The following is a 72089-nucleotide window of genomic DNA, read 5'->3' as shown; positions in this document are numbered from 1 at the left end:
AAAACAATAATTGACAAATTTATCATAATTGTATAGATATTTCATAATATTTATATGCAACTTGTGTTAGAAAGTAAAAAAACATGCAAATTAATATAAGTCATTTTTTTACTTCTAAGTATTAAACATGAACATCTCATGCTTATGTCTTTTAAAATTTTTGCCCTTGTGGAAGCAGGGTTGGATGGACTATTCCATGAAACGCCTAGCGCGCTCATCAGAAGCGTGTCATTTATACGGTAAAACTCTTCTTCTTAATTATAATCATACGCAAATCTTTTGCCTATTCGAGAGGAAAAAAAAGACCGTGATTAGTTGGGACAATTGCTCCCAAGAGAGGGGAGCTGGCCGGATCGGAACAAGCAATAGAGGAGGTACATAGCGACGTGCTATCATCAGTACCTGACCCATTTGCGCCCTTGGCCACCAACCTCAGGGAGCACAAAATCTTTGTTGAACAATGCAATGCAAAGCTAGCACCGCCGGTTTTCATGCTCGCGCCAGCCGCCAGCAATGAAATGAAGCACAGGCGAACCCATAGTTTTTCATGTCTTCTCTTGGTCGAATAAAATCGCATTTTCCCCAACCATTTCATTAGTTTAACATCGTTGATGCAGAAACGGTTGTTATAGGCAGCGTGCTTCGTGGCCGCTGACTTGTAGTACTATCATCAGCCATCACACCATGGGTGTGCGTGTGCTCTGAAACACGGTTTCCACAGCCGCAGCGCGTTGGCGGCAATTAATGCAAGGTCAAGTCATAAACTATAAAACTAATCACATGTGGTGCGGGCTAACAACTCCCAGACAGAGTTTGCCATCACTAGCTGGAGTCCAAGTGCTGCTACCAGTATCACTTTACACCCAGTCAGGCACCCACCACCCACCACCCACCAGGGCAAGCAATTGCTAAGCTCTCCACCCTAGACGGCACTTCGTTCAATTCCGAGGCTTGGAGCGCAATCCGCTCGCCGATCAGGAGAACCGGCGATGAAGGTGAATGCCGAATCATCACTTTCCTCTTCCTGAAATGCATGTCTCCATCGCCATCGTCTTTCCTCTTTTACTACAGTGGTACTGAACTGGGCATACATGCATGCTCTCCGTCCTTGCCGCAGCAAAAGATCGTGATCAGGGTGCAGATGGAGTGCGACCGGTGCCGATCCAAGGCGCTGGCGCTGGTGGCGGCCACGGGCGGGGTGGACTCCGTGTCGCTCGCGGGCGACGGCAGGGACCAGGTTGTCGTCGTGGGCGACGACGTCGACTCCGTCAAGCTCACCAACGCACTGCGCAGGAAGGTCGGATCTGCAGAGATCGTGCAGGTCGCCGAAGCCAAGAAGGAGGGGGGCGGCGGCGACAATCCTCCGGCCGCCACCGCCACCGCGCTGCCCGAGTTCGTCGTGTCGAGCCCGTGGTACTACCAGCAGTACCCGCAGCCGACGGCCGTGGTGTACGAACATCCCGCGGAGGGGGGCACCGCAAAATCAATTGGGTCTATGCTATTTAGCTCTGCAACATGTTTGTGTTGTAGCGGAGTAACTTGTATCTGCCTAGGTGGCTGTTCCTCAGATGGTGGAGGTCGTTCTATGTAAACGGGCTGATCTTTGAACCTGTTTCATGAGCTCATTAAATTTCCATGAGCATGGATCATATAGTCTGAAGCTGGTATTTTTAGACCGAGGTAACAGAGATATAATAATGTGCAAATTAATTTTATGAGTTCTTAGCATAGTGCTGCATAGGTCTTACCTGGAGTAAAATGGTTGGGCCTCTTCGATTTTGAGATTCAAATAGTAAGAAAAGGCGGTGCCACCACTGACATAGAGTGTATCTGTAATTTACCGAGAATGACATTGGTCCATGTATAAAGGACGTACCCAGTGCAGAGAGCTCCCGCTCTGTGCGGGGTCTGGGGAATGGTGTTAGTGGCAAGTCTTACCTTCGCCTGTGCAATACGAGGAGAGTATAGTTTTTTTTATATCTATAACTAAGGAAAATGTAATGTAAAATATTCTCAAGAAATAAGATCTTACTGAATATTTTTGTAAGCATGCAGCTAACAAATATCTTGGCATTGTAGTGCCTCTTCGAGGCATAGGATCACATTTGGACGAGGCAGCAGCGATAAGCCTGGCAAGAACAACAAAGTAGGTCTATGAATCCAGCGGCTGGCAGCCTTCGATGGTAATGCCCAAAGCACAGAATCATCCATCTTAAACTACACAAAGCATCTTTTGTCTTTTCGTACGGTTAAACTCTTCTTAATTATAATGATACGCAAATCTTTTGTCTATTCGAGAGAAAAAAAAAGAAAAAAAAGGCCATGATTAGTTGGGACAATTGCTCCCAAGAGAGAGGAGCTGGCCGGATCAGAACAAGCAATAGAGGAGGTACATAGCGACGTGCTATCATCAGTACCTGACCCATTTGCGCCCTTGGCCACCAACCTCAGGGAGCACAAAATCTTTGTTGAACAATGCAATGCAAAAGCTAGCACCGCCGGTTTTCATGCTCGCGCCAGCCGCCAGCAATGAAGCACAGGCGAACCCATAGTTTTTCATGTCTTTTCTTGGTCGAATAAAATCGCATTTTCCCCAACCATTTCACTATTTTAACATCGTTGCATGCAGAAACGGATGTTATATAGGCAGCGTGCTTCCTGGCCGCTGACTTGTAGTACTATCTATCATCAGCCATCACACCATGGGTGTGCGTGTGCTCTGAAACACGGTTGCCAGTTTCCACTGCCGCAGCGCGTTGGCGGCAATTAATGCAAGGTCAAGTCATGAACTAGAAAACTAATCACATGTGGTGCGGGCTAACTCCCAGACAGAGTTTGCCATCACCGGAGTACAAGTGCTGCTACCAGTATCACTTTACACCCAGTCAGGCACCCATCACCCACTAGGGCAAGCAATTGCTAAGCTCTCCAGTGTCTCTTACATTGCCCCTGCACATCAATCAACCTAGACGGCACTTCGTTCAATTCCAGGCCATGTCAGACGGACACTGTACAACCAGGCCATACCAGACAGATACTATACAACCTTACAGACGTGTCAAAACACAAACAATATTGTAGGCGCCGACATTTGCCGTACCAGGCGAACACGGTAGAGCCTACCAGGTGTGTCTGAACATAAACAGTGTTGTGGGCACCTATAACCGTCTCGTACCCGACAGCGTGGGCAACAAGACTAGGGAGCACACGTATATACTCTCTCTCCCTCTTTCTCTGACTTGTAAGGCCACCCCCTTCAACTGTAAAAGGGGATGAGCTCTCTCCTAAAAGCCTCTCTGGCTCTCGAAAGAAAAAAAAAGGCTAGATGATTCGAGCACTCAACGGCCTGAGAACTCGAACAGATCAATAGTTCTAGAGCTCGAAAGCTATATAGAGCATATGCTCTAATACTTAGCGCACGTTAGATCACCCGTCACTCTTTCCCATTCAGTTTAAAGTCCGACTGGGCCTCTAACACCCCTCCCTTTTCATTCCTATTCGTTTGTAACCCCACAACAAACTTCGAGTACCTGGGCTCAGGAATAAAGTCACCGATCGACTGAAACTGGACGTTGGGCACGTTGCCTGAACCAGTATAAATCCTGTGTCATTGAGTGCTAGGCCACATCCGATCACAACGCACGTCAAAACTATAAATATTTATTTGTTGGTCACTTTTCGCACCGACACAACCTCTAGCCATAGTGTGTGGTCGGCAACGCCGGTGAGCGGTCAGCTCACCTATGCGGGAGATCCCAGGGCCAACAATTGTGCCCGAATAATGACTCCCCAAAGTGCGTTTTGACACAACTAAGGTCATTTAGACTTGGCCATGCCTACAAATAGTGAAGCCAGAAAAAAAACTAATGATACTAATTATGAAATATATTGAACTGATCCATCTAATGATACTAATTATACATTACAAATATTAATACTTCTTATATATATTTGATCAAATTAAGTTAAAAATATGTAACTCCTTATAAAGTGAGAATAACATTTATTTTAAGACACAGGAGTAAGACCCAGTCATCCATCGATATATAATAAATACTCCACGGCACGGGACATTGCTAGCAGGACATGAAACTCTTGCTCCCCCCACTTCGTCTCTTTCTCCAACAACCTACAGCTCTCTCACAAGAAATATATCCCCAATTCGATCAAGGACCTTCACACAGCTCAGAGCCTCAGCAAAATGAAGGTACACATGCCATAGCCTCCTTGATTGTTTGCAGCTGCAGCACGTAGTAGTGTTTTATTACTAGCTTCGTTCCAATAAAGTTTCAGATGAAAGCCTGAATTATTATATTATATTAATGTCGTCGGCGCATGTCCTGGACCTTGGTGCAGCAAAAGATCGTGATCAAGGTGCAGATGAGCTGCGACAAGTGCCGGTCCAAGGCCATGGCGGTGGTGGCGGCCACGGGCGGCGTCGACTCCGTGGCGCTCGACGGCGAAGGCAGGGACAAGGTCGTCGTCGTGGGCGAGGGCGTCGACTCCGTCAAGCTCACCAGCGCGCTGCGCAAGAAGGTGGGGCCCGCGCACCTGCTGCAGGTCGGCGAGGCCAAGAAGGACGACAAGAAGCCGCCGGCCACCGTCGTGCCCGCGTACCCGCCGCCGCACTCGGTCACCGTCGTCTACGACCACCCTGCCGGCTACTCGTGGTACGGCTACCAGCCGGAGCAAGACACCACCAGCTGCTCCATAATGTAGAGACAAGTAGACGACAGACCATGCATACGTATGTAGGGTCGTCGTACGGATAGTATTTATTGGAGTAAATATTCTAAGTTCGTTTTTTTTAGCTTGCAGCACTACTCTTAGATTTGTATACGGCTGGACTGTGCAACTCCTGGTTTTCCTTTCACTGGGTTGAAGTGGACACCATATTTTAGAAATGTAATATGAAGTCCTAGGAATTTTTATGAGAGAAACAATCACACGTGATACTCTAAATTATACTATCAAACATGTTCGTGCACAACAGTAGAATGTACAGTTTATTGTTTGGTGCTCATGCCAATAATACACTGGTACAGAACAAAGCTTTACTCCCGGTGGGGAACCCCTCTAGTCCTGGTTCCCCACCCGGGAGCAAGCATCCGGGACTAAAGGGGGTCCTTTAGTCCCGGGTCAGGAACCGGGACTAAAGGTCACCAATCGAGACTAAAGGTCCTCCCAGCTTTAAAAAATAATGCCTCCCACCGCTGCGTCCCGTGAGATTCGAACCCAAGACCTCATGCATTGCCTCGCGCGTAGCTTATCACCCCACCTACACAACACATCTGACAAAAGATGTGATGCTTCCCTTTTGAACTAACCCATCGGGGGACCTTTAGTCCCGGTTGGTGTTACCAACCGGGACTAAAGGTTGGGGACTTTTAGTCCGGTTGGTAACACCAACCGGGACTAAAGGTAAACCCTTTAGTCCCGGTTGGTGGTTCCAACCGGGAGTAAGGGTCCACCTTTAGTCCCGGTTGGTGTCTCCAACCGGGACTAAAGGTCCCCTGTCACTGTGCCGAGCGCAGTAGCCGTTGGGCAGGGACCTTTAGTCCCGGTTGGAGACACCAACCGGGACTAAAGGTCTCTCTAGTCCCGGGCGCAAAAAATGCCGGGACTAGAGCCCATTTTAACCTCGGATGAAAGGTCTGTTCTCTACTAGTGATAATAAACAAGTACGGCTGATTTTTGTTAAATTTAATTGGGCTTGGGCTACCTTAAATCAAATAAATTTCAAGACCCATAATAAATGCTTGTGCAATAAAGGATTAATCTGGTATGGGAAATAGACGTGAGACTGACTCAACTTAAATAATTAAATGCCTATTGTGTGGACTTATTGTGAGTTTAAAAAAGATGAAAAGTGGGCCACATGCCTGCTCACGTGCCGCAACAGACCGGGCTCAGATGAGTAGGGCATGATATGAGTGGAGGCCTGGTGGGACGTGGACAAAGGTTTTGCAAGCCCAAACTCAAAATGAGAAGGGTGAAAGTGAGAAACGACGAACCAAAGAAATAAAAAAACTCAAAATTAGAATGGTAAGAGTGATGGATGATGAACCAAGGAAAGAAAAACTTAAAATGGGAAGGGTGAAAGAGGGAGGATGACGAATCAAGAAATATAATAAGAGTGTGGAATATGGACAGACATGTGAGAGTGTGACAGAAGAAATAATTTTCCTTCTTTAATATTAACTGAAGAGGAGAGTGAGAGTGAGGAAATGACGCGCCAAAAAATTGAAAAGCTCAAAATAGGAAGGGTGAGAGTGGGGAATGACGATGATGACAAGAAACAAAAGATGTGTGAGTGTTGGACAGACAGAGGAGAGAGTGAGACGGAAGAAAGTAATTTTCTTTTTTTACTACTTTATTATCCTTTTCAAATTGCAAGTCTGTTCTATATATCTAGATACATATAGTATAGGTCTAGACAACAAAAAATCAAAATGACTACGGTATATATATATATATATATATATATATATATATATATATATATATATATATATATTGGAAATCCGAGAACAATTGGAGCAAGTTCGAAGTCAAACATTTCTCTTTCGAGTAATTAACAAGTGGAGCCCAGTTTTATAAAAAAAATGCTCGCATTCCGACACGTAGTACGTATAATTTCAGCATTTTGCAATCACTGGAGTTGACAAGTCAAATCACTGGAGTTGGCAAGTCAATAAGCTGGGTGCTTGTTTAGTTCCAACCAAATTCCCAAAAAGTGCTACAGTAGCTATCACATCGAATCTTGCGATACGTGCATGGAGTATTAAATATAGACGAAAAAAAAATTAATTGCACAGTTTGATTGAAAATTGCGAGACGAACGTTTTAAACATAATTAGTCTATAATTGAACACTAATTACTAAATAAAAACGGAAGTACTACGGTAGCCAAATTCTCAATTCTCAAAATTCACGATCTAAACACAGCCCCGCTCCCAGTTCAGGGGAAGAGAAGTATGCACGGACTCACACGGACCAATCCTTTCACGTGCGGGCCCTCGGTGCTGACACACGAGGGGGACCAGGTGCGTATGAATCTTCGAGTGAAGTGATGGAGGGATTTTGTTGGGACCAATTCCCTCTACCGCTCTAGTACGTGGCTACATGCCAAACATTGACCAAATATTAGCTCATTACTCATTACAGTAAAAATAAATTTCTAATTCTGCGTCTAATTGTATCATTATCTTACTTCTACTATTATTAAGCCACGAAGAATTTCTTTGATTTCGGACCTTTTTATTTTTGTTTTCCTGTTTTTTTTTTCTGCCGAGGAGATCGTTCTGTTTTAATTTTGTTTTTCCCATATCCTAAGGACCGTCCCAATAAGTCCGATTTTATTTTTCGGAAATGCTACAACAAGAGCGTCCGGCCCTCCCAAAATTATCGAATGGACACCAAACTATCTCACCCATTTATTCTCTACGTTAATTCTTATCCACTCATTTCTCAGCCTTCCACCAACAATGTCTCTTGCTCTGCCTCTTCTTCAGACTTGCATCCACTCATGGCTCGCCTCACTCCATCCCGCCGCACCCCCTTCCTCCACCGTGTCGTGCGCTTCCCCCCATCACGCTGCAGGGCGATCCCCTGCCGCGCCTTACTCTATATCGCCGGTCGCGGCCGTGGCATCACCGGGCCACCACCAACCTGACGCCACTAGTAGGAGGTCGTCGTCGGCCTTTACATCGTCTCCTGCTGCCAGTCGAAGACACCACGACAGGAAGGGAAGTCCAGCAGCGAAGGTGTATGCTAGGCTGTTGTTCTCGACGTCCTCCTGATCCGCGCTTGCTGGCCACTGCAGTTCCCCACAAGGTAGGCCATGGCCACCAGGGACGTTGTGTTTAAGTGTTTCAAGCGTTTTCACACATGTGACAAGCCTATGTTTCAAGTGTTTCAGTTGTTTCAGATGTATGTTTCAAGTGTTTCATATGGATGTTGCATATGTTGCAATGGTTGCACACGTATGTTACAAGCGTCTGTTCCTAATGTTTCATCTATTTTTTCAGACATATGTTGCAAGTGTGTTATGTTTCGCACATATGTTGCAAAGTGTTTTATCTAGATGTTGCGTATGTTTGCAATGATCTTCAAGTGTTTTTAGTTGTTTTTCAAGTGTTTCAGACGTATGTTGCAAGTGTTTCAGCTTGTTTCTGACGTATGTTATATGTGTTTCATCTATATGTTACAAAAGTAGATCAGGATGTTGCACATGTTGCAAGTAGACGAGGGAAGCGGGTGCAAGCGGAGCGGTCCCACAGCCGCAGGCGGTCCCCACGTGCGTGTGGGAACCGAGGCGGGCGAGGGCTGTCCCCATAGAGCGACGCGGGCGAGCAGTCGGAAAGGCAGGCGAGCAGCGCAGCAGACCAGCAGCCGCAGGCGTCCGGGCGCAGGCGTCCGTCCGGACGTCCGAGCGCTAGCCGTATCCTTTATTTTTTTTCTGAGTTGCACAGAGAAGCAGTCCGTGAGCCACACAATAGGGGGCGGGAGCCGAGAGTCCGTCTGCTCCTCCATTCTGCCCTGTTGCTACCGTTCTGTTTTTTGTTTTTCGTTCTGTTCCTCCAGCTCTATTTTTTTTGTTTTTCTCCGTATTGATTTTTTTCAAGCTCAAGCAAACGTGGAAATAGAAATAGCTAGTAAGATGAATAATATAATACTCCCTCCATTCTAATTTATAGTTCATTTTAGCTTTTTAGATACACAATTATTATGTATTTAGACATATCTCATATCTAGGTGCATAGCAAAAGCTATGTATGTGGAAAAGCCAAAACGATATATGATTTAGGACAGAGGGGTGTAACAAATATACAATTCCATTTTTTTTGTTTTTTCGTGTTGTTTTTTTTTCAGGTTCAAGCAAGTGTGGAAATGGAAATAGGAAGATTAATAATCTTGATCTATATCTATACTAAAAGGATCACAATGCCTAGAGGGGGCGATGAATGGGTGTAATATGAAATGTAAAAACTTTTGCAGCGGATTATATCTGGGTATCGGAATTTTCGGTCCCAATTGGAATTTCCACACTTGCCAAAAATTTCGGGGAGGACCGAACTTTTGAGCCCCAGAGGAAAATGAACTAGCTAGGGTTATGAAAAGTAAATTGCTCAAATGCTAAATTGATTTCACCACACATGTAGAGATGTAGTACAAAGTGATTCCACGTTTTCGCTTGCTCCACCACCTACACACAATATATAGATCTGGCCACCACACTAAATAATATAAAATATGAAAACACAAGGTCACAAGCACACGGGGACACAAGATTTATCCGAGGTTCGGCCACATCACAAACTTGTGCCTACGTCCCCATTGTTCAGGCGACCACAAAGGCCTTTAGAGTCTCTTTCAACACCCCTCTTTCCCTAGCAACCACAAAGATCGAGCCGGGAATATCACTAGAACAAATAGGTAATACAAATTCCCCGGAGCAAATCACAAGCAAGAGATGAGGGTATCACTAGGCAACACCTAGCCTGTTAGGGCTCCAAGAACCCACGAGTAACAGAACAAAAAAAAAAAACAAATCATCGGCGGGTGCCACAAGTGCTCAAGAGATGGATCTTACTCCCAGAGTTGCAAGCACGAAGAACTCACTCCAATCTCACTCTCAAAGATGGGGATCTAAACTTTGTGAGAGAAGAATGTGGGAGAGGGAGAAAGTTGAAGACCTTTGTCTCAAAGTTGTTGGGAGCTTCAAAAGTGGCCAGAGAGAGAGAGAGAGAGAGGAAGGAGGAAGAGTGAAAATATATTCACTCCCTACCTTCAGCTGACCGTTGGCGCAGCACCCAGATCCACCCCGGATATTCTTGGCCTCGGAATATCACCCCCCCTAAAGCTTAGCGCGTGTTTAGTTCCCACCCCAAATTTCAAAAAAGTGCTACAGTAGCCATCACATCGAATCTTGCGATACATGCATGGAGCATTAAATGTAGACGAAAAAAAACTAATTGCACAGTTTGGTTGGAAATTGCGAGACGAACATTTTGAGCCTAATTAGTCCATGATTGAACACTATTTGCCAAATAAAAACGAAAGTGCTACCGTAGCCCAAATTCCAAAATCCAGCCAACTAAACACGCGCTTAGACAGTGCGCTTCTTTCTCAGATCTAGGTTAGCCTGAATATCCTAGGTGGGGCCTGGCATATCAGGTAAATGCTCTGCCAGCAACCTGCGAAGGGTTGGCCACAAATTGCCAGCCCCTTAGCCATAGCCTTGAAATTTCCAGGGTCTTGAAATTCCGGTCCAGAGCTGGAATATTCGGGCATACAGTGAAAAACAGCTCTTGGTAAAGTTAACAAGAGGTGGCTATTTTAGGGTGTCTAAGGTTTATGTTAGCGATCCATCGAGGACTTAGGACACATGCAAGTAATGACACTTCGATCCCTCTTAGTGGTCCGGCATCCTATACTCAAGTGAAGTTCAAATAAATTTGAAATAAAACCGAACTTCTTTCACTTTGAAACGTGTTGCCACATCTTTCTTTGGAGTAAGAAATGAGGGGTCTCATGTTTTCTTTTACACTTTTCACATCAGTATATAATTGAAATGCTCATGAAACATCCTTAGCTCTTTATATGCACCGTCACCTATTCACCAAAACCCACTAATAGGATTGATGCACTTACATATACCTATTATGTATCCTATATCTATAATATACTTGGACAATCGGGCCGCCCGGCATGGCACTGGCACGGCACGATGCGGCACGACAGCTTAGCCGTGCCGTGCCTGATAGTGCCGCCGTGCCGAGACCTCGGCCCAGGCACGGCCCTATCACCGGTTAGTCGTGTCGTGCCGTGCCGTCGAGCACGGCAGCCCGGCGTGCCCGCGTTGGCCTGAGCATTGCAGCTCCACACGGGGAGCGACCTCGCGGTCACCATTGTCGCGTCGTCGTTGCCGTTCCCGTGGCCCCGCGTCGCCGTATGAGAGGAGGACGCCGTCACTGGGAGCGACGACAATGGGAGAGAGCCGAGCGAGCGAGAAAGAGGAAGGGGAGCGAGCGAGGGGGAAGTGGTGGTGGCCTGCCCCGGCGACTAGCCTTCGACGCGGCAAGAGAGAGGTGGATGGCATGTCGGGGAAGCGTGTAAGAGTGAGGAGCGGGCGAGTGGCTTGCGAGCAAGCGAGACTACGAGAGAGAGCGGTGCGGGTTCTGCCTCCTCGAAGCGAGCGATAGCGGCGCAGGGGAGGGATCGGGAGAAGTGTCTTTAGTCTAGGGTTTTCCAATCGAGTACATCCAATCCAACAGCCGAGGAAGAATATCAAACATCCAACGGTTTATATGGATCGGGCCACTATAGTGCCAACCCATTAACCGTGCCGCGCCCGGGCCGGCACGGCAGGCTGAAGTTGCGGCCCAGGCACGGAACTACCACCGGGCCGTGCCAGGCACGGGCACGATGGGCCTCGTGCCGGGTCGTGCTCGAGCCGTGCTTCTTAGTGCCATGCTAGTGCCGGCGTAGCGGGTCTAGCCCATTTGGCCAAGTATAATCTATAATTCTATACCTAATATTAAAGAGTGAAGGGTTTTTTCCCATCTCTTTTTCTTACCTCCAGACTGTCCCCACACCTCCATATTTCGCATGTAACATGGATTGAGGACCCTTGACCATATGAGTTAGAACAGCTCGAGTCTAACAATAAATACGATGTCTTGGATTCCAAGATATATTGAGTTCCGTGCATATAAATAATAAGTCTAGCATTATTAAAAAAAACTAAAGTATCGGTTCACATCTATATCTAAACTACCACATTTGTTATTACAAAAGAGTTTAAATAACCATATTTTGCATATAGTTTTTAAATTACTCACTTCTATTAATATTAATATACAAAAACTAGGTAAAGTGAATATGCATATTGGCCCATCATGCAGATCAAGTAATTTTTGTTACATGTAATTATTAAATATGAACATCTAATGCTTATGCCTCCTAAAAATTCTAGCCCATGTGGAAGCAAGGCTGATGGACTATTAGTCAATTAAATAGTGGTTTACAGTTCAGTTGTAGAGTGGTGAAGTGGTTTAGAGTTATGATGAGGTGGTGTGAGTTGAGGTCACAATCCAACCACCAACTGTCTATAATTAATGTAGTTGCTTTGTCTTGCTAGCTTGTTGTTTTTTTTTTTGTTACTAGCCCTGTTCATTTCTCTTATTAGTCATACTGTTTTAGCAAATGAATAGTATTTTTCTCTCATAACAAATCGACGAATAATACTTTCAGCCATGGCTTTTCAGCGAAGCGAACAGGGCCACTGACCCTTTTAGGGTCTTTGTTATTTTATTGTTTCGTCTGGTCTGAGCTTCTTTTTTTTAATGTAATCGCTGCTTGATTTGTTTTGTGAAGCTCCCATTGCCCATCATAAACTACATTTGATAACAAGACGAGTGGTTAATTGGTGCGTTGGGTTGACATGCATATGCATGGCCCTTTATCCCAACGAAATTAGTGAACAAGAGCAGCGGTGGAATTAAGCAAGAAATGAGCAACCGAATTTTCTCAACATTAGTACGCATGTTAACCTTGTTGGGTTCCTGTTGGATGTCGTGGTGGCGACGATGCATGTGAAACGTGGGAATTGCATGTGGCAGTGAACCCGTCAACCACGTTCGATCGGGAGTGTACAACAGTACGGCAGGTGTGGCACTCTAGCCCTGTAGTGCAGCCAGTCACTGAGTGCAGCAGTGCGAACGACCATCTCGTGTTGACCACCCAAGCCCGTCTTCCAAGTTCCTACTGAAGCAGCTCTGGAAAGCTCCAAAAATCATTGTGAACCCTGATTAGTGTTGGAATATATGCATGGCCTTGGCCTCATAAAGATTTTTTTTTAATTACTCCAAATAAAGGGTTATTTGTATGTGCATACAAGGGTAGTTTGGGAAACATTAATTCCACTTTGTTTTTTTTTCTGAAACATTAATTCCACTTTGTTAGTTGAAGTGGAGGTACAGTTGTCATACTTACGTAAGGAAGTCATATCCACTTCTCCAAATCTAGCGTAGAGAGAGAAGGAAAGCCTACACGCGTATTTGCTCACCGGGCCGGTGCGGGGCGCCTGCTCGTGGATGGTCCGCTGAAATTCGATCCGTGGCATTGCGGGAGAGCTTTCAGTTTTCGATTACTTGGCCTTTAAGTTTGAAAACCTAATTGATAAACAACCTACCAGCCATCGCCGGAAATAGTTCTATTCGAGTTAGGGTCTTACATCTTTTCCTCTACCACGTTGTCGTCGTAGTCTCTCCATCTTGAGCAGGTACACAAGCTACACAAGCGATCGGAAGAGCATGTCTCCGCAACCACTCGTCCTTGTGTGATCCTGCACCGGAGAGGATGAATAAGGTTTTTGGGAAGTGCCTTCGTGCGACTGGCCCCGACCTCCATGACGATTTGTCACTACGCCAGATTCTTACACTAGGAACGGGAGCATTTTTACTGTAGGGGTGGCTGGGGTTGGGGGCACCCCTACAGTGGGCGTCCTCGGGCCCCAGCAGCCCAGCCACCCCTACAGATGGCACTGTAGGGGCGGCTGGTAACCTGAGCCGCCCCTACAGTTGGGGTTGATCTGTAGGGGCGGCTCAATCACCAGCCGCCCCTGTAGTGCCCATTTGTCTTTTTTCAAATTTCAAAATTTGAAATGTTCAAATTTAGTCAAATGACAAGATAACCAAAATAAAAGTTGTAGATATTGATGAGTTGAACAACTTTTGTATTCATCACTTTTACATCTGAAATCATTTAGGGTTTTAAATTTTGATTTGAACTTGTCAAATTTCAAATTTCAAATTTTAAAATATGTAAAACATTGTCACATCCAAGTTTGATCAAACTTAAATGCTGAAGCATGATTTTAGAAATTTTTAGGAGAAAAAACCATCACATTTGGAGTTAGTACGAGGGAGAACAACTATTTACAAGGTTTACTCACAGATTAAAAAGAAAAATCACACTGTTCTAGATGATCCTTATATGATCATAGTGAACAGTGTGATTTTTTTAATATGTGGGTCAACTTTGTAACTAGTTTTTCTTCCTCATACTAACTCCAAATCTGATGATTTTTTTCCCTAAAATTTTCTAAAATCATTCTCTATCAATTTATTTTGTTGGTTTTGTCAATATATATACATATGAAAAGTTTGAGTAATTTAAATTTTGAATTTCAAAAAAATGTAACTTCAGACAAGATTTTGGTACCCCAAATGATTTCAGCTGAAAAGATGATAAATATCAAAGTTGAATAACTCATCAAGATCTACAACTTTTGTTTTGGTCATTTCTTCATATGATAAAGTGGTAATGACATTGTTCACAAATGTGATACATCTCTCGTAAGGTTTTATAAACTATATAAGACATGTGTAAGATTAGTGAACAATGTGTGTTAAGAATTTATCAAATAAAGAAATGACCAAATAAAAGTTGTAGATATTCATGAGTTGAACAACTTTGGTATTCATCACTTTTTATGTTGAAATCAATTTGGGTCTCAAATTTTGGTTCGAACTTGTCGTTTTTCAAAATTTCAAATTTGAAAGGTTCCAATTTTGTCAAATGACAAGATGACGAAAATAAAAGTTGTAGATATTAATGAGTTAAACAACTTTGGTATTCATAACTTTTTATGTTGAAATCATTTTGAGTCTCAAATTTTGGTTTGAACTTGTCATTTTTTAAAATTTCAAATTTGAAAAGTTCAAATTTTGTCAAATGACAAGATAACCAAAATAAAAGTTGTAGATCTTCATGAGTTGAACAACTTTTATATTCATCACTTTTACATCTGAAATCATTTAGGGTTTTAAAATTTGGTTTGAACTTGTCAAATTTCAAATTGTAAAATATGTAAAACATTGTCACATCCAGGTTCGATCAAACTTAAATGCTGAAGCATGATTTTAGAAATTGTTAGGAAAAAAACCCTCACATTTGGAGTTAGTATGAAGGAGAACAGCTAGTTACAAAGTTTACCCACAGATTAAAAAGAGAAATCACACTGTTTTAGATGATCCTTACGTGATCATAGTGAACAGTGTGATTTCTTTTTTTAATCTGTGGGTCAACTTTATAACTAGTTTTTCTTCCTCATACTAACTCCAAATCTGATGATTTTTTTCCTAAAATTTTCTAAAATCATTCTCTGTCAATTTATTTTGTTGGTTTTGTCAATATATACATATGAAAAGTTTGAGCAATTTAAAATTTGAATTTCAAAAAAATGCAACTTCCGACAAGATTTTGGTACCCCAAATGATTTCAGCTGAAAAAGTGATAAATACCAAAGTTGAATAACTCATCAAGATCTACAACTTTTGTATTGGTCATTTCTTCATATAACAAAGTGGTAATGATATTGTTCACAAATGTGACACATCTCTCGTAAGGTTTTATAAACTATATGAGACATGTATAAGATTAGTGAATAATGTGTGCTAAGAATTTATCAAATGAAGAAATGACCAAAATAAAAGTTGTAGATATTCATGAGTTGAACAACTTTGGTATTCATCAATTTTTATGTTGAAATCAATTTGGGTCTCAAATTTTGGTTCGAACTTGTCGTTTTTCAAAATTTCAAATTTGGAAGGTTCAAATTGTGTCAAATGACAAGATGACTAAAATAAAAGTTGTAGATATTAATGAGTTGAACAACTTTGGTATTCATTACTTTTTATGTTGAAATCATTTTGGGTCTCAAATTTTGGTTCAAACTTGTCATTTTTCAAAATTTCAAATTTGAAAGGTTCAAATTTTGTCAAATGATAAGATGACTAAAATAAAAGTTGTAGATATTCATGAGTTGAACAACTTTGGTATTCATCACTTTTTATGTTGAAATCAATTTGGGTCTCAAATTTTGGTTCGAACTTGTCGTTTTTCAAAATTTCAAATTTGAAAGGTTCAAATTTTGTCAAATGACAAGATGACTAAAATAAAAGTGAAAATTTTGGGTCTCCAATCGCTGGTGTGGCCCACGTATCAGAGATACAAGCGTGAAAAGAGCGCGCAGTGGACAGAGAAGAGTAGTGTGCGAGGGGAATTTTTTTTCTCACCCTTATCCTCTCACGCTGCCCCCAACCAGTCGTCTCGCATCCCCGCCGCCCATGCACTCGCTCGCGTAAGGGCAGCGACCCGCCCAAGCGGGCGCATCTGCCGGCGCCGCCGCCGCACCACCCAGCCACATCCGCCCGCCGCCACCGCACCCAGCCGCGTCCGCCGCCGCCACCTCACCCCCACCCGCATCCGCCGCCGCTGCGTCCTCCCAACCCGCGCGCGGCAGCCACCGCCGACCCCACTTGCTAGATTTGCGGTCGCGGTGCCGAGACGAAGGCGCAGGCACAACAACGGTGCGCTAGCCATCGGTCGTGCAGCAGCCATGGTGAGAAATCTCTCTCTCTCTCTATGCCAACCTCTTCCGCTCAGATCTACTCTGTCTCTCTCCTTCAATTAGCAGAGGACTCATCACTTCGTCGCTGGGAATCGGGTGCGGTGGCCATGGCGACAGGATTTCTCCACGAAGAGCGACCGGCGAGGCTGCAATCCCCAGCAACCTAACCCCCGGGTGAGCTCTAGTCCAATGGCACTACAGCCGTTTCTGTGATTCTAGCATACTCAATCTATTGTTCAAATCTCTAGTGGTACTATGGATATTCATATCTTGGAAGGATGTGCTTCTTCGTGATTAGGATCTAGGAATGGCTATATATGTATTTGTGAGTAAATTCAGATAAGCTAGAGATTCTGCAATTCAGATAAATCATGTTTGCAATGCTATGCTAGATATCAGGTTAACATTAATGTAGAAAAATAGTTGTGTATGTGGTTCTTTAATTGTTTGGAACTATGTATGTGCATTGTCTGGGAAAAAAGATAGGAGTAGTTGAGAATGTATTTGATTATGTTTCTCTTTTTCCCTATTCTTCGGAGGCTTTCTTTTATTTTTTTTAAATCTGCAGATACTATGGCCATGTTGTATGCCAGTATGGCACACCCATTTTCTACTCCATCTTTGAATTAAGGCACTCTCTTTACAATTTTTTCTGCAGATGCATGGCTTTGAGGCGCCATGGGCCGGTGAGTTCTCTATGAGCTGCGTCCCAGCACAGGCGAGTTTGCTGCCCCCACTGTAACATAACTATAGTTGATTATTACTACTTACTTTCAGTTTTGGAGGCAAGCTAAACAAATGATGTACTGAATGATTTCCTAGTCTTAATTTGGCTTTGAAAAGCATATTTGGATCTGAATGCCATATACAGTGACTTTGCTACCATCACATGTTAGGCTGTTATCACTAATAATCCATAAGTGCATGAATTTAGCCACCAAAACATTTTTTTGTCATCTCTGTGTTTTTAGAATTTTTTTATGTATAGTATTCATTTATTGTTCCATATCTGTAGTATTCCTTAGAGATTGCATCTATTTACAATTTGCACTTGTTTCTGTCCTATGAATAATAAGAAGCTATCCATTTGCACTAGTATTCCTTAGAGATTATATAGAATACTTGAGTGTTCTACTCTTATGCTAAAGGTGTCTACTGCACAGTGAAATGTGTCTTTAGTGAACGAACAGATTACGCTTTGAATATATACACAAAATCTAATCCTAAGGTGTTGCAACGATGCAAGATTTCTAGTTTACTTGATAGTTATATTTGTAAAGATTATTTTTGTAACTTCAGTACTTTTATTTTCACCATGTGGCTAAACCTCTTTCAGAGAAATAACTTGGGTATATATATATACACACACACACAAAGTTTGGTGCCATTTATAGTGTTTGCACAAGTATCAGATTGCCTATACTATGATTGGTGCCATTTGCATGAATTAGCAGCAGCTTAGACTGCATATTTTTATTCTTTTTGCTGTCCAGATAATATTTTAAATCTGAACATTTTGGTTCTAAAGATAGGTTCTAGTGTACTATCTTGTTGAAGTTTTCTAAACTACAGTTAGATAGTAAGGAGCTTACTATTATGCATACAGGAAACAGTGCCAATTATCTTGAACCAATGGCTTTAATGGTTTTGTTTATCTATGATACACATGAACACTGGCTAGGGATACTAGCTGTATAATTAGTAAAGTTTCATGCTTGGTTCAGTTTTAACATAACTAATCATTCAAATACATGCTGACATAATGCTTGGTTCCTTTCGCCATATTGGTTCCTTTCGCCATATAGATATAAGAGAATCCTTTTCTTGCAGGTGAAAAGGATCAAACTGCTTCTGCAGGAGTGTGATCAGATTGCCAAAACAATGAATCTTTTCAGCTATTTTGCTCTCGGCCGGGATGCTCAGGCGTCTTTTCAGCCATTTTGCATTTTATTTCGGGTGTTAGCTTGTTAGCTACCCTCATCGGCGGGCTCATGCGTCTTTTCAGCTATTTTGCTCTCGGTCGGGATGCTCAGGCGTATTTTTAGCCATTTTGCATTTTATTTCGGGTGTTAGCTTGTTAGCTACCCTCATCGGCGGGCTCAAGTGTCTTTTCAGCTATTTTGCTCTTGGCCGGGATGCTCAGGCGTATTTTCAGCCATTTTGCATTTTATTTCGGGTGTTAGCTTGTTAGCTACCCTCATCTGTGGGCTCAAGCGTCTTTTCAGCTATTTTGCTCTCGGCCGGGATGCTCAGGTGTATTTTCAGCCATTTTGCATTTTATTTCGGGTGTTAGCTTGTTAGCTACCCTCATCGGCGTGCTCAAGCGTCTTTTCAGCTATTTTGCTCTCGACCAGGATGCTCAGGTGTATTTTCAGCCATTTTGCATTTTATTTCGGGTGTTAGCTTGTTAGCTACCCTCATCGGCGGGCTCAAGCGTCTTTTTAGCTATTTTGCTCTCGGCCGGGATGCTCAGGCGTCTTTTCAGCCATTTTGCATTTAAGAAACAACTCGAAGAGAGCCATGAGACATATGTTTGTCGAGAGATAATCATCTTTATTGATCATGAATATTGATGTGTTAGAATGATACATAGCGCTATCTTTGTTGATCATGAACGTTGATCTCTTGTATCTTGTATACATATTTTCCCTTGAGTTGTTTTTATGCGTAGAATCTTCGTAGCTGACTGATGTGCCATGTATTGTTGACTTTTTTCCGTCTTCAGTTATGAGCTTGTATGTGCCTGGTCCGATGACCTTTGTGATTATAAAAGGACCTTCCCATAGACTGAGTAGTTTGTGGCGTCCATCGGTTTTTTGTACTCTTCTTAGTACTAGGTCTCCGACTTGTAATGATCGAGACTGGGTATTCTTGTTGTAGTGGCACCTTAGTCCTTGGAGGTATCTTGCTGATTGCAGGGTAGCGTTTACTCTGATTTCTTCTATACTATCGAGTTCTAATCTTCGTGTGTGTTCTGCTTCTCCTTCGTCGTGTTGCTCTATCCTTGGTGACGTTCAGATCAAGTCTGCGAGTAGTACGGCTTCTGATCCATACACCAGAAAGAAAGGTGAGTATCCGGTGACTCCGCTTATTTGAGTCCGTAGCCCCCATACGACCTTGGGTAATTCTTCAATCCATTTTGATCCATAGTCTACTAGTTCTTTATACAGTCTTGGTTTCAATCCAGCCAGTATGAGTCCATTAGCCCTTTCTACCTGTCCGTTGGCTTCTGGATGTGCGACTGATGCGTAATCAATGCTGAAGCCACAATCATGTGCCCAACTTTTGAATTCTGTAGCTATGAAGGGAGAACCCAAGTCTGTGATGATTCGATTGGGCATGTCGAAGCGGTGCATAATGTCTTGGATGAACTCGACTGCTTTGGCTGCGCTGTATTTTGCGAGTGGTTTGTATTCGATCCACTTGGTGAACTTGTCAATTGCTACAAAGATGTACTCGAAACCGCCCTTTGCTTTCTTGAGAGGTCCTACTTGATCCAGCCCCCAGCAGGAGAAAGGCCAAGCGGGTGGGATGCAGATGAGGTTGTGGGCTGGCACATGAGCCTGTCTTGCGAACATCTGACAACTTTTGCATCTTCTGACGAGTTCTTCTGTGTCTTTCAAAGCGGTTGGCCAGTAGAAACTAGTGCGAAATGCTTTGCTAACTAGTGTTCTTGAAGCGGCGTGATTTCCACAGCAGCCTGAGTGTATTTCGTCTAGGATTTGTTTGCCTTCTTCAAGTGAGACGCATTTTAGGAGTACTCCTGATGATGCGGCTCTTCTGTATAGCTTGTCTCCTACTAGAACGTAATTCTTGCTTCTGCGAATGACTCGTGTGGCTTCTTGTTTTTCTGCTGGCAACTTATTCTCTTTGATGTAATCAATAAAAACCTAGGTCCATGAAGTGGTGATTACCAAGATCTGGGTGCCTTTTGCTAAGATTTGACGGGTTATTTCTCTGGGTTGTTTGATAGAGGGGGCTAATAACTCCTCTATGAAAACACTGGGTGGGACCTCTGCCCTGGCTGATCCAAGCTTGGCAAGGATGTCTGTTGCAATGTTGGAATACCGCAGGACATGTAGAATTTCTAATCCTTGGAAATGTTTTTCGAGTTTTCGGATTTCAGCACAGTAAGCACCCATGTTTTCTTTGGTGCAATCCCAATCTTTGTTGACTTGGTTGATGACTACTGCCGAGTCGTCGTATACGAGTAATCGCTTGATTTCGAGGGTAATAGCCACTCTTAGCCCGTGTTTGAGAGCTTCGTATTCTGCTTCATTGTTGGTAGCTTGCCATAATATCTGAAGGACATACTTTAGTTGTTTTTCGTCTTGAGAGATTAGGAGGACGCCTGCACCGGCTCCGCCTAGCATGAGTGATCCATCAAAGTACATCTTCCAAAGATCAAGGATGGCGCTTGGCACGAGTTGTTGAATTTCTGTCCATTCGGCAACAAAATCAGCAAGGGCTTGAGATTTAATTGCTTTCCGTGGGGTGAAATCGATGTTGAGAGCACCGAGTTTAACCGCCCACTTGGATATGTGTCATGTTGCGTCTTTGTTGTGTAAGATGTCTCCTAGTGGGAAATCTATCACCACGGTAATCTTGTGGTTTTTAAAATAGTGACGAAGCTTGCGTGAAGTGATCAGAAGGGCATAGAGTAGTTTTTGCACATGTGGGTACCGGATTTTTGATTCTGACAGTACTTCGCTGATGTTGTATACTGGGCGTTATACTTTATACACGCGCCCTTCTTCTTCCCTTTCCACTACTATCACCGTGCTAACTACAGTAGAAGTTGCTGCAATGTATAGCATCATGTCTTCGTCTTTCTTTAGAGGTGTGAGGACTGGTGAGGAGGTGAGGTATGCCTTAAGTTTCTTGAAAGCTTCATTGGCTTCTTCCGTCCACTCGAACTTGTCTGTCTTCTTTAGTTGTTTAAAGAAAGGCAACCCTTTTTCGCCAAGTCTTGATATGAAATGGTTGAGTGCCGCCATGCAGCCTGTTAGTTTTTGTACATCTTTGACGCTTCAAGGAGGGCCCATCTCTGTTATGGCTCGAATTTGCTTGGCGCTTGCTTCTATTCCGCGATGACTGACCAAGAATCCGAGTAGTTGTCCTGAAAGAACTCCGAATACACACTTGTTTGGGTTCAATTTCCACCTCCACCTTTTTAGATTCTCAAAAGTTTGTTTTAAGTCTTCAATCAGTGTATCCGGGTTCTTTGTTTTTACAACCACGTCATCCACATATGCTTCTATGTTTTCGCTGATCTGATCACCAAGGCATGTTTGGATGACTCTTTGGTAAGTGGCTCCAGCATTCTTAAGTCCAAACGACATGGTCCTGTAGCAGTCGGCGCCGAACGGAGTGATGAAAGATGTCTTGCTTTGGTCCTATTCTTTTAATGCTATCTGGTGATATCCAGAATAGCAATCAAGAAAGGATAATAGGGCAGATCCTGCTGTTGAATCAACTATCCGATCAATGCGTGGTAGCCCAAACGAATCCTTTGGGCAGTGTTTGTTGAGATCTGTGTAGTCAACACACATGCGTCACTCGTCCGTATTCTTTTTCTGTACCAGAACTGGATTTGCTAGCCAATCTGGATGGAGAATTTCCCTGATGAATCCAGCTGCCATTAGTTTTGTAATTTCCTTTTTAATTGTTGCCTTCTTGTTGGGAGAGAATCATCGTAGTCGTTGCTTCACAGGCTTGGAGCCTTCATTAACATCAATTCCGTGCTCAGCCAACTCTCTTGGGACCCCTGGCATGTCGGCCGGCTTCCAAGCGAAGATATCCTTGTTGTCCCGAAGAAAGTTGGTGAGCGTGAGTTCCTATTTTGCCGATAGGTGGGCACTGATGGTTGCCGTTTTTGAGGGATCGTCGGTGCCTAGGTCGATTTGCTTGACGTCGACTTCTTTTGGTGGTGCTAGAATGCTTGGTCTTTTAGTCGGTATCTCTAGTTCTTCTTGGCTTATTTCTACGGTGATAGTGGCTATTTCTTTTCTTCCATCATTTGCCTGTGCCTTTGCTACAATTTGGATTGCCTGTACGTCACAGTCAAATGCGCGCTTCAAATCACTCTGAAGAGAAAGAACACCATTAGGCCCTGGCATCTTGAGCAACAAGTACGAATAATGTGGTATTGCCATGAATTTTGCTAGTGCTGGGTGCCCGAGGATTGCGTGATATGATGAATCGAAATCTGCGACTTCAAACTTGATGAACTCTGTGCGGTAGTTCGAGTGAGTCCCAAAAGTAACCGGTAGAGTGATTTGTCCAAGTGACATTGCTGCCTTGCCGGGTACTATGCCATAAAAAGGTGTGCTTGTTGGTGTGATTATCCCGATGAGTTGTAGTCCCATCTTCCTTAGAGTTTCTAAAAAAATGATGTTGAGTCCGGCTCCTCCGTCGATTAGTACTTTCGTAACAGTCATACCGGTGATGGTTGGATCTAGAACCAATGGGTAATGGCCTACGTTTCCTATGCTGGTCCATTGGTCTTCTCTTGAAAATTAGATTGGATACTCTGACCAGTTGAGATATCTTGGTGTAGCAGGTTCTGCTGCCATGATGGTTCATAATACTAGTTTTTCTTGATGTTTGCTTCTGGAATCCGGAACCCTGGCAAAGATTACTGCCACCGCCCCTCTGAATTTTTGGAATCCCTTGTCTTCATGGTTGTCTCCTTCTCTTTTCTGATTGTCTTCTTTATTGTCTCCCTTGCTATCTTTTCTAGTGTATCTTTCGTTGAAGGTGTAGCAATTTCCGATGGTATGCTTTTCGTTGGGGTGCAAGGGGCAACATATGTTCTCAATGTCGTCATATCTTCTGGGCTTGGTAAATTTCTTTGATTTGTCAGCCGTTGCTACTGTGTTGTGTGGACCACGCTTTCTCTCCTGATGTCTGCTATTTTGAGGAATTTGCCTGTTCGGGTTGTCTCTGTTGTTTCTATCCAGGAATCTTTTTTGTGTCTTCTCCTCTGCAGTAATCATCTTCTCCTCTGTTCTTCTGAATTCTTCATTATTTCTTGGGTTTTCTTTGCAGAAGTCTTGAAATTGCCACCTAGCCATGATTCCACGAGAGAAGGCTTCGATTACTTCTTGTTGTGTGATGTCATGTACTTGAGCTCGTAGTTCGCCAAATCGTCGATAGTAATTTCTAAGACTTTCACCTCCTTTCTGCTTGAGTCCTTTTAACTCTGCGTGGGTGATTGGATGTGTAATAATTCCCGCAAAATTTTCACAAAAAGCTCTTTGCAAGTCTTCCTAATTTCTGATTGATCCGGGATTCAATTTGTCAAACCATTGGAGTGGCATGGTTTCTAGGGCCATGGGAAAGAACAAGGTTTTGATGTCATCGTCTCCTCCGGCCAATTCAATCGATTGTGAGTAAATCCTGAGCCATTGCTTTGGTTCGGTCTTGCCATCGTACTTGGAGTGGTTGGACGGCTTGAACTTGTGAGGTAGTTGTATTGAAGCAAGTCTGTTCACAAAACAGGGGAATCTATCCTGCGTTCTGGCTTCCGTATATTCTGATTCTACGCCCCCTTCTTGCCAACTGTCATCTTGGTGAGAGTAGTTCTGCGTGGCTGTCCGAGTAGGTGCTTGGCTTCTGGCTTTTCTTGGTTGTTTTGACTATGATTTCTTCGGCTCTCTCCGTTGTGACTTCCACTTGGTCCAAGTCTTTCAAAAGCGGACTTCCTTTGATTTTGATCTTCCTGATCATGAGATGTTGCCCTTCCATCGTGCGTTTTAAGGACCGTTGATCGGAGAAAATCTCAGAGCTGTTCTTGTTTTTCATTGGGATATGAGGTCGCCCTGAGTTCTTCTAGTGCTTCTTGGATCTTATCGTAGGGTGTATTTGTCGCTCGTCCTTCTTCAACCTCTCATTCTGATTTTCTTCTATTGTACTCGGCTAGGTCTGATTCATATTTGATCCAAGTGTCCTTTCGCTGCTTAGCACAGCGTTGACGTACCTGTTTCAATTTGTTCTTTCTTTCTCTTGCTTGCCTCTGGCTCTCAGTCTCACCGTCGTTCCCCTAGATAAATGGTAATATATTGGATTCGGATTCATCTGAAGACCTTATGTTAGGTACTTCTAGGGGATCAATGGTGATCAAGGACGATGAATCATGAATACTTCTCTAGCGTGAGTTGTTCTGTCATCGTTGTTGATTTCCATACAGCCAGAGCCGTTGATAACTTCAGTGGAGGTTTCAAGGTCATAGATTGAATCTCCTTCTTGGTAGGGTAGAATTGCTGTTGTTGTATCATCGACTAGTTGGGTGTCGTCATCCTTAGGATCGGTACCTGGCCAGTGAACGATGCAGTCTTGAGATGTTATAGTTAAAACGAGACCTTCCTGGGCTCCTTTCAGTGGCATTCTAAGCACGGGATAGATGGATCCTTTGTGCCAAGTTTGATAAGGTGTCGCCATGTTGAACGGAAGAGGACCCGACTTCTTCGAAGTACTCTGGGTGTATTCCAAGTAGTATTCTTGACAAGTTGATGTCATGTTCTGGAGCTTTGTCAGAAAAGAACTTAGTTTTTCAAAAGAACTCGGATAAGACTTCGCCTCGGAAACAGAACTTGAGTCTGAATCGAATGCGTGAAGTCACGGAATCCGAGCTGGATTGGACATTACGAGCTACGTGAATCTTCCAGCAAGCTGATCCGTCATTGTCGTCAAAATGAAAGAGTCCTGATGATGATCTGAATCTTTGAGGAGACAGCCTTGGAGTTTGCCATCGTCGCCTACCTCGCAGATCCATGAACCGAAGATGAAGATTGATCCCCTCGAGAAGATCATGTTGTCGAGGTCCATCGAGCTCTCGGATGCAAAGTCGCCGAAATCCCCTACTTGGCGTGCCAGCTGTCGATGTTTGACCATCGATAGCCTGCCACGGGGGTCCCCGGGGCAGTATGTTTGGGCTTCAGCATATGCAGAACTCGATAGTTAACGCAAGAGACAGTCGATTTATCCTGGTTTGGACCCTCGATCTTTGATCGAGTAATAGCCCTATGTCCAGTCGATTGTTAGCCTTTGCGTTGGATTGATTGTGAAGTGTTGTGTTGTGCAATTGTTCTCTGAACTCCCGATCCAAGGAGCCCTGCCCTTCTTTATATAGTCAGGAGGCCAGAGTTCTAGTCGGTTTACAATGAGAGTTCCTAGTAGGATTACAGAGTAATACTGCTACTAAGATTACAAGAGAAGAATCCTAATTAGACTAGGTCTTCTCTCTTCCTTGCGAGGTATCTCATGGGTCCCGCACCGACAGATACCAAAGGCCAATGCTTGGTGTGTGCTTAAGGTACCTAAGGATTCTTTTTACGGCAATTAAATGTGATTCCTTAGGCTTAGCTTGAAATCTAGCACACATACACACTCAAAACATGATGTCGGGCCTAGATGCAGTTAAATATAACAAGCTACCAATCATAGAATGGTAGAGAGTTTGATCAACCATGTTATCTCCCTCATCTAGGTTGAGATGTCCATTAGTTGGCATTGGTGTCTTGATTGGCTTATATTCATCCATCATGAATCTATTGAGAAGATTATTTGTATATTTCTCTTGAGAGATGAAAATCCCTTCTCTCATTTGCTTGACTTGAAAACCAAGAAAGAATGTAAGCTCTCCAATCATTGACATCTCGAACTCCTTTGACATCAATTCACCAAATTCTTTGCAAGAATCTTCATTTGATGATCCAAAGATGATATCATCAACATACAATTGACAAATGAAGATATGCCCATCAAGCTTCTTGGTGAATAGTGTGGTATCGACCTTCCCAATGGTGAAGCCCTTCTCAATGAGGAAGTCCTGAAGGCGCTCATACCATGCTCTTGGGGCTTGCTTAAGCCCATATAAAGCCTTGGACAACCTATAAACATGATTAGGATATCTAGGGTCTTCAAACCTGGAAGGTTGATCAACATAGACTAGTTCATTAATAAAGCCATTTAAAAATGCACTTTTCACATCCATTTGATATAATTTCATTTCATGATGTGATGCATATGCAAGGAGGATACGAATGGCTTCTAGTCTTGCAATCGGTGCAAAGGTCTCTCCAAAATCCAAACCTTCAACTTGAGAGAACCCCTTTGCTACTAGTCTTGCCTTGTTCCTCACAACTATGCCTTGATCATCTTGCTTGTTCTGGAACACCCACTTTGTTCCAATGACTCTTGCACCTTTTGGTCGCTCTTCAAGAGTCCACACTTCATTGCGGGTGAAGTTGTTCAACTCTTCATGCATGGCATTTATCCAATCCAGATCTTGAAGAGCTTCTTCAACCTTAGTAGACTCAAAGCAAGAGACAAAAGAGTGATGAGCAATAAATAACGCAAGTTTTTGTGAGCGAGTCACTACACCCTTTGATGGACTCCCTATGATGAGATCTTGTGGATGATCTTGTAGTAGAGGTGTATTTCTTCTATTGACCACTTGAGGAGGAGGTTGTGGAGCATCAACATCTTGTGCTTGTACCACCATTTGCTCATGGGAGATATGAGTGTCTTCATTTTCTACTCTCCCATCTTTATCACCATCTTATGGCACACTTGATGAAGAAGGTGGATCGATCACTTGTACATCATCTTCATTATCTTTAGGCTTGATTTCTCCAACCAGAATGTTCTTCATAGCCTCCCTCAATGGTTCATCACCTACATCATCAAGATTCTCATGTGCTCCTTGGGAGCTGTTAGATTCATCAAACTCCACATCATATGTTTCTTCAACCAAGCCGGTGGCATGATTAAATACTCTATATGCTTTGGACTTTGATGAGTAACCAACAAGAAAACCAATATCACAACATCTTTGGAACTTCCCTAGGTGTTGCCACTTCTTGTAGATGTAGCATTTGCAACCAAACACCCTAAAGAAGGAGACGTCCGGCTTCTTCCCATTGAGCAACTCATAAGGTGTCTTGCCAAGGAACTTTTGAAGGAATAGGCGGTTGGATGCATAGCATGCGGTGTTGATTGCTTCCGCCCATATAGCTTCGGGGGTGTTGTACTCATCAAGCATTGTTCTTGCAAGAGTGATCAATGTCCGATTCTTCCTCTCAACTACATCATTTTGTTGAGGAGTATATGTTACGGAGACCTCATGTTTGATTTAAACTTCATCACAATAGGCTTCTATATTTGTGTTGTCAAATTCTTTCCCATTGTCACTTCTAATCTTTTTGAGCATCACTTCAAAATCATTTTGTGCTCTCTTGGCAAACTTCTTGAAGAAAGATGCAACTTCGGGTTTGTTATGAAGGAAGAATACCCATGTATACCTTGAATAGTCATCAACAATCACAAGACAATAAAGATTTTCTCCCAAATTCTTGTATGTTGTTGGTCCAAATAAATCCATGTGAAGGAGTTCTAGCACTCTTGTGATTGACAAGAAAGCTTTGGTTGGATGAGTATTTGCAACTTGCTTGCCGGCTTGACATGCACTACAAAGCTTGTCCTTCTCAAACTTCACATCCTTCAACCCTCTTACCAAATCATTCTTCATTAGCTTCTTGAGTGAGCTCATCCCAACATGAGCAAGTCTTCTATGCCATAGCCACCCAAGTGTTGTTTTGGTGAATAGGCAAGTCTTCAAGTTTGCATCTTTGGAGGTGAAGTCCACTAGATATAGGTTGTTGTATCTAAATCTTTTGAATATTACTTGGTCATCATCCTTCTTAGATACAACAACTTCCTTCTCGGTAAACAAGCATTGGAAGTCAAGATCACACAATTGTCCAACGGATAGCAAGTTGAAGCTTAATGAAGCAACATATAGCACATTTGAGATAGAATGATCATTTGATATTGCCACTTTGCCCAATCCTTGAACCTTGCCCTTTGAATTATCTCCAAATGTGATTCTTTCTTGTCCATCTACTTCTTAGTGAGGTGAACATACGAGGATCACCGGTCATGTGTTGTGTACAACCACTATTAATAACCCAATGACTTCCACCAGACTTGTAGTTCACCTACACATAAGAAATCAAGCTTTAGGAACCCAAACTTGTTGAGGGCCCTCCACCTTCTCAACAAGTGACTTTGCAGCCCAAATTTTCTTAGGCCTATTCTTGTTAGGAGGTCCTAAGAACATGACTTTCATTCTCCCACTAGAATCCTTTTTAAGCATGTAGTGAGAATTGAAGGCAAAAGGTCTAGCATGCTTGGGCAAGGATTGTGGTGGTGGAGTTTGGCACTCATGAGCAAAGTGTCCTTCTTGTCCACACTCAAAACACTTCTTTGGCTTTGGCTTTTGTTGATGTTGAGCTTGAGCTTTCTTCTCTTTGTTTCCTATGTACCCAATGCGACTTCTATCCATCTTCATGACGGTGTTCATTAGGAGCTCACTTTGAAGATGCTTGCCTCTTGTGAACTTGCTCAATCCAATCTTAAGATGCTCTTTTTCCAACTTGAGCTTCTTGTTTTCTTCCTTGAGAGCATCATGGTTCTTCTCTTCCTTGAGCTTCTTATTTTCTTCTTTGAGCTTCTCATTCTCAAGAATCAAATCACCATCATGATCAAGAGTTTCTAGCACAATGGTGTTGTGGCTTTTGATTTCTTCAAGATCTTTCTTGAGCTTTGCATTGTCATTCTTGAGCTTGACAAACTCATCATAATCATCGGTCTTAACCACTTGCTTGCCCTTGCTACTAGAACTTTGCTCAATGCTCTCAATGATCAAGTCATCACATGATGTAGCTATATCAATCTTAACAACATGGTTAGTAGCATCATGTGGCTCATTGGATAGAAATTCTTGAGCTATGACAAGATTATCATGATTAATCTTAAGAATTGTATATTCTTCTTTTAGCTTGTTGTGGCTAGTGATGAGCTCTTTGTGTACCCACTCAAGTTTATCATGTTTATCTTTAAGCTCTTTCTTAGAAGATTTGAGCTCCTTGAGTTTGGATGACATAGCATCATTTGCTTCTCTAAGCTCAACACTAGCCTTTTCCGCTATATCACATTTTGCTAAAAGTGAATCATTCTTAGCTTCTAGCTTTTCATTCTTAGCTCTAGTCTTTATAATGATCTTAGTGTATTGTTTAAGCAATCTAGCAAGATCATCATAAGTAGGTGACTCATATTCATCATCATCACTATCGCTATCATCATTACTAGCATGTTCATTGTGGTAGAACTGCCCGAAATAGCACACTTACGGAGGCGCTTGTCTTCCACCAGGCACTAAGCACCCCGAAAGCAGGCTACAGCGGGCGGTATCCATCGGGCACACCCTAAGGGAGAACCCAAAAGATCCACATTTTTCCCAAGGATCCAATAATGAAAACGAGTTACAACACAAGTCTATCTCATACATTAGAGTTTCTTGAAAAGTACATTATTACAATACCAAATACAGAGTGCGGAATGATAAACAGCGGAATATTAAAAGATAACATCTAGCGATAAGATAACGAGGATTCCGTCTGAGCCCACCAGATGGATCCTCCACACAAGGAACTCCTCAAGCGTCACCTACAATAAGGGTAAATAAACCCTGAGTACACAATGTACTCGCAAGACTTATCTGATAGTGGGAATACTTTCCCGACTCCAAGGAATATGCTAGGCTTTATGGTTTGCTGGTTCTCTTTTAGCAAAAAGCAATACTAATAGTGAGTCCTTATTGATACATTATTATCATCAGCCGTATTAAGTTTTTATCTAGTCAATCTATATAAGCACCTGTTCTACTTTCAAGCAAGAGTTGAGCAATCGATACTGTTCCTTCTCTTTTCCACTTCTAGTTCTTACTATGGTGCTAAACCGCAGACAAGCCATATCGGATAACGTGGAGATTCACGAATCAATGTGCCCAGTTGGGTGCACCGAAGACACACGCCCCGCTTGTACCCCAGGCACAAGCAGGACTAACCCACCACTCTCCTGTCCTGGGTGTCCATGTCCCCGTCCAAACTTGGACTCCAAGCCCCCGCCTCTGAGTCCCGGACTCAGTGCGTTGCAAGGACCTCCACCACCTCCTCTTCCCATCAGTCGGTCCAAAAAGAGCCGGATCCGCGACAAGAGAGCAGCAAGCCTTCCCTGCGCCCATACCCAAGTATGTGCTCGGGACAATAATCTGTGACTTGCCTAGAGTCATATGCAACGACCGGTCCTTAATCGACACAGACAGGGAAAAAGTATAACCGGGCTATGCCCTGTTGGCCGTAGGACACAACCCCTCACACCCACCAGTACCAAATCCACATCCATGTCCGGTCACCATTTTCCTTTCCATTATTTCATCATGATATCACAGTTTAAACACCTATTTGCGAGTAACGAAAATAATACTAGAAATACTAGATGAGACCGCGGGTCAAGAAAATAATATAGAAGGAGGATGAAGGAATTCTTGTAGGCTAACTACCTCGGAATTGAATGAAGTGCCTCCTACGGTGATCGATGTGCGGAGGCAATGCAAGATGAGAGACACCAGGGAGCTTAGCAATTGCTTGCCCTACGTGGAGCGGAGCAGAACCATATATAGCACTGGTTGTGGGTGGTCATGACAAGCTAGGTAGTCTGGAAGCACGAAACGAGTTGGCAGGGTTGTCCTCTGGCTCCGTGCCGTGTGTGGTGGTGTGGTCTTTGGTCATGAGAGAATTAATTCAAGGATGAACTTTGAGTGGTCTTGGACTTACGAGCACGTCAGGACTGGAGTGGGCTTTGGGCTGAACGTGCTTGGCGGTGGGGTGCTGGTTCATTCATGCAGGTCAAGGAATTAATGGAGGAGGAGACCATAGGTCAAGGAAACATTAGAGAATAAGAAGATCAATTGTAAACTAGCTACCTCAGCTGATTATAGCTCGGGGAGAAATCGATAGACGCAACTTTCATGGGTAAGAACAGAGAAACTTGATTTGAGAGAAGCAAGTGAGCAGCGGAGCGAAATAGCTCGGCATATCCTTTTAAAGACAGGAGACACAGGAAATGGAGAAGCAAAAACGCGACAGCGACGCGTCGTAAGATTAGTGGCTAACTAGCTTGCTTAAAGGTAATAAAACACCACGGGAACGACGTGTTTGCTCGGACAAACAGTGTTTTCCATGGTGCTACAGTGTTTTCTTCGGAGCTGCAGTGTTTTCCCCCGTGTGAACAGTAACTTCTACACTGCTACGGTCTGTCGTGTTGAAAATCTGCTCTAGTACCGTTCTGACATGTTGAAACTCCTGTTGCTACAGTGCTGCGTGAGGAAAATCTTCACAGCTACAGTGCGCGTGAGGAAAGGGTGCGTGCACTACGTTTGCAGAGCAGTGAGCGAGCGGCGTGCTCAGCGGCCGAACTTGTGATTAAGATTAATGCATAGCGTGTGCGACACACTATGGCAGTGGTAGCGCGTTGTGCACTGATAATTTTGCAAGGTGATTAGCAAGCGAAGTAAAGGCAGGATAATTAGAATAACGAGAGATGACAACAGCGCGTCACGAGATTGATGGAGATATAAATCTTGCCAAGTGGTATGCTAATAATTAGTGAATGATAATAACTTATCATTTGACTTTGTGGCTATGGAGCTCTCACGTGGAGAGAGATGACGTGCTAGAAGGACAACTTGGACAAGGAATAAATTAGAGCTCAATTTGAGAATTAGTACAATAAAATTTAATTTCTCATTTACCACATGCAATAATACATAAACATGATGCTCATGACATGGTTAGTATTTTGATTAAGGCGTAACACCGAGGGTGTTACAAATCTACCCCCCTAAAACAAAATCTCGACCCGAGATTTCATGTGCCTAGTGTGAGAAGAAGGTAGGAAATACATTTCGATGCAGCAACTAACTATCAGAACCAGAGAGGAGATGGGGTAATGCTTTGATAAATAGCTCTCTTGCTCCCAGGTGGCTTCATCCTCTAAATGGTTTTGCCATTGTACCTTGTAAAACTTTATCACCCTGTTCCTGGTCACTCTCTCCTCATCCAAAATTTTTATAGGATGCTCCACATAAGACAGATCAGGTTGGAGCGGGAGTCCTTCTATTTCTACAGATTCTTCAGGAACTCGTAGGCATTTCTTCAGTTGAGAGACGTGAAATACATTGTGAACTGCCGAGAGAATTTCAGGGAGTTGGAGACGATAAGCAACGGAACCACACTGCTGTAACACCTTGTATGGACCCACATACCGAGGGGCTAACTTGCCATGGACACCAAATCGATGTACCCCTCTCAAAGGAGATACCTTGAGATACACATAATCTCCAGCTACAAATTCCAAAGGTCTTCTTCGTTTGTCTGCGTAAGCCTTTTGTCGACTCTAAGCTGACTTCAAGTGTTCACGAATTATATTTACTTTCTCTCGAGCCTCCTTTATGAAATCTGGCCTGAAGTACCCACGGTCTCCTACCTCAACCCAGTTTAGTGGCGTCCTACACTTCTGTCCATATAAAGCTTCAAATGGTGCCATACGGATACTCTCCTGATAGCTGTTATTATAAGAAAATTTGGCCAGCTTCAAACACTGATCCCACTTCTCAGGAAAAGAGATGGTACAAGCCCGCAGCATATCCTCAAGCACCTAGTTCACCATTTCAGTTTGACCATCAGTCTGGGGATGGTATGCCGAGCTTCTGAGAAGACGAGTACCCAAACACTCCTGGAGTTTCTCCCAGAAATGAGAGACAAAAACTGACCCTCTATCAGAGATGATGGTGAGAGGAACTCCATGTAGGGTCACAATCCGATCAAAGTATAACTCCGCATACTTCTTGGCATTATATCTAGTGTCCACCGGAAGGAAGTGGGCAGACTTGGTGAGACGGTCCACAATGACCCAAATAGAATCAAAGCCCAAGGAGGTGCGGGGTAAACCCACAATGAAATCTAGGGAAATTTCCTCCCATTTCCAAACAGGAATGGGCAAGGGCTGCAGATATCCAGGAGTACGCATATGATCTGCCTTGACTCTACAACAAGTGTCACACTCCGCAACGAACTGGGTGATATCTTGCTTCATGTAAGACCACCAGTACAGTTGCCGTAGATCATGGTATATCTTGTTGCTACCAGGGTGGATAGACAGCTTGGAATGATGGGCTTCTTTTAAAATCTTTCTTTTTAGCTCTTCATTGGATGGAACCACCAGCCTATCCTTGTATCTCATGACTCCCAGCTCATCAATGCTAAAATGAGGTCCACATCCTTCAGCTAGCAACTTCTTGATGTGAGGAATCTCTTCGAGGTCTTCCTTTTGTTCCCGAATAATTTGCTCCAGCAGCTCTGAGGTCAAAGCAATCTGAGCTAGCACCTCTGTGTGGTGAAGTGACAAGGGTATATCCTCAACCTGATGCGACTTATGACTTAAGGCATCAGCTACCACATTGGCTTTTCCTGGATGATAGTGGACTTCCAAATTATAATCCTTGATCAACTCTAACCATCTCCTTTGCCTCATGTTCAACTCAGACTGAGTGAAAATATACTTAAGGCTCTTGTGGTTAGTGAAGATATGCGCTTTGTTGCCCAACAAATAATGCCTCCAAATCTTTAGAGAGTGAACTACAGCAGCTAGCTCTAAATCATGGGTAGGGTAGTTCACCTCGTGCTTCTTCAGTTGGCGCGAAGCATAAGCTATCACACGCCCCTCTTGCATAAGCACACACCCCAATCCCGTCTTCGAGGCATCACAGTAAACATCAAAGGGCCTCTCAATATTAGGTTGAGCCAATACAGGAGCAGTGGTCAGAAAAGTCTTCAGGGACTGAAAAGCTTCTTCACAAGCTGGACCCCAAACAAACTTAGCTTCTTTCTGGAGCAGCTTAGTCATGGGCTGGGCTATCTTGGAGAAATCGGGGATGAAACGTCGATAGTATCCAGCTAGCCCAAGGAACTAACGGATCTGGTGCACAGACCTAGGAGACTTCCAATCTAACACATCTTGCACCTTGCTGGGATCTACAGAAACGCCCTCAGGTGTCAACACATGTCCCAAAAACTGCACTCGATCTAGCCAAAACTCGCACTTGCTGAATTTAGCATACAGCTGGTGCTCTCTGAGTCGAGTCAGGACTATCCGGAGGTGACAGGTATGCTCTTCATCATTCTTGGAGTAGATCAAAATGTCAGCAATGAACACTACCACAAACTTATCCAACTCCAGCATGAAGACTGAGTTCATCAGGTACATGAAGAAAGCCGGGGCATTGGTGAGACCGAAAGACATCACTAGGTACTCATACAACCCATACCTAGTAGAGAAAGTTGTCCTTGGTATATCATGTGGCCTGATCTTGATCTGATGGTAGCCCAATCAGAGATCTATCTTAAAGAACACCTTGGCACTAGCTAACTGATCAAACAAAGTATCTATTCAGGGCAAAGGATACTTGTTCTTAACTGTTACCGCATTGAGGGGGCGGTAATCCACACACATCCGCAGAGTACCATCCTTCTTCTTCACAAAAATTGCTGGACAGCCCCATGGTGAAGAACTTGGGCGGATGAAACCCTTGTCCATCAACTCCTCTAGTTGCTTCTTCATTTCTGCCAGTTCTCTTAGAGCCATGCAGTACGGATGCCTGGAGATAGGAGCAGTACCAGGCTCAAGCTCAATGGAGAATTCTACCTCATGGTCCAGTGGCAATCCAGGAAGATCTTCAGGGAAAACATCTGGAAACTCACATACTACTGGAATGGAGGTAAGATCAGGAACGGTTTTAGCATGGGCAGCAATAGGTAAGACCGGTTCTGAGGGTATGATGAGAGAGATCCTATCCTCAGAAAACGGAAGCCGTAACTCTACACTTCTTCTCTTCATATCCAATACTACCCCATACACCCGCAACCAGTTCATTTCAAGAATAACATCAATGCCTTGCCCAGGCATTATCATGAACTGTAGACGGTAAGTGTGGGTAGCTAATACCAAACTTACTGTATCCGTGCGGGTATTGATGAACATCTAAGAACCCGTAGTACGGATCTTATAGGCATACGGTATAGCCAATAGTGATAAGTTGTGCCGCTCTACAAACCCCATGCTCATAAAGGAATGCGATGCGCCGGAATCAAACAACACCAAAGCTGGATGGGATTCGATGGTAAACATACCAGCCATAACTGTCTCCTATTGCACAGCTTGCTGAGCATCCGTGAAGTGCACCTGACCAGATCTGCTGGGCACCTTCCTCTTGATGAAAGTGCTCTTAATCAGCCTGGAATTTGCAGACGGTTGAGACGGCTGAGCTGTCTGCTGCTGAGGACACTCCCTGGCATAGTGGCCATCCTTGCCACACTTGAAACAAGCACCAGGCTTGTTCCCGAATCCCTGACGAGGTGGGACCTATTGTCCCTGAGTCTGCTGGGGCTGCACCTGCTGCTGAGGTGCCTTGTACTAAGTAGCAGAAGTCTACGATGTCTGCTGGGGTGACCGGTACGGAGGCCCGCCGGATGGTTGATAGGGCCCCCCGCCTAACAATCTGCACCTTCTGAGTATGGGGATGGCTGGAGGATCCAGCTGCCACCCGCTTCCGCTTCCAATCCACCTGGAATGCCCGCTGAAAACCCTCAAGAGCAATGGCGGTGTTCATTAGAGCCCCAAAGGTCAGATAGTTCCCCAGGTATAGTTTCTCCTAAAGAGCAGGAGTGAGACCGCGAAAGAAGCGATCCCTCTTCTTGTCATCCGTGTCCACCTGACTACCAGCATACTGAGCCAAGTGGTTAAACTGGGTCACATACTCCATTACCGTCCTGCTCCCCTGACGCAGCTCCATGAACTCGGTCACCTTCTGGTGGATAACACCAGCAGGTATGAAGAACTCGCGGAAGGCGGTGGAGAACTCCTGCCACGTCGCCGGGTGATCCGGTAGCTCCGCGGCCTGGAAAGTCTCCCACCAGGCACCTGCGGACCCCAAAAGCTGCTGGGACGCAAAGTGCATCTTCTGCTCGTTGGCCACTCCGAGCAGCTGAAACTTCTGCTCCAGCGTGCGAAGCTAGTGCTCCACCTCCAACAGATCGTCCGATGGTGTGAACATGGGCGGGTGGGTCTTGAGGAAGTCTTGGTAAGAGGACTGTCCCTCAGGACGACAAGCACCACCCCCATTCCCACCGTTGCCTCCAGGGCCTCCACAGGCGAGACCTACGACGACCTGTGCCATAATCTCCATGGCACGAGCTGTCTCCTGATGAGCAGTGGCTGACTCCTGACGAGCAGCCAACAACTCCACCATGACCTCCGTGGCGGATAGCGACGGAGGAGGTGGCAGCGGCGGGAAAGGATGAGGAACCAAAGGTGGAACCTCCCGAGCTCCTTCATTGTCACGCTCAAAGGCCAGAGCACTGTCACCATGGCCCTCATTGGCCGCTCCCGAACTGGTGCTCCCACGTCCGGACCTCAGATTCATCTATAAGAGAGACGAACCATCCATTAGGACACCTTCCCGATCAGGATCCAGGGATTAAAGAAATGGCAGCACATTTATTAAGGCATTCATTAAGTTAGTCCTACCAATTTACTACTTTCATTATACGTGAAGGGGGATTCCTAGTTCAAGTAAGATGCTATTATATGATGCATGCTTCGACCTATACGTTCACTCAAGCCGGAATATAGCGGCGTTCGTAAAATTTTCGGCACATCGCACACTCACTTTCCGTATACTAAGCGATTTCTTACGTCATGTAAGTCAGTGTACCTGTAGAAACTGATTAGATAAAACCAGTGCCGCTATCCTAGATATACCATATAGCTAGGGCTTATACTTAACTTAATCGCATCCTACTTTTTGCAAAACTTTTGTTGGTCCACTTTTAGTTTTGTAAAAGAGTGAGGAACTCGTGACCATTATTGGCTCTGGTACCAACTGTGGCAGAACTGCCCGAAATAGCACACTTACGGAGGCGCTCGTCTTCCACCAGACACTAAGCACCCCGAAAGCAGGCTACAGTGGGCGGTATCCGTCGGGCACACCCCAAGGGAGAACCCGAAAGATCCACATTTTTCCCAAGGATCCAATTATGAAAACGAGTTACAACACAAGTCTATCTCATACATTAGAGTTTCTTGAAAAGTACATTATTACAATACCAAATACAGAGTGTGGAATGATAAACAGCGGAATATTAAAAGATAACATCTAGCGATAAGATAACGAGGATTCCGTCTGAGCCCACCAGATGGATCCTCCACACAAGGAACTCCTCAAGCGTCACCTACAATAGGGGTAAATAAACCCTAAGTACACAATGTACTCGCAAGACTTATCCGATAGTGGGAATACTTTCCCGACTCCAAGGAATATGCTAGGCTTTATGGTTTGCTAGTTCTCTTTTAGCAAAAAGCAATACTAATAGTGAGTCCTTATTGATATATTATTATTATCAGCCGTATTAAGTTTTCATCTAGTCAATCTATATAAGCACATGTTCTACTTTCAAGCAAGAGTTGAGCAATCGATACTGTTCCTTCTCTTTTCCACTTCTAGTTCTTACAACGGTGCTAAACCGCATACAAGCCGTACCGGATAACCCGGCGATTTGCGAATCAATGTGCCCAGCTGGGTGCCCCGAAGACACACGCCCCGCTTGTACCCCAAGCACAAGCAGGACTAACCCACCACTCTCTTGTCCCGGGTGTTCAGGTCCCCGTCCAAACTTGGACTCCAAGCCCCCGCCTCTGAGTCCTGGACTCCGTGCGGTGCAAGGACCTCCACCACCTCCTCTTCCCATCAGTCGGTCCAGAAAGAGCCGGATCCACGACAAGAGAGCAGCAAGCCTTCCCTGCGCCCATACCCAAGTATGTGCTCGGGACAATAATCTGTGACTTGCCTAGAGTCATATGCAACAACCGGTCCTTAATCGACACAGACAGGGAAAAAGTGTAACCGGGCTATGCCCTGTTGGCCACAGGACACAACCCCTCACACCCACCAGTACCAAATCCACATCCCTGTCCGGTCACCATTTTCCTTTCCATTATTTCATCATGATATCACAGTTTAAACACCTATTTGCGAGTAACGACAGGCTACTCACGCTACCGACATCCTGAGCATAGCAGCTACTCGACCTGTACTAGTAGGACTCATGGTGGATATATTTATGCATGTAGCTTCCATAAAATGCCTGTAACGTAAATGCATATCATATAAATATATTCAGTGATCATTTAAAAATAGGGGTTATGCACCGGGGCTTGCCTTGGGCAGGCGTGGTGTCAGCAAAGTCAGTGACAGGTGGCTCCAGAACGTCCTCCTGCACGAGGATCTCCTCGTACTCTTCGACGACTTCATCGTACTCCTGCTCGCCGAAGGTCACGATCTCCAGTGGCTCGTCCTCTATATGCATGCAGTGATGATGATGCAATAATTAATATATAGGCAACCGCAACTCTTAAAATAAGAATACATCTACCAAGCTACTAAGCTAACTCTAATGACTAATACGCAAAGTTACCTATTATTCCCACTAAACAGGTATGAAACATTTCATGTATTATCTTAGCAACTAAAGGCATCCTTATTGTCAATATCAATTTACTATATATATAATAAAGCAAGGTGCACTAGCTACCATGCATCATAAAAATTCATTCTCTAAATAACCATAATAAGCATTTCAAAATAATAAAGTAACCCTAAAGGTATCACTGAACTATACAAACTAATTACACTAACAGATAGATCATGAATTTAGGAATCTAACAAAATTTATTTCGTAATAAATAAATAAATTCAAATGAGCTCTAGAGATGAAGAAAATGATATTATTGGAGAAGGATAATCATGCTATTGGACTTGTTGACTTGCACATGACTGTGGGTCTAGAAATACTAGATGAGACCGCGGGTCAAGAAAATAATAGAGAAGGAGGATGAAGGAATTCTTGTAGGCTAACTACCTCGGAATTGAATGAAGTGCCTCCTACGGTGATCGATGTGCGGAGGCAATGCAAGATGAGAGACACCAGGGAGCTTAGCAATTGCTTGCCCTGCGTGGAGCGGAACAGAACCATATATAGCACTGGTTGTGGGTGGTCATGACAAGCTAGGTAGTCAGGAAGCACGAAACGAGTTGGCAGGGTTGTCCTCTGGCTCCGTGCCGTGTGCGGTGGTGTGGTCTTTGGTCATGAGAGAATTAATTCAAGGATGAACTTTGAGTGGTCTTAGACTTACGAGCATGTCAGGACTGGAGTGGGCTTTGGGCTGAACGTGCTTGGTGGTGGGGTGCTGGTTCATTCATGCAGGTCAAGGAATTAATGGAGGAGGAGACCATAGGTCAAGGAAACATTAGAGAATAAGAAGATCAATTGTAAACTAGCTACCTCAGCTGATTATAGCTCGGGGAGAAATCGATAGACGCAGCTTTCACGGGTAAGAACAGAGAAACTTGATTTGAGAGAAGCAAGTGAGCAGCGGAGCGAAATAGCTCGACGTATCCTTTTAAAGACAGGAGACACAGGAAATGAAGAAGCAAAAGCGCGACAGCGACGCGTCATAAGATTAGTGGCTAACTAGCTTGCTTAAAGGTAATAAAACGCCGCGGGAACGACGTGTTTGCTCGGATAAACAGTGTTTTCCACTGTGCTACAGTGTTTTCTTCGGAGCTACAGTGTTTTCCACACGTGAAGAGTAACTCCTGCACTGCTACGGCCTGTCGTGTTGCAAATCTGCTCTGGTACCATTCTGACATGTTGAAACTCCTGCTGCAGCAGTGCTGCGTGAGGAAAATCTTTACAGCTATAATGCGCGTGAGGAAAGGTTGCGTGCACTACGTTTGCAGAGCAGTGAGCGAGCGGCGTGCTCAGCGGCCAAACTTGTGATTGAGATTAATGCGTAGCGTGTGCGACACACTATGGCAGTGGTAGCGCGTCGTGCACTGATAATTTTGCAAGGTGATTAGCAAGCGAAGTAAAGGCGGGATAATTAGAACAACGAGAGATGACAGCGGCGCGCCACGAGGTTGATGAAGATATAAATCTTGCCAAGTGGTATGCTAATAATTAGTGAATGACAATGACTTATCATTTGACTTTGTGGCTATGGAGCTCTCACGTGGAGAGAGATGACGTGCTGGAAGGACAACTTGGACAAGGAATAAATTAGAGCTCAATTTGAGAATTAGTACAATAAAATTTAATTTCTCATTTACCACATGCAATAATACATAAACATGATGCTCATGACATGGTTTAGTATTTTGATTAAGGCGTAACACCGAGGGTGTTACATTCATCACCACTACTATCATTATCATTTGATACCTTGCGTTCACCCTTAGCCATAAGGCATAGGTGTGTAGAGGATGATGGCGGTGGTGGCGGTGAAGATGATGAGTCAATAGCAATGGCGGCCACCTTCTCGTTGTCACTATCATCATCGGATGATTCACTAGATGAATCAATATCCGTGAGCCAATCACCGATGATGTAAGCCTTTCCACTCTTCTTCTTATTCTTGTGGAAGTCCTTCTTGCCATCTCTCTTCTTGTATGGCTTGTTCTTTTTCTTCTCATCTTCATCTTCATTGCTTGAGTCATCTTTCTTGCCCTTGTTCTTGTTCTTGAACTTGTCTTTCTTGGGCTTTGTGCATTGGTGAGCTAGATGACCAAGTTCTCCACAATTGTAGCAATCCATCTCATAGATTGGCTTCCTTCTAGAACTAGTGAAGAACTTCTTCTTCTTGCCATCAAACTTGATGCCACTCTTGTTGAGCTTCTTTAGCATCTTGGCGGTTTTCTTCACCATGAGAGCAAGACTTTCATCATCAACTTCATCATCACTTGATCTCTCATACTCAAGTCTTGCTTTGCCCTTCTCTTGGCTAGCCTTGAATGCTAAGTCTTTTTCTTTCTTCTTTATAGACGATGAGCCATCTTGAGGTGTGATGTGCATGTACATCTCATGAACATTGATCTTTCCTAAGTTTTGTGTCGGTGTAGCGGTGGAAAGATCATCTTGATGTAGCACGGTCACAATATGCCCATATTTGTCAATGGGAAGGACACTCAAGATCTTTCTTACAACATCGGATGGTTGCATTTGAGTGAGTCCAAGCCCATTGACTTTCTCTACAAGAACATTCAAACGTGAATACATTTCATTAGCACATTCTTTAGGAAGCATTTCAAAAGAGTTAAGCCTTTTCATGACAAGATAATAGCATTCCTCACGCTCACTCTTTGTTCCCTCATGGAGCGCACAAACGTCCGATCATAGTGCATGGGCGTCTTTGTGGTTCCTCACCCGGTTGAACACATCTTTACAAAAGGCCTCTAAATATAATGTTTCTAGACTTTGTATTCCATTTTTCATAGTTCAACTCATCACCTTGTGGGTGTGTGGCATCTCGAGGTTTTGGGAAACCTTGTGAGGCGGCTCTAAGAATTCCAACATCTAGGGCTTCTAGGTACGCCTCCATGCGAATTTTCCAATATGGAAAATCATCCCCCTCAAAGATAGGAGGAGGCTCATCCCTGTGAGACATCTTTCACTAGACGGTTAAGCCTAAATATGTGAGCACGAGGCTCTGATACAAATTGAAAGGATCAAAATGCCCAAGAGGGGAGTGAATTTGGCTAATTCTAAATTTCTTTACAATAATTAAATCCTATGGTTAGCCCAATTAACCCCTTGTGCCTAGAAAGTGTTTCTAATTATTCTACCGCACAAAAGACTTGCAGCATAAGTTTCAATCCTACTCTACCATGGCAATTCTATGAATGTAAAGACAAGAATTGAATTGCTCAAAGTAAATACTCAAAGTAAATGCTCAAAGTAAATAGAGAAGAAGGAACGCGGCAATGTTTTGCCGAGGTATCGGAGAGTCGCCCCTCCCCACTAGTCCTTGTTGGAGCGCCCGCGCAAGGGTGTAGCTCCCCCTTGATCCGTGCAAGGATCAAGTGCTCTCTACGGGATGATTCTTCGACACTCCGTCGCGGTGAATCACCCACAACCGCTCACAACTTGAGTTGGGTCATCCACAAGCTCTCCGGATGATCACCAAGCTCTCAATCACCACCAAGCCGTCTAGGTGATGGCGATCACCAAGAGTAACAAGCACAAACTCTCACTTGACCACGACAAGCCTCATGAGAAGGGTGTATGCACACTTTGCTACTCTTGATCTCACTAATGAGGGCTCTCTTTGGGATTCTCAAATCTCAATCACCTCACTAGGACCTTGCTCTTCTTGGCACTCTCTAAGGTGTTTATCTGTTGTTGGAATGAGCAAAAGTACCCCCACACACGTGTGGAGGTTGTATTTATAACACCGGCTGAAAAACAAACCGTTATGTGCCTCTGCGGGATGACTGGATGCTCCGATCATGTTGACCGGACGCTCCGGTCAGTAAACCCTGAACTCAATGGCCAGCGTCCGATCATGATTTTCCCTCTCTGAAACCTTATTGGAGTCGACCGGACGCTGGCTCTCAGCGTCCGGTCACTTCACCTTTCAGCGTTCGGTCGCACCAGACGTTTTTCACCTTGGTCAAATGAACTGACCGGACTCTGCACCAGCGTCCGGTCAGTATTTGGCCCTCCATTCACTTCCAACTCTCGATCATAAGTGAATGAAGTTTGCTACATTGGATCTAAGGGCTGTTTTGGAGCTACCTAGTGCTAGTTTTAACAAGTGTGCACCACACCTAACTCACTAGACTCACCTAGGTCAAGCTACCCGTCCATACCCCCCTTAATAGTATGGCCAAAGGAAAAACAAAGTCCTAAACTACTCTAAGCGTCTCTCCAACTTCAATCGACACTTAGAACTAGTCCATCTTTAACCTTGTCGTCCATCCTTTGAAAACCGAAACGATTTCCATCGTAGGGGCATGACCATCATGATTGTCCAATCGATCTCTATTACCATGACCTAACTAAATTGTCTCTGCAAAACACACGTTAGTCATAGTAATCTTGTATTGTCATTAATCACCGAAACATAACTAGGGGCCTAGATGCTTTCACTAAGTATTAACATGAACATCTCATGCTTATGTCTTTTAAAATTTTTGCCCTAGTGGAAGCAAGGTTGGATGGACTATTCAATGAAACGCCTAGCGCGCTCATCAGAAGCGTGTCGTTTGTACGGTTAAACTCTTCTTAATTATAATGATACGTAAATCTTTTGTCTATTCGAGAGAAAAAAAAAGAAAAAAAAGACCATGATTAGTTGGGACAATTGCTCCCAAGAGAGAGGAGCTGGCCGGATCGGAACAAGCAATAGAGGAGGTACATAGCGATGTGCTATCATCAGTACCTGACCCATTTGCGCCCTTGGCCACCAACCTCAGGGAGCACAAAATCTTTGTTGAACAATGCAATGCAAAAGCTAGCACCGCCGGTTTTCATGCTCGCGCCAGCCGCCAGCAATGAAGCACAGGCGAACCCATAGTTTTTCATGTCTTTTCTTGGTCGAATAAAATCGCATTTTCCCCAACCATTTCACTATTTTAACATCGTTGCATGCAGAAATGGATGTTATATAGGCAGCGTGCTTCCTGGCCGCTGACTTGTAGTACTATCTATCATCAGCCATCACACCATGGGTGTGCGTGTGCTCTGAAACACGGTTGCCAGTTTCCACTGCCGCAGCGCGTTGGCGGCAATTAATGCAAGGTCAAGTCATGAACTAGAAAACGAATCACATGTGGTGCGGGCTAACAACTCCCAGACAGAGTTTGCCCTCACCGGAGTACAAGTGCTGCTACCAGTATCACTTTACACCCAGTCAGGCACCCACCACCCACCAGGACAAGCAATTGCTGAGCTCTCCAGTGTCTCTTGCATTGCCCCCGCACATCAATCACCCTAGACGGCACTTCGTTCAATTCCAGGCCATATCAAACGGACATTGTACAACCAGGCCATACCAAACAGACACTATACAATCTTACAAACGTGTCAGAACACAAACAATATTGTAAGCGCCGACATTTGCCGTACTAGGCGAACACGGTAGAGCCTACCAGGTGTGTCTGAACATAAACAGTGTTGTGGCCACCTACAACCGTCTCGTACCCGACAGCGTGGGCAACAAGACTAGGGAGCACACGTATACACTCTCTCTCCCTCTTTCTCTGACTTGTAAGGCCACCCCCTTCAACTATAAAAGCGGATGAGCTCTCTCCTAAAAGCCTCTCTGGCTCTCGAAAGAAAAAAAAAGGCTAGATGATTCGAGCACTCAACGGCCTGAGAACTCGAACAGATCAATAGTTCTAGAGCTCGAAAGTTACATAGAGCATACATTCCAATACTTAGCGCACATTAGATCACCCGTCACTCTTTCCCATTCAGTTTAAAGTCCGACCAGGCCTCTAACACCCCCCTTCTTATTCCTATTCGTTTGTAACCACACAACAAACTTCGAGTATCTGGGCTCAGGAATAAAGTCACCGACCGACTGAAACTGGACATAGGGCACGTTGCCTGAACCAGTATAAATCCTGTGTCATTGAGTGCTAGGCCACATCCGATCACAACGCACATCAAAACTACAAATATTTACTTGTTGGTCACTTTTCGCACCGACACTACCTCTAGCCATAGTGTGTGGTCGGCAACGCCGGTGAGCGGTCAGCTCACCTGTGCGGGAGATCCCAGGGCCAACAATTGTGCCTGAATAATGACTCCCCAAAGTACGTTTTGACACAAGTAAGGTCATTTAGACTTGGCCATGCCTACAAATAGTGAAGCCAGAAAAAAAAACTAATGATACTAATTATGAAATATATTGAACTGATTCATAAAATGATACCAATTATACATTACAAATATTAATACTTCTTATATATATTTGATCAAATTAAGTTAAAAATATGTAACTTCGTAGAAAGTGAGAATAACATTTATTTTAAGACACAGGAGTAAGACCCAGTCATCCATCGATATACACTACGGGAAAACCGGCCTTTCCCGAGAGCCTAAATAGTTGCCGAGCGCAAAACAAAGGGCTCTCAGCAAAGAACTGATTTGCCGAGAGCACCTCTCGACAAAGTAAAACTCTGGGCAAAGGTTAACTTTGCTGAGAGCACGGCTCACGGCAAACAAAAATGCTCGGCAAACTTGTCCTTTGCCGAGAGCTACGCTCTCAGCAAATAAGAACTCACGGCAAACATAACATTTGCCGAGAGCCGGCCTCTCGGCAAAGAAGTCCGCACGGCAATAGGCTTCCAGCGGTATTTAGGCTTACGGCGTTAATTATTTGCCGAGAGCCGCTCTCGGCAAAGTGACCCATTTGCCGAGAGCCATGTATGGCTCTCGGCAAAGGGTGCTTATTATTTCATGTGTTTCTCTTCTCCTCGCTTTTGTCCAAAAATATTATTATTTTTTTATTTTGGGCGCTCTAAACTTTTTTCTCTATACACATACTATAGGTTCTACTCAATATTAAAATTTTGTGTATTTTTGTAATTATTTGCTATATCTATTTAATTAATTGCATTTCAAGCAATTTTTTAATCACGGGTAAAAATTAAAATTTGAACGACGAGTGATTTAAACACGGGAAATAATTAAGTATAAATCGATATTCATGCTATTTATGCATTATTGAGGCCAAATAACATCTTGTTGATGTTTTTTTCACCTTTTATTTTACGAATCGAATACCACGAAAATGTCGCCGAACGATTTAAAAATTCTTAAAAAACAGAAATGAAGTCGGAAAATTGTGATATTTGCAATAAAGTCATGGTACAACACTTGGAGGCCGTGGTAAAAATTTGAAAAAGTTTCGCGCAAGCGGTGGCGTCTGATTCTTACAATCTGAAACATCTCCGAATATGTTTCATAGAGTTGAGAAGGATCCATTAGGATTTTCAAACAATGTCACGCGTGAATTAGGTTTTGGACTTCCAAACTTTTTCTATAGTCATTAGAAAGCATAAATTGTAACACGGCAAAATTTCGTAATTTTTGGGAGCCGTTTGCTATTTTTTAATTCTTTTTTACAAATTATTTGCCGAGAGCATATGGGTTTTGCTCTCGGCAAAGAACCTTTGCCGAGAGCTCTCTGGTTAGCTCTCGGCTCTGATTTCTTTTTTTTACCTGGCCTGCATCAAGGGTTTGCCGAGCACCCCTAGAAGCTCTCGGCAAAGAGTTATTTTTTTGCTGCTGCAGTTATTTAAATAAGAAATAAATAATTTTTTCAAAAAAAAATGTTTGCCGAGAGCCGGATCGGCCTGGCTCTCGACAAAGGCGGGATGTTTGCCGAGAGCCGCCGTGATCTGGCTCTCGGCAAAGTGGGCCTCCAGGTCTTACCCAATGCGCCCGCGACACAAAGGCTATCCAACCGCCACCGGCCCGCGCTCACTGCTGCCCGCCGCCACCGCGCCCACGCTCACTGCTGCTCGCCGCCGCCGCCCGTGGAGCTCGCCGCCGCCGCCCGTGCAGCTCGCTGCCGCCCCGCCCGCGCCGTCCAGCCGCCGCAGAACGCCCGCCCCACCGTCCGGCCGCCGCAGCAGGCCTCGCCTGGCCGCGCGCCGCTAGCTGGCCGTGGCCGCTCGCCCGCCCGGCAGTGCCGCGCTGACCGCCCGGCCGGCAGCAGGCCTCGCCCGGTCGCCCGCCGCTGGCTGGCCGCGGCCGCCTGCCCGCCTGGCCCACGCTCGCACGCCCGCCCGGCAGCACCGCGCCCGCCCGCCCGGCCGACAGCCGGCAGCCCCTCCCCGCCCCGGCCACACCGCAACGCCTCCCTGTGATTCGCGCCCCGGCCGCGCCCGCCCTCCCCAGCCGCGTCCGCCCGCCCGCGCCCTAGCCGCATCCCCCCGGCCACCGCAGCCCCGCCCCCGCCGGCGTCTGCCCGTCTCCGCTCTACGTGCCCGGCGCCCTAGGTATTGCAATCTTGTATTTCTTGGTAGTGGTAGTGGTAGTGGTAGTGGTGGGGTGGTGGTGGAGTGGTGGTGGATTGGTGGAGTGGTGGCGGTGGTGCTGGGGTGGTGGAGGTCATGGTGGTGGTGTTGGGGTGGTGTTGAAGTGGTGGTGGAGGTTTCGGCGGAGGTTTCGGCGGTGGTGTGCCGATGGCGTTTCGACGTTTGGGATTGTCGATCGTTGTTTATGTTGGAATTGTATATGTGCATGCCGGCCATCGTGCCGTTGAGATATATATGCTTGCTGGCCATCATGTCGTTTGTTTCTTGCAGGTTTTGGAGACCTCACCCTGCAGGGGAGGTGCTGCCGAAATTTTGAATTGATGGTCTTGTGTCCTTTTGATTTTCAGAGAAGATCCCGTCGGAGGCTAGCCGGAGTACCTCGTCTTCCTTGACGTTGCGGGTCTGCCCGCACCGCGTTGCCTCGCCACTGCACCGACCCGCCACGGCCCCGCTAGCCTGACTTCACCGCCACCTAAGGTATAACCACTATTTCTTTGTCCTAGGCATGTATCTCCACGTAACCCAGTTAGGCGTCTCCCGTTCAAAAGAGATAGGGTTACAAATATGCAGATCTTTGCATATCTATAACCGTATTTGTTTTGAATTGTCCACGTTTTTTTGGACAGCCCGAGGATGCGTAGATGGTGTTAGTTTCCATGGTCTGCTCCGATCCGAGACAGAGTTTCGACAGTACCTTCCTGTTGTTCTCCGGATACACAATCTCCCTGTCCGGACGTGTATTTGGAGAACAGCGGGGAGGTGCTGCCGAATTTCTGTCTCGGATAGGACTAGACCATGGGAACTAACCCCATCTATGCATCCTCGGGTGGGATTAGGACCTATCCTTACCTATTAGATGGTAGGAACGACGTGTAGATGCAAGTCCATGGTCATATTTATTACTTGGTGATATATATGTTAGAGGATGGATGACCGTGAGTGGATGTACTCGGGCCGTCGGAGCACCCGTGAGATTACCAGAGAATGGGTCGTCAGGACCGAGGCTTTCATCGAGCAAGCATTTGACCAGGCTCCCGGAGCGGTTGCCGTTTTTTGTCCTTGCACCAACTGTAAGAACAGAAAGAGGCAGACAAAGGAGGTGATGACTTCACATCTTGCTAGGAATGGATTTACAAAAAACTATACCCAGTGGACCCACCACGGTGAAGCTGATCGTGTGAGAGAGGAGGTGGTGAGACCACGTGTCGAGGATTATAATGCTGATGCCGGGGTAGCAGATTGGTTAGATGACTTTCACGAAGCACACTTTGCTGAAGGACGTAGGCAGGAGGAGGAGCCGGAGGCAAGCGCAAAGGCGTATTACGACATGTTGTCTGCGGCAGGAAAACCCCTTCATGGCCACACACAGATTTCAAAGCTTGATGGCATTTCACACTTAATGGCCTTAAAGTCCCAGTTCAACCTCAGTCGAGAGAACTTTGATGAAATGTTGACAGTTATTGGCTCCATCCTTCCGGCTGGTCACCTTTTGCCACAGAACATGTACGAATCGCAGAAGGTCCTTCGTGCACTTAAGATGCCGTATGAGCAGATACATGCTTGTCCGAAGGGCTGCGTCCTCTTTAGAAAAGCACACGCGGATGCAAAGTATTGTCCAAAGTGTAAATCCTCTAGGTATCTGGAGGTAGACTCTGGTGATGGTGAGAAGAGGCAGAGTCCGTACCCCGTGAAAATCCTATGGTACCTTCCATTCATACCGAGGATCCAACGGCTATTCATGACAGAGGAGTCCGCGAAACAGATGACATGGCACAAAAATGGAAAAAGATACAGTCCTGAGAAGATGGTGCATCTAGCCGATGGTGAAGCATGGCATCACTTTGATAACATTCATCGTAACAAAGCTGGAGAGGCACGTAATGTGCGTGTTGCACTGGCAACAGATGGGTTCAATCCTTATGGAATGATGGCTGCCCCATACACTTGTTGGCCTGTGTTTGTTATCCCCCTCAATCTTCCTCCTGGCGTCTCCTTCCAACGACAGAATATGTTCTTGTCGTTGATAATTCCAGAACACCCTGGGAATAACATGGGTGTGTTCATGGAGCCTTTCTTCGATGAACTGGTCCATGCTTGGGACCATGGTGTATGGACATACGATCGAGCTACAAAGACAAACTTCAACATGCATGTTTGGTATCAATACTCTATGCATGACTTCCTAGCATATGGGATATTCAGCGCTTGGTGTGTTCACGGGAAGTTTCCATGCCCGACGTGCAAGGCAGCTCTACAGTTCAATTGGCTGCCGAAGGGCGGCAAATATTCCGCGTTCGACAAACATCGACAATTCCTCCCTGCTCATCATCCATTTAGAGCAGACATCAAGAACTTTACTAAAGGTGTCATGGTTACAGACCCCGCACCACAGATGATGACTGGTGCCGAGGTTCATGATCAGATAGATGCTCTCCGGATCAATGAAACAGATGGTAGGTTCGTGGGATATGGTGAGGAGCATATGTGGACTCATAAGTCGCCCTTGATGATGCTCCCCTATTATAACGACCTTCTTCTTCCACACAACATTGATGTAATGCACACTGAGAAGAATGTTGCCGAGGCTCTTTGGGCAACGATCATGGACATTAAGGATAAGACGAAGGATAATGTAAAGGCGAGACTGGATCTGGCAACGATATGTGATAGACCAAACCAACACATGCAACCTCCTAGAAGCGGCAAGAAATGGACCAGGCCTAAGGCCGATTACAGATTGAAACCGGAACAAAAGAGAGAAGTATTAGAATGGTTCAAAACATTAATGTTCCCTGATGGGTATGCAGCGAATCTGAGGAGGGGAGTGAACTTATCTACCTTACGGATCAACGGCCTGAAGAGTCATGACTATCACATATGGATTGACTATCAACGGTCTGAGATTGGGTAGCTTGAATTGTTCTTATATCTGTCAATGTACTTGATGTCGTACAGGTGCCTCCTGGCTGGTGCGCCAATAAAACGCGGGCCTGGAAGATGATGGTCGACAGGTGGGTGAGTGCCGATTGGGTGGATAACCACACCGTCCTCCGGGAACGGCGTTTGCTGATGCTAGGTGTATCACACCACCAGGGCAACCTTAACATCCACGAATACGGGGCAAGATGGGTACGTGACTTGGTGTAGCTTCAATTATTCTTTCAGACGCTTATTCCTGCATGATTTGTAACTGTCTTGTTGTTTTTGTCGTAGTTGGCTGCACATCAAAACCAGCCATGCGGAGAGCTCAAGTCATGGGTTCTGGCCCACAAGGGTAAGGCGACAGACGAAATCGACTGGAACCCGGATGACCCAGCCGAGTCCTTCACCAACGAGAGCATCCCCGAGCGCATCAGTCAGTACACCGAGGCGGCAAGGACGGTCCATGGGGCAGACTGGGATCCGCACACCGCGGACATTGACGGCGACATCGTCATGAGGGTGGGAGGAGGCAAGAAGCATGGGCGGTACCTCATCGGCAACAGCACGCTCGACCCGCACAGCACTCCCACTCTCTCACAGGCCCGGGCAAGCAGCACGAGCGGTAGCGTGCCCATACGCCCAAGGCAGGACACTTCGACGCATCGTGTGGCAGCACTACAGGTTATTTCTGTTTTATTCGTCGTTCTTTGGTTTTACATTCCTCGAAACTGCTTGTAACAATGCGGTGAAAAATTACAGGCCCAGGTGCTTGCGCTCCAGGAGCATAAGGCAAGGATGGAGGAAGAGCGACAGAGGGAGCGGGAGGCCGAGCGACAGAGGATGGAGGCCGAGCGACAAAGGTTGGAGGCCGAGCGGACGAGGTTTGATGCCTTGGCTCAGTACGTGGCAAGTCTTGGCGTCACGATGGGTCTTCCAGCGCCACCAGAGCTGTTCGCTCCTCCACCGCCTTACCCATACCCACCTTACCCATCCGTGAGTTCAACTTCTCTAACAAAAGCTCTTTACTGTGCATGTCGGCCATCGTGCCGTTGATATGTGATGGGAGGCCTTCGTGCCGTTCATATATATGTGTGCCGGCCATCTCGCCGTTGATATGTGGTGGACGGCCATCGTGCCGTTGGTTTTCTTGCAGGTTTTGGAAACCCCACCGTGCAGGGGAGGTGCTGCCGAAATTTTGATGTGTCTAGGCTTAGGTTTCAATTTTATACCTAGTTCTGCAAATATTGACTTGTGTACTCTTAGATTACAATTATATGCCTTAGTATTACTATAATTACTCATTTTTCTTCTCCTTTGTGCAGAATCAATCGGCGGGTTCGAATGAGGGGCCTCAGCAGCCGCTGTCGGGAGGGTCGTGGCACGCGCCGTATCCACCACTTCCGCCGCATCAGCAGCCGTCGGGAGCGTCGGGGTACCAGCAGTATCCACCGCCGCAGCAGCAGCAGCCGCCGGAGGGAGGGTCGAGGGACTGGGATGCTTGGGGGTGAGCTTGTTGCTCTTCATAATGTATTGTCGTGCACTTTGTGAGATGAACTGTTGGATTTGAGATGTTAAGATGGATTATGTGAGACATGTGATGTGGATGGCATATTTGTTAAATATGTGATATTTGTGATATATATGATGTGTTATATTTGTGAAATATGTGATGTTGAAGCTGGAAATATAAACAAAAATAAAAAAAATGCTCTCTGGACTCTTTGCCGAGAGCTAATATTTGCCGAGAGCCCAACTAACTGGGATCTCGGCAAAGAGTAAGATTTGCCGAGCACCTAACTCTCGGCAAATATGACTCTTTGCCGAGAGCATATTCTAGGGCTCTCAGCAAAGCTTTCCTTTGCGGAGAGCTGGCTCTCGGCAAACCTTTCCTTTGCCGAGCGCTGGCTCTCAGCAAAGAAGTTTTTTTTTAAACCACCTCAGCCCCATAATCTATTTTATTTTTTTTTTTTAAATTCTTTGCCGAGAGTTGCTCTCGGCAAAGAAGTGTATGGGACGACCGTTACGGGCGGGTTGCCGTTACAGCGGTGATATTTTGCCGAGAGTTAGGTTTTGCTGAGAGTTTTTATTTTGCTCTCGGCAAAGAGTTTGCCGAGAGGGGCTTTCGGCAAATAAACCTTTGCCGGGAGACCTTTTGCCGACCGCTCTTTGCCGAGAGCAGCTCTCGGCAAATGATCTGCCGAGAGTGAAATCCTCTTTGCCGAGAGCTTCGGGCTCTCGGCAAAGGAGGGGAATCCGGTTGTGATATAATAAATACTCCACGGCACGGGACATTGCTAGCAGGACATGAAACTCTTGCTCCCCCCACTTCGTCTCTTTCTCCAACAACCTACAGCTCTCACAAGAAATATATCCCCAATTCGATCAAGGACCTTCACACAGCTCAGAGCCTCAGCAAAATGAAGGTACACATGCCATAGCCTCCTTGATTGTTTGCAGCTGCAGCACGTAGTAGTGTTTTATTACTAGCTTCGTTCCAATAAAGTTTCAGATGAAAGCCTGAATTATTATATTATATTAATGTCGTCGGCGCATGTCCTGGACCTTGGTGCAGCAAAAGATCGTGATCAAGGTGCAGATGAGCTGCGACAAGTGCCGGTCCAAGGCCATGGCGGTGGTGGCGGCCACGGGCGGCGTCGACTCCGTGGCGCTCGACGGCGAAGGCAGGGACAAGGTCGTCGTCGTGGGCGAGGGCGTCGACTCCGTCAAGCTCACCAGCGCGCTGCGCAAGAAGGTGGGGCCCGCGCACCTGCTGCAGGTCGGCGAGGCCAAGAAGGACGACAAGAAGCCGCCGGCCACCGTCGTGCCCGCGTACCCGCCGCCGCACTCGGTCACCGTCGTCTACGACCACCCTGCCGGCTACTCGTGGTACGGCTACCAGCCGCAGCAAGACACCACCAGCTGCTCCATAATGTAGAGACAGACGACAGACCATGCATACGTATGTACGGTCGTCGTACGGATAGTATTTATTGGAGTAAATATTCTAAGTTCGTTTTTTTAGTTTGCAGCACTACTCTTAGATTTGTATACGGCTGGACTGTGCAACTCCTGGTTTTCCTTTCACTGGGTTGAAGTGGACACCATATTTTAGAAATGTAATATGAAGTCCTAGGAATTTTTATGAGAGAAACAATCACACGTAATACTCTAAATTATACTATCAAACATGTTCGTGCACAACGGTAGAATGTACAGTTTATTGTATCGTGCTCATGCCAATAATAATAAACAAGTACTGCTGATTTTTGTTGAATTTAATTGGGCTTGGTCCTACCTTAAATCAAATAAATTTCAAGACCCATAATAAATGCTTGTGCAATAAAGGATTAATCTCGTATGAGAAATAGACATGAGACTGACTCAACTTAAATAATTAAATGCCTATTGTGTGGACTTATTGTGAGTTTAAAAAAAGATGAAAAGCGGGCCACATGCCTGCACACGTGCCGCAACAGACCGGGCTCAGATGAGTAGGGCATGATATGAGTGGAGGCATGGAGGGACGTCGACAAAGGTTTTGCAAGCCCAAACTCAAAATGAGAAGGGTGAAAGTGAGAGATGACAAACCAAAGAAATAAAAAACTCAAAATTAGAACGGTAAGAGTGATGGATGATGAACCAAGGAAAGAAAAACTTAAGATGAGAAGGGTGAAAGAGGGAGGATGACGAATCAAGAAAGATAATAAGAGTGTGGAATATGGACGGACATCTGAGAGTGTGATAGAAGAAAGAATTTTCCTTCTTTAATATTAACTGAAGAGGAGAGTGAGAGTGAGGAAATGACGCACCAAAAAATTGAAAAGCTCAAAATGGGAAGGGTGAGAGTGGGGAATGATGACAAGAAACAAAAGACGTGTGAGTGTTGGACAGACAGAGGAGAGAGTGAGACGGAAGAAAGAAATTTCCTTTTTTACTACTTTATTATCCTTTCCAAATTGCAAGTCTGTTCTATATATCTAGATACATATAGTATAGGTCTAGACAACAAAAATCAAAATGACTTACAATTTGAGTGGAAGGTATATATATATATATATATATATATATATATATATATATATATATATATATATATATATATATATATATATATATATATATGTGTGTGTGTGTGTGTGTGTGTGTGTGTGTGTGTGTGTGTGTGTGTGTGTGTGTGTGTGTGTGTGTGTGTGGATCCGGAAAGCTCGGGTTCTAGATGACTAAGACAAAGGTCCAAAACTTCAATGGTCCCTGTCTGATTGGAATTTGGAAATCCGAGAACAATTGGAGCAAGTTAACAAGTGGAGCCCAGTTTAATAAACAACCTACATCCAGGAAACACTTGAAGCACGACAGGACCTGCGATGTTTGAAAGAAATAGACAACCTACATCCAGAGAAGACAGATGATGGACGCCATTACTTAAGTCCTGCCAGCTACACTCTTAGCAAAGAAGAGAAGGAAAGCATGTTTGAATGCCTAGCAAGCATCAAGGTACCATCTGGATTCTCCTCGAATATAAAGGGTATAATAAATATGCCAGAGAAGAAATTCCTAAACTTAAAGTCCCATGACTGCCACGTGCTCATGACGTAATTGCTTCCAGTTGCATTAAGAGGAATTCTACCTCCAAATGTACGTCTAGCCACCGTGAAGCTATGTGCATTCCTCAATGCAATTTCTCATAAGGCAATCAATCCAATGGATCTAGCTAAACTACAGAATGATGTGGTTCAATGTCTTGTCAGCTTTGAGTTGGTGTTCCCTCCTTCCTTCTTTAATATCATGACACACCTCCTAGTTCACCTGGTCAAGGAGATTAGCATTCTCAGTCCTGTATTCCTGCACAACATGTTCCCCTTTGAGAGGTTCATGGGAGTTAATATGTTCACAACCGTGCTCGGCCAGAAGGAAGTATCGCCAAGGGCTATGGAACAGAGTAGGTCATTGAGTTTTGTGTTGACTTTATTCCCGACCTTGACCCGGTTGGTGTTTCTGAATCACGACACGAGGGGAGACTAAGTGGAAAGGGGACACTAGGGAAGAAAACATATATTGGTACGCAGGACAATTATTTTAATAAAGCACACTACACAGTTCTGCAAAACTCCTTCTTGGTGGATCCGTATATCGAGACACATAAAGAGTTGCTCCGATCCGAGTATATCAGCACATGGAAACTTTCAGTGACTGGTTGCGAAAAGAATGTCAGGGTGATGAGAGTATTGATGAGCAACTGTATTTGTTGGCTAGGCAGCCATCGTGGCATATCCTCACATACAAAGGGTACGAGATAAATGGAAATATATTTTACACAGTAGCCCAAGATAAAACGAGCACCAACCAAAACAGTGGTGTCCGCATAGATGCCACCGACCCAAATGGAAATAAGCAAACATATTATGGCCGCATAGAGGAGATATGGGAACTAAACTATGCACCTACTTTTAAGGCACCTTTGTTCAAGTGCCAATGGGTAAAGGCGACTGGAGGCGGGGTAGCAGTCGACAACTAGTATGGAATGACAACCGTTGACCTCAACAATATTAGGTACAAAGACGAACCATTCGTCCTTGCCAAGGATGTGAATCAGGTGTTTTATGTCAAGGACATGTCTACAAAACCGAAGAGAGGGAAAAACAACAACGACCCAATCTATGAGCCAAAGCGCCACATAATTCTTTCAGGGAAAAGAAACATCATCGGAATTGAAGACAAGTCAGACATATCAGAAGATTATGAAAAGGATGACCGAATTCCACCCTTCACAGTGAACAAAGACCCAAGCATCTAGCTAACTGATGAGGACACTACATGGTTACGACGCGATCATAACCAAGGGATATACGTTAAGAAGAAGTTCACTACTGTGCCCGCTTGATATATTCAGTGATGTATTAGACCTATTATGTAATAATTGTGACTTTAGATTTTTTTTGTTGTGTTTTCATATTTTCTACGGTTTAAATGAATTTTCTGCTAGACGGTGGATTTCCCGTGGAGAATGTGTGATGAAAAACCAAATGATCAACGTTAATAAGATGTGAAAACTAATTTCCTGTCGAAAAGCAATAGATTTAATGATTTTAATTAAGTAGTATATTTTTTCATGGTGCAAATTGTAATTATTATTTACACTATGTCAAATATTCATACAGTAAAACAAAAGAGTTTAGGTTACAATTTTTTGTTGTGTATAATAATGCAAAACCAAGTCCAGGATTTTTTTATAATTTTTTTGGTAATATTTATTTATTAGGCAATTAATAACTCTATGCATTTTTATATAAAAGAATTATATAAAAAAGGAAAAAACTTATGGAAACCGGAGAAAGCCAACTACAGACCACCTTTACTCCCGGGCCTAAAATGCCCTTTACTCCCGGGCCGTGGCTACACCCGGGACTAAAGGTGGGCTGCGTTTTCGCAGCCCGCCAAAATGACCTTTACTCCCGGGCCATGGCTACACCCGAGACTAAAGATCAGATCTTTAGTCCCGGTTCTAATCATCACCCGGGACTAAAGGTGGGCTACGTTTTCGCAGCCCGCCAAAATGACCTTTACTCCCGGGCCGTGGATACACCCGGGACTAAAGATCATACCTTTAGTTCTTGTTCTAATCATCACCCGGGACTAAAGGGTCTTTAGTCCCGGTTCGTAGCGGCAACCGGGACTAAAGGTCTCCCTTTATAAAACCTCTCTGTCTTCGCCAAGCCTCATCTTCTCCACCAGATCGATCCAGCAGCGCCGCCGCCCCCAGGCCACCCTAGCCTCTCCTCACGCGCGCATGCTATCACCGGCCGGCCAGCGCACGCCTCACGTCGTCCTCGTCCCCGGCCCACCTCACCCCCAAGCAGTCTTCTCCAAGATCCGCAGTAGGCCACAGCTACGGCACGTCTCCAGGTTTGGCCCCGGTCTCCCTCTTCCTCTGCACTTCCCTTGATGATGCCATAGTTAGTGTTCCGACGACGATGGAGATCGCCGGGCTAGGTTGGGGCGGGGCGCCCATGGCCTTGGCGGGATTTATAGATACCTGGTGGAGAATAATATTGAGATATGTCATGGTGGGGTTCATATTTGGAAGATGCGTATTACTGAATTTGTTAGAGGGCTTTTGTATTGCATAAATATGACTACATTCTGTTGTGCAATTTGAAACTAACAAGAGGTGGTCGAGTCGGGGAAGCTAAAACATGTGTCATGTCTGTTGTCTGATTGTCTTTCTCATGATGTGTGTAGGTCAATAGAATCGGTATTAGTGATCAGCGGCGAGATGATCAGTGCTGTGCATGATAGTTGTGTGTGTTGCTATTGATAGGAGGTAGCATGCTCAAGTGTAGAAGGGGCAAGGGCCAAGGGGCTTGTTCTGTCATCACAAGAGGGAGGACGATGGTTAGCAGTGTGTGTTTGTGAACCTACGTATATTGGCCTTGGCGGCGGCGGGAGCGGGTGGGAAGAAGGAGGCCACCGCCATGGCCACGGAGCTCCTGCATGACAAATCCTTTAATTAAAAGCTCTACTAGATGATCATGTTTATTAGAATTATGATTTTATACATTTGTACATACTTGTTGGAAATGAGCTTTTATATGAATCTAGAATCTGGGCAGGAGCTAACTTTGATCTGGTAGGAGTTATGGCTGATATCATGAGCTTTTGCAATTTCTACAAGTCATAAAAAAGATGCTTCTGTATGAATCTAGAATCTATGCATGATATTTGAAGTTTGGATTGGAACCTGAGTGGCATTTTAGTAAAGTCTAAGTCTCTAACATGTTTTTTTGCTGCAGGAGCTAGACCTCGCGTTTGACACCTTGGATGTGAGCCACCACCGCCACCATATATAATCCATTTATGATGGATTAATTGATCTAACCTTTAGTAATCGGATGGATGCGTGTGCCGATCCCTCGTGTCGGCAATCTTGTAATGCGATTTTGCGCTGAGCCATCGAGCTCAGTGGAGCACGGGTGTGCCCGGTGTCTCGTCGTTTCCTCCTTTTTGCGCGGTAGCTTATGACGACTAGTTAGAAAATTGTAGAAAATACGTACTAGTTGAACTTGCGGACCGTGTTCAGCTCGGCGAGCATGTTCTCTGCCGAGCAGTAACGGACGTCAAGGAGGAGCTTTGATTCTACGTGGGAGAGCGGCAACGGTCGTGGAAGACCATGTTCCCTTCCTCATAGAATCGGAGCTCTTCCGTGGCCAAGTACGGTGCCGTCCGGTGGAGAAATGCTCGCTGAGATGATCACGTAAGCAAGGTCAACTAGTACGGATGGTTATTTATTCACACGTCCCGATATCGTCGCAGTAGTCTGTCAAACACCGTACCCAAACGTAGTATATATATAAATATAAATGATAATCGATTGTTATGTGTGTACACTCCCATTCTTCTGTTAATTTGCGGAAATATCATGTGAATTACTTACCTGCCGCAGTAAAAGACGAGAACACAATGACCATGACCACGGCCATGAAAAATGCCAACGACACAACACTAGCAACTTTCTCGGCAAGCAGAGTAGTGTTAAACGCTCTGGAAACCTTTAAACTTTGTCAGTTAAGATTTCCCCTTCAAACAAGCTAGGCACTTAAAAAAGGCTTATGCTAGATTCTATCACTAGTACAGATACAGAAATGATTTTTACAAATGTTACTATCCTTGAGGTGGCACGTCTTGTAGGAGTTCATTTTATAGATATAGTTTTTATTTTTTATAGATATATCTGGTGGTGTAAAAGCTACATGGATGCCCCGAGAGACAACATGGATGAAGAAATGATGAATATTATCAACACCGGCACTTAATTTGCCAATGGTGACCAGCAGGATGTAGATGACGGGAGTCAATACCTGGCTCTTGAAGATAACTAAGAAAATATTGTGCAAGAAAATACAGGCGAGGTATATATATTTATATATATATTTGAATATTATATATATATATATATATATATATATATATGAATATCTATCATCTATTATATGTAGCCCTCTAGATCGATGACAACAATGGCGAAAAGCAAAAAAATTCGAGGCCCAAAAAAGCCATTGGAGGGGCGCTACATAATATCGGAATTCAATATCGAGACAGGCGAACCACTTGGTCCACACGCAAGAAAATTCATGCAACACTATGGGTGCCTTATAAGGGACAGACTTCCGATCAGTGCCCATGAATGGAAGCAAAAGATCAACGAGCCTCATGTTAGTTTTATCTCTGATCTTGATAAGAATTTAATTTGGGATGATATTCTTCAATATTTCACGTTGCAAGCGGATGATTATGATGCTATCAACGATGATGAATTGAATGAACTAGTTTGAAATTGGGCTATGAAGAAGATGGCCACACAATTTCAGACTTGGAAGAAATCCCTATATACGAAATATGTCAAGAAGAACGTAACGCCCAATTTCAATACTAGTGGCCCGCTCGTGAAGTTGAGGCCCTACTGGAATGATTTTGTACAGTATAAGACATCGAAAGAGGGTGAGGAATGGGTGAGAAGGAATCAAGAGAATGCCCGACAGAAGGTATACCACCATGGCATGGGATCTAGTGGCTACGTGACTGCCATTCCCAAGTGGGAAAAATGGAAGTGGAGATTCTTGCCAAGGGTATCATACCAGAAACACTCAATTGGCCCAAACGCGCGAAGAATTGGTTTTTCGCTCATGGGGAAAGACTGAACCTAGAGACCGGGAAGCTGGTTCATGGCTCAAAACTCGAAAGAGCAACACAAAGATTATCTTATGCTCTACAAGCTAAAACTATTGGTGCGTTCAGGCCCAATAGAGAGAAGGATGAACTAACGTATGCCCTTGGGACCGCTGAACACAGTGGCCGAACGAGAGGTTTAGGACAGAATATTTCTTGGGAGCATGGTTTCCCTGACGACAGAGATACCTACAGAAGCTGGCAGAGAAGGAAGGATGAGGATGCAACGCGAATCAGCAAGTTGGAGGAATTGGTTCGTGAGTCACTGGAGGCGTTGCTTCAAGCACAGGAGCGCGAAAAAGACATGCAAGCTAGAATGTAGGACGAAATCATAAAGCAAGTGCAAATAGCAATGAGTGCCCAGAGGCAAGCATTAGATCCAGGAATGAACATTAATATTAGCCCCCTGATCAGTTAAAAAGCAGTTGCGCTTCCACAGAGTTGCCAAATCAAGATGACACAATGCTACGTTTCCCCGTGGATGACATCACTGCACTGTTTACATCATGTGAGCTACATATTCCAAAAGAGAATGCCACAATCATGGTGGCTCTCGGTGTTTTTCTCCTCCAGATCCTACCAAGACACCAAGAATCCATAGGGCAATAATACCACATGGATATGTTAGCGTCTTAGTTGATAGAGTTAACAAAGGTTTTAGTGACCTACCTCTTGACATTCCAAGAGGTGATGGGGAGAAGACTCTAGGAGAAGCAGAGAAAACATTCATACTATGGCGCAAGCGCTACATCATTATTCACGGGGTCTCTAGTCCACCGCCGCTTCCTCAACTGCCAGACAATAGGTGCGGACAAAAGTGAACAAAACAATTTTTTTCACAAACTTTCTATTACATGCATGATTAATAATAACAATTTCTTATACCTAATTATTCTTTTTTGTAATCACACAGCAGGGCCTCCGCCAACCTAAGTCCAATTATTCAATCTCCAGATCATCATCGTGCTCTGGGCAATCAGGTGGCAACACCGCCACCGCCGCCACCTCCAAGGAGGTCTCCAATGCCTCCAACGGTTGCCCCGCCTCCCTTGATGACTAAGAGGAAGCCAGCTCCTAAGAGGTCTGCCCCGCAAACAAAGTCGTTGTCCCACCAGCCGGCAAAGAAGAAAGCCTCATCTAATCCAGTTATTCCCCAAAAACTGTCTTTCGAGAAAAGTAAAAAGGAATTAAAAGCTGCAGTAAAAAAAGATGTGGATAGTTTTTTCGAAAAAGTAAAAAAGCAACGAGAAGAGAGGGAGAACCCAGAGAAATCATACTTCTACCTACCTCCAGATCTTCTAAGAAAGAAGTTGGACCAGAAAAAGCGGGAATCTCAAAAGACCCGGCCAAAATCGGACTACGACCGCTCTCTCACCAAGTCATTTGAGGCGGCGCAGAAAAAGACTAGGCCAGGGAAAGGTGTTGCACAACTCGAACAACAATCACAACAATCAGTCCCCCCTCTTGTCGTTCGTAATGAATATGGTTCGAACTTAGACTTAGACATCGATTTTGAGGAGCTGGCTCGGTTTTAGGAGGAAACTAGTTTGGACCTTGCCCAAGTGCTTGCTGAAGGACCATCTGCTCCAAAAGTGGATCCTTGGAAGAAATTTGAATATGGAAAGAGTCTATACAACCCTGAGGCCTTAGTTGAACTGGGTACGCAAATGTACCTGCTAAACAAGTGGTACATGGCGGCGTGTGAACGGGGAGAGGCCTTTGTTACTGTCAGAGTTAGAAACCAACATTACTTCCGTGGCGATGATGTTATATATGTCGAGTTTAAAGAATTACACCAACTATGCCACCTGGACTCTCTCGACAAAAGTCTCATTAGCTGCTATTGTCTGTAAGTGTGATTATTTTCTATTATTAAAGTGTGTATATATAAAGCTACATGTATATATATATATATACATTATATATCCTCACACTATATTTTTATATATACAGATATGAGATGACAGAACTCAGAAAGAGAAAGGATAATGATGTTGGTTTCGTTGTGTAGGAATACGAGGTAGGCTACGCTAGCACAAAAATTATTTCTACCGCGTAAAACAGGAACACTGTTGTTATAGATCATGGGATTACCACTAGACGCATAGATGCGGAAGTTGATGAGGCGCGTCGGGGCAGTGTAGTCGATCACCGCGTCAAAGTAGAGTAGTCGATCATTGCCTCCACGTCAAACGTTCAGCAGTGTCCTCCTCGTGCAGCGGCTCGTCCAAGTGTTGTAGATGCAACACCTCCAAAGTATCCACACGTGCAGGGAGGAAGCGTCGCAAGCCAGACTGCTAGATCCGTGAGTGCAACTCGGTGAGGGCTTGGGATATGAACAGCTGCTGGGTGTGGAAGATGGAGCAGCAACTGCTGCGCCAAAAGGGTCCAAAACCAAAGCCGCCCCCACCCCTCAATATATAGAGGTCCCTGACAGGCCTCTAGGTCCGAGGCCCATTAGTACTTCTAAACTTGGTCCAATTCGGATCAGATCCTCATTGGGCTTCCAACCCCTTAAGTGTGCGACCCTATAGGTTCACATACGTATAGACATGACATGAGTACTTCTACTCGGCCAATAGTTGGTAGCGGCCTCTAGCAAGACATGCCAACTCCTATACGCACACGAAGATCATATCAGACGAACCATCACAACATCATGTACATGCTATTCCCTTTGCCTCACGATATTTGGTCTAGCTCCAAGCTGACCTCTCTTTCTCGATCCTGTGATTCAAAATTCCTTTCTAGGTTAACTCTAACCTCACGTAGCATGGCCATGCATTTCCGGATTCGATCACTCGAGGGGCCCAGAGATATCTCTCTCAAGTAGAGAGGGGCAAATTCCATCTTGACTGATCATGCCTCACATCATGCTTCCTGACAAACCCGAAAGCTACCTTTATAACTACCCAGTTACAGAGTAGCGTTTGACAGCCCCTAAGTAAGTCAATTCACATCTTGAGTGCATGCAACAATCTCAGGTCTAAGGACAAAGCGTACACGTTGTGTAAAGAGAACTATGTAACTATATCTCGTGTTGGGTCAGTCCTAGCACATGTCTGTACATGTGCCCACATTATTAGTTTGACATCTTCATGTCCATGACTTATGAAACATAGTCATCAGCTAATACATGTACTAGTCTAATATTCATGTGTGTCCTCACATGAACTCCGACTAGGGACAACTTTAGAATAACCATACAAGTAAAGAGTTTCACATACAATTCACATAATTGCAAATCAATTCAAGTAGCCTTTAATGGATATTCAAGGAACACAATATGAAACATGGATACAATGGAATATCATCATCTCTATGATTGCCTCTAGGGCATATCTCCAACACGTTGATCCAAATGTCGTATTCAAACACCCTAATCCCCCGCCTCAATGGAAAGCTGAACTCGAGAAAAATCTCATGAGGTTCTTAGTGAACCAACAAAACAAGGACATACTCTTCCCCTACAACTTCAAGTGAGTGTTAAATAATTAATGTCGATCATATGGACATTTGTTCAATTATTTGCTTACTAGCTAAGCTATCTCCCATATATATACATATATGTTGACTCTAGTTAATGTCGATCATATTTGTGTATAAAAACATATGCAGCAATCACTAGATATTGATGGTCATCGATATGGCCAATAGTCGGTTGAGAATCTTAGACTCGTTAAGAAAAGAGCAAACAGAGTACCAAGACATGATAGATATTATCCAAGGGTAATATGGTCTCTCTAGCAACTATATATACCCCGATCTCTTAACTGCAACAATTATTAAAGACCAAATTAATGTTTTATTTTTTTGAAGCACAGTGTTTGGAAAAGTTTCATTGAGAATCACCACATGAAACATTGCAAAGTGCCACTGGATGTAATCGCACACAAAGTAAGTACTATCTATATTTATATATATATATATAATTCAATTAACACCGTGCATGCTTTCAATTCATCGGATCTTTTTTCTCATAAAAGTGGGTTCTGAGGCAAGAACAAGGGAACAACTACTGCGGATACTATATTTGCGAGTTTATCGAGGCGTACACAAAAAGAACTCCTGAAGAGATCCTCAAAGTATGTTATATAAATATATTCATATATTCACAATTTCTTTTGTTGCTCATATATATAAGTAATCAAGTGACCAACACATATATATATATATATATTAATACTTTTTCTTTAACTTTTATTGAAGACTCTATGGTTGAAGGAAAAAGTCATACGACGTGACCAACTGAAAGCAATTCAAGAGACCATAGCAGGATTTCTTAATGACCAGGTCCTCAACCCCGCCGGCGAGTTCTACAATGACGTCAACGAAACATGGAAGCCAAACTAGATGGAGTGATTTTGTTATCCCAAGGATATGATAAAATATACAATGCAACCCTTATTTGTAATATATATATATACACACACACATACATACATATTATATGTACATAAAATAACGTACAATATATGTATATGCATGTAATATATACTTTAGTTTGTACAAAATGTTCGAACATTATAAACGTGTAGAATACGTATATTATTAGCAGCGTAGAATGCGTATTCGAAAACATATTCGAAAACCAAAACAAATCATCAATTGAAAATAGAAAAAAAAAGAAAAAAAGGAAACCTTTAGTCCCAGTTGGTAATACCAACCGGGACTAAAGGGCCGCCCCACGTGGCCAGGCCGAAAGGCCTTTTAGTCCCGGTTGGTCCCGGGCGCGAAACCAGGACTAAATGAGGGGACCTTTAGTCCCAATTTTGTACTCCCGGTTCTAAAATCGGGACTGAAGACGGTTGAGAACCGGAAGTACAGCCCGTTTCTCCGCTTGTTGGGTTCCTGTTGGATGTCTTGGTGGCGACGATGCATGTGAAACGTGGGAATTGCATGTGGCAGTGAACCCGTCAACCACGTTCGATCGGGAGTGGACAACAGTACGGCAGGTGTGGCACTCTAGCCCTGTAGTGCAGCCAGTCACTGAGTGCAGCAGTGCGAACGACCATCTCGTGTTGACCACCCAAGCCCGTCTTCCAAGTTCCTACTGAAGCAGCTCTGGAAAGCTCCAAAAATCATTGTGAACCCTGATTAGTGTTGGAATATATGCATGGCCTTGGCCTCATAAAGATATTTTAATTACTCCAAATAAATCTCAAAGGGTTATTTGTATGTGCATACAAGGGTAGTTTGGGAAACATTAATTCCACTTTGTTTTTTTTCTGAAACATTAATTCCACTTTGTTAGTTGAAGTGGAGGTACAGTTGTCATACTTACGTAAGGAAGTCATATCCACTTCTCCAAATCAAGCGTAGAGAGAGAAGGAAAGCCTACACGCGTATTTGCTCACCGGGCTGGTGCGGGGCGCCTGCTCGTGGATGGTCCGCTGAAATTCGATCCGTGGCGTTGTGGGAGAGCTTTCAGTTTTCGATTACTTGGCCTTTAAGTTTGAAAACCTAATTGATAAACAACCTACCAGCCATCGCTGGAAACAGTTCTATTCGAGTTAGGGTCTTACATCTTTTCCCCTACCACGTTGTCGTCGTAGTCTCTCCATCTTGAGCAGGTACACAAGCTACACAAGCAATCGGAAGAGCATGTCTCTGCAACCACTCGTCCTTGTGTGATCCTGCACCGGGGAGGATGAATAAGGTTTTTGGGAAGTGCCTTCGCGCGACTGGCCCCGACCTCCATGACGACTTGTCTCTTCCATCCAATTTTGTAACTGCCGCGTACCGTCATCTCTACTGTGGCTGTTTCAACCCGTCTTCGCCAACTTCGTCAACAGTATCGTCGCTTCTCCACCATCAGCGACAGCTCTTCCACCACAAGCCACGGCGTCTGGACCAGCAAACGAGAAGTACCTACGCGGTGACCCGATCTGTTATTTCAGTGCCTATTGCAAGTGTTCAAGTTGATGTGGCTAGCTCGCATCTCGTACGTTAGAGATTTACATGCTAGTATCTGCGTTTGTTATGATTTATGTTTTAGAATCAACCATAAAATTGTCTAATTATTTAACAATTAGCTGGCTCAAATGAATTTGCAGCAAGGAGCAGAGGTACGCAGCGACGTGCTATCACCAGTATCTGACCATTTGCGCTAGCTCATGGCCACCAACCCTCACTCAGGAAGCTACCAGGACAGTCGAGACAGAGCACCGAATCTTGATGCAATGCAAAGCTAGCATCCCCGGTCTGTGCCGAATAATTATACAAGTGTATTTTCACGGCTTTATTAGAATCGTTGATGCAGAAAATGTATGTCACCAGCATTTTTTTTGTAAGTATGTTACCAGCAACTTGGAGGCGCTGTAGCACACATGCTTCATGCTTGGTAGCCAACTTGGAGAAAAGTCTGCAAGCACATGGCTTCCTGGCCGCTGACACACCAGGACTATGGTTGTGGACCGTAACACGGTTTTCACTGCGGCACTGCCGCACCGCGTTAGGCCGGCCACAATGTGCTAGTGATGCTCCAAATTAAACGGGTCAAGTATTGGTGCCTGAAGAGCTGCAGTGTTCCAAATATTGGCACCGAAGCCATAAATTCAATGGGACCCATGGTCTCTGAGTCTAGCAGTTCCTTCTCTGAGAGAAAAAAAAAATCTTCTTTCTAACTTTAGCCTTGTTTAGTTCACGAAAAGTTTTCCTAAAAAGTGCTACAGTACTCATCACATCGAATCTTGCGATACGTGTATGGAGCATTAAATGTAGACGAAAAAAAAAACTAATTGCACAGTTTGGTTGGAAATTGCGAGACGAATGTTTTGAGCCTAATTAGTCTATGATTGAACACTAATTGCCAAATAAAAATGAAAGTGCTACGGTAGCCAAATTTTCAACATTTCGCGAACTAAACAAGGGCTTTCTTTGCATCAACCGAGGTCAGCAGCCAGCCAGAAAATCTTTGTTTATTTTTCAAGCATCGCCCGGCAGCGGCGCGACTACGTGCTTCGCTCCGCGTTTTTCCTGGCATCACTCGTTTTAAGCATCACTGGCCACACTGGCAGGAGTAACTCTATAATTTTCTCTCTCTCTTTTAGGCGTCACTCAAGCAGCACATTGTGGCCGGTCTTAGGGTCGCAGTTAACGCAAAGCCAAGTCATAAACAAAAAATGCCACTGGGGCTTTACACACCAGTGCAGCAGTGTTATATCTATCTATCTATCTATATATATAGCTCCACGCAGGGCAAGCAATTGCTGAGCTCTCCGGTGCCTCTTGCCACGCACATCAGTCACCGTAGGCGGCATTTCAACTTCAAAGCCGATCGGGGGAATCAGCAATGAAGGTGAGCGACAAATCATCGTCACAACATGTTCCTGCATGCCATTGCCGTCGTCTTCCCTCCTCACAATACTGACTTGTTGGGTTATCAGCCAAGCGAACAGGGCCGAAGTCCGACCCGTGCCGGTCCAAGGCGATGGCGGTGGTGGTGGTGGCGGCCGCGGGCGGGGTCGACTCCGTGGCGCTCGACGGCCAAGGCAGGGACAAGGTCGTCGTCGTGGGCGAGGGCATCGATCCCGTGAAGCTCACCTGCATGTGCGCTGCGCAAGAAGGTGGGGGCCGCGGACCTGCTGCAGGTCGGCGAGGCCAACCCGCCGGCCGCCGTGCCCTCCGTCCCGCCGAGCCGGTCACCAATATCGTCCACTACCACCCTGCCGGCTACTCGTGCCAGTGGCACGTACGGCAACTAGGCACAGCATGGCAGAGCGAGACACCACCTGCTCCACAACGCAGAGACAAGTAGACAACAGACCATTCATGCATGCGTACCTACGGATAGCAGCGGAGTAGATATTTTGGTTACATTGTTTGTCGAAAAAAAATATTGGTTACATTTAATTTTGTTAGGCTCAACTTTGTTTTCAACTAAATGAAATAAATTTAAAGTCCTATAATGTAATATTGGGTATAGAAAAGCATTACTCTGCACTGTATAACTTCTGGATTTCCGTGTACGGGATTAAACTGGACAGCATATTTTCAATACAGATTCGAAAAAAAAAATCTCGCATTTTAAACAAATAACCAATCATTCGAACTTGAGAACAATCGGAGCAAAGCTTCAAGACAAACACACCTCCTTTGAGTACCAAGTGGAGCCCAGCTTAGACCCTCGGTAGAGCTTTGAGCGGCTTTGACTCTAGCCACTTCATGCAACGTAGCAAAGAGTGATTCTTCTCTCTCCTCTTAATTAAAATTAAATTAGAAACTCAGGAAGCCACTATTTTTTTTGTTTTATCGGTTTTGGCTCCTCGCGCTGTATTAAGAGACAAAACTGTTTAGAGCCGTGCCAGACCAGGTCTTAATTAAAAGAATGATGTCACTAGTATTTCAAAACATAGTATACTAGCGTGGGTGCCCACGCTTCGCGTGGGAAGGAGGGCGGAAAAAAAAGAAAAAAAAAAGATGAAATGCATGTACTGTTCCATATCGGGTTTATACTGTTCCTTACCGGGTTTGTACTGTTTTCTTATCAGGTTGGATACTGTTCATCGCGGATCTGGTACCCGATACTGTTGATCTACAGGGATATGAGTCTTGGGGAGCGCCGGATAAACAGTGAATGGACACACATTTAAAGTTTTATATAGATTTCAGCACGTCAATCCCTCGACTGGAATTTCCGAGCAAAATTTCCATGTCTTTATGAAATTTTGGTTAAAAAAGGCTGAATGAAATGGAACCTAAAATCGAAAAATGCTGAAAATCAGCGCAACTCGGCCAAAATTCTAAACCTAGGGCACGACGGCACGCTGACACGTGACGTGCCTATGATGAATCTTCGAGTGAAGCCATGAGGCATTTTGTTGGGCCGAACCCAAATCCCCTGTATCACTCCCAGAATAAATTAGTTTCAATAAATTTTTAGACAGACTAACGATGTTGGCAAAAGACGCATGTATCCTCGACTTATTTTCTTTCCCAAAGGATATCTCTTGGATTTGACAATTATCATCTGCATCCACCCATGATTAGCTTCCATATTGAGAGGCAGCGTTCCATTTTTGTGCATAACGTTATTTATTTTGAAACAAATTTTAAATCTTAGAAAGTTGTTGGCTCCATGCAAATATGGGACCAAACTTGAGCTTATTGCAGCCAAAATATAATCTCTTAAATCTATATCTAATTATTATCCACGTACTATTATTGTATAATCTAAGTAAACTCTTATATTGTATTTAAATTACCACTTCTGGTATTATTTAAAAACTTAAGTATCCTCTCAGGTCTATATCTAAGTTATACTATTATATGCTTTACAAAAAAAATTAAAATACATTAATATCAATGGCATATTGTTGAGGTTAGCATTCGTACACCATCCTAAATCTTACTGCAAGCTCTACCACCAATTTTAGCATACTTAAGAGTTAAGACTGCATTCTAAAATTTTTATTTTTAATAAAAATACAAAAGGAGAGTTAATTAAAGATATAATAAGCATTCAATTTAACTTGGCGATAAAAATTTATAGCAACTAATCAGATCAAAGTTTGAAAATTTAAATATAGATTCATAATGTCATGAGACATAGGCTTCAACAAAAATCACCATAAATTACACTAAGGTTTCAACTAAATGCTTATTGAAGATATGTGGAGGTGCCATTGCATAGGGGAAAAACCTTGGATGTGGTCTTATGGGTGAAAAAAACATTTAAAACAATAATTGACAAATTTATCATAATTGTATAGATATTTCATAATATTTATATGCAACTTGTGTTAGAAAGTAAAAAAACATGCAAATTAATATAAGTCATTTTTTTACTTCGAAGTATTAAACATGAACATCTCATGCTTATGTCTTTTAAAATTTTTGCCCTTGTGGAAGCAGGGTTGGATGGACTATTCAATGAAACGCCTAGCGCGCTCATCAAAAGCGTGTCATTTATACGGTTAAACTCTTCTTCTTAATTACAATAATACGCAAATCTTTTGCCTATTCGGTAGGAAAAAAAAAGGCCGTGATTAGTTGGGACAATTGCTCCCAAGAGAGGGGAGCTGGCCGGATCGGAACAAGCAATAGAGGAGGTACATAGCGACGTGCTATCATCAGTATCGGACCCATTTGCGCCCTTGGCCACCAACCTCAGGGAGCACAAAATCTTTGTTGAACAATGCAATGCAAAGCTAGCACCGCCGGTTTTCATGCTCGCGCCAGCCGCCAGCAATGAAATGAAGCACAGGCGAACCCATAGTTTTTCATGTCTTTTCTTGGTCGAATAAAATCGCATTTTCCCCAACCATTTCATTAGTTTAACATCGTTGATGCAGAAACGGATGTTATAGGCAGCGTGCTTCCTGGCCGCTGACTATCATCAGCCATCACACCATGGGTGTGCGTGTGCTCTGAAACACGGTTTCCACAGCCGCAGCGCGTTGGCGGCAATTAATGCAAGGTCAAGTCATAAACTATAAAACTAATCACATGTGGTGCGGGCTAACAAGTCCCAGACAGAGTTTGCCATCACTAGCTGGAGTCCAAGTGCTGCTACCAGTATCACTTTACACCCAGTCGGGCGCCCACCACCCACCACCCACCAGGGCAAGCAATTGCTAAGCTCTCCACCCTAGACGGCACTTCGTTCAATTCCGAGGCTTGGAGCGCAATCCGCTCGGCGATCAGGAGAACCGGCGATGAAGGTGAATGCCGAATCATCACTTTCCTCTTCCTGAAATGCATGTCTCCATCGCCATCGTCTTTCCTCTTTTACTACAGTGGTACTGAACTGGGCATACATGCATGCTCTCCGTCCTTGCCGCAGCAAAAGATCGTGATCAGGGTGCAGATGGAGTGCGACCGGTGCTGGTCCAAGGCGCTGGCGCTGGTGGCGGCCACGGGCGGGGCGGACTCCGTGTCGCTCGCGGGCGACGGCAGGGACCAGGTCGTCGTCGTGGGCGACGACGTCGACTCCGTCAAGCTCACCAACGCACTGCGCAGGAAGGTCGGACCTGCAGAGATCGTGTAGGTCGCCGAAACCAAGAAGGAGGGGGGCGGCGGCGACAATCCTCCGGCCGCCACCGCCACCGCGCTGCCCGAGTTCGTCGCGTCGAGCCCGTGGTACTACCAGCAGTACCCGCAGCCGACGGCCGTGGTGTACGAACATCCCGCGGAGGGGTACGCGTGCGCGTACGGGTACCAGACGCGGACTGACAGCATCTGCTCCATAATGTAGTGTAGAGAGCCGGGTTCTTCCATGGAGGGATTGACTTCACTTGATTTTGTCTTTGGGCTTTTGTTTGTTGATCCGTGATCGGTGATAGGTAGTCTTTCCCGCACAATCTTTGTATCTGTACTAGTGAGAAGGCCGCGCGCCGGTAAGTGCATAAATTCAGGTTTATAAAGGTAGGGCTCATTTGCATACATATCTGCGGGAATATAATGGATGAGGGGGAAGGAGGGGGGGGCACCGCAAAATCAATTGGGTCTATGCTATTTAGCTCTGCAACATGTTTGTGTTGTAGCGGAGTAACTTGTATCTGCCTAGGTGGCTGTTCCTCAGATGGTGGAGGTCGTTCTATGTAAACGGGCTGATCTTTGAACCTGTTTCATGAGCTCATTAAATTTCCATGAGCATGGATCATATAGTCTGAAGCTGGTATTTTTAGACTGCGGAAACAGAGATATAATAATGTGCAAATTAATTTTATGAGTTCTTAGCATAGTGCTGCATAGGTCTTACCTGGAGTAAAATGGTTGGGCCTCTTCGATTTTGGGATTCAAATAGTAAGAAAAGGCGGTGCCACCACTGGCATAGAGTGTATCTGTAATTTACCGAGAATGACATTGGTCCATGTACAAAGGACGTACCCAGTGCAGAGAGCTCCCGCTCTGTGCGGGGTCTGGGGAAGGGTGTTAGTGGCAAGCCTTACCTTCGCCTGTGCAATACGAGGAGAGTATAGTTTTGTTTATATCTATAACTAAGGAAAATGTAATGTAAAATATTCTCAAGAAATAAGATCTTACTGAATATTTTTGTAAGCATGCAGCTAACAAATATCTTGGCATTGTAGTGCCTCTTCGAGGCATAGGATCACATTTGGACGAGGCAGCAGCGATAAGCCTGGCAAGAACAACAAAGTAGGTCTATGAATCCAGCGGCTGGCAGCCTTCGATGGTAATGCCCAAAGCACAGAATCATCCATCTTAAAC

General features: G+C 44.5%; 3 protein-coding genes and 1 pseudogene across 3 annotated transcripts; all 4 read left to right on the top strand.

Annotated features, from left to right (window-relative positions):
• Positions 1–819: 819 nt before the first annotated feature.
• Positions 820–1591, top strand: LOC136465798 (heavy metal-associated isoprenylated plant protein 47-like). Its single transcript, XM_066464393.1, has 2 exons — positions 820–995; positions 1118–1591. The coding sequence occupies exons 1-2, from the start codon at positions 990–992 to the stop codon at positions 1589–1591; spliced, it is 480 nt and encodes a 159-aa protein (XP_066320490.1). The 5' UTR covers positions 820–989.
• Positions 1592–4092: 2501 nt separating this feature from the next.
• On the top strand, positions 4093–4941 carry LOC136463674 (heavy metal-associated isoprenylated plant protein 47-like). The gene is made up of 2 exons (XM_066462648.1): positions 4093–4207; positions 4357–4941. Exons 1-2 carry the CDS (start codon positions 4202–4204, stop codon positions 4717–4719), a joined length of 369 nt encoding a protein of 122 aa, XP_066318745.1. The 5' UTR covers positions 4093–4201; the 3' UTR covers positions 4720–4941.
• Positions 4942–52551: 47610 nt separating this feature from the next.
• On the top strand, positions 52552–53286 carry LOC136463673 (heavy metal-associated isoprenylated plant protein 47-like). Its single transcript, XM_066462647.1, has 2 exons — positions 52552–52615; positions 52765–53286. Exons 1-2 carry the CDS (start codon positions 52610–52612, stop codon positions 53125–53127), a joined length of 369 nt encoding a protein of 122 aa, XP_066318744.1. The 5' UTR covers positions 52552–52609; the 3' UTR covers positions 53128–53286.
• Positions 53287–70515: 17229 nt separating this feature from the next.
• LOC136463672 (heavy metal-associated isoprenylated plant protein 47-like) lies at positions 70516–71220 on the top strand (annotated as a pseudogene).
• The last annotated feature ends 869 nt before the right edge of the window (positions 71221–72089 follow it).

The sequence above is a fragment of the Miscanthus floridulus genome, chromosome 7, assembly GCF_019320115.1.
Source record: "Miscanthus floridulus cultivar M001 chromosome 7, ASM1932011v1, whole genome shotgun sequence".
Taxonomy (NCBI): domain Eukaryota; kingdom Viridiplantae; phylum Streptophyta; class Magnoliopsida; order Poales; family Poaceae; genus Miscanthus; species Miscanthus floridulus.
The sequence above is the reverse complement of the archived record's forward strand: the minus strand, read 5'-3'. Positions and strand labels throughout refer to the sequence as shown.